Below are 72,089 nucleotides of genomic sequence, written 5' to 3'. Positions count from 1 at the left end.
ACAATCAATTCATTTCTCATTACTTAGTCCATTATTTTGAAAAAGTTTTGTTTTCAATATATATATATTTATTTCAAGATTTTTGAATATATATTTTTATTATAATTATCATAGTGTTGTGCGTATGCATTTAGATCTTATCTAGATCGTTTGCTTGGCTTATCGCCCTTTTTGTTATACACCTATTGTGTAATAGGTATGCTTTATAAAGTATATATCCTCACAAAATTCTGACAATTATCAATAACAATATATTGTTAAATGGGGATCGATATTTGTCGATTCTATTTTATTAATCACGTTTGTATGTGTTTATATTACTTATCTCATCGAATTTACTTATACTATTAATATTCATTAGTATTTTATTTTATATTTTTAGGTCTTTCTTCTTTTTGTTTAATTTTTTAAGTTTTTGTTTTGATTTTTTTTTGATGTTGAAAAAAAAAAATGTATCTTTTATACAGTTCCCTGCCTATTTGTTCGTATAGCTTTACGGGCTATACTGCTATTGGGCAGAAAGGGTTCCGCTTAATTTTACAAATTTGAATAATAATAACATATATTACTTAAATTTGATTTGATCATTATTATACCCGTTACTCGTAGAGTAAAAGGGTATACTAGATTCGTCGAAAAGTATATATATTCTTGATCAGGAGCACTAGCCGAGTCGATCTAGCCATGTCCGTCTGTCCGTCCGTCCGTCTGTCCGTCAGTCCGTCTGTCCGTCTGTCCGTATGAACGCTGAGATCTCGGAAACTATAAGAGCTACAATACTGGGATTAGGCATGAAGATTCCTGAGATTCCGGCGCAGCGCAAGTTTTTTTCAGCAGAGTGCCACGCCCACTCTAACGCCCACAAGCCGCCCTAAACTGTGGCTCCTACAGTTTTGATGCTAGAATAAATATTTTAACTGAAATGTATTGTTCTCATCAATACCTATCGATTGACCCAAAAAAAATTTGCCATGCCCACTTTAGCGCCCACAAGCCGCCCACAAACTTCAAAAACTCGTAAGTAGCAGAAAAAGCACACGTTAAGCACCTTTTCATCGCGTGGCAGCAAATATACTTACACTTTTATTTAATTTCTATATTTTTTTTTTTATTTATTTATTTCATGATGTTGAAATGTTGGCTCGGGGGTTCCTGGCCTTATCGGAGTCGTTGGCACCTCCTCGCCAGCACCTGGGGTCTGCGTTGCCTTCTTTTTAGTGCAGCTTAGATTCTTTACGCACTGCCTTCTGCAGCGCCTTTTTGGGAGGCTCCGAGGGCTCCACCAGAGCGATTGCATCTACTACACAGAAAAAAAAATTGATATGATATGATGGTCAATTTGATGAAATCCAGTATCAATTCGGCCTTGATACGGCACATACACCCAAAAAAAAAATCGTCATCAATATGCCATTAATTAGGTGTCAATGCGAAGAACATCTAATTGACACTATTTTGGTGTCATTTTGATATTTTCGAAAATATCAATTTAACACTTTTTGGTGTCAAAAGGACACTACGCTTTGGCATTTTTTAGTAAGAATATGTGGTCACATTGACACTATTTCGCAGTATTTTTATACTCATTCGGGGTATAAAAAGACCAACTTGATACGATTTTAGTATCAATATGACCCGAATTTATTGTTGATTTCACACCCAAAAAAAAGAACAATAATTTCTTTTTAATTTTTTTTTTTAAACAAATTTTTTTTATTTTTTTATTGAAGTTATATGAGTATTTTTAATCTTATAAATTTGCTGCCGTCGACTAGGTGTAAATACGTGAACAGGCGGGCCATCTGCATTCTTGGTCCTCCATAGTGAACTTAAATGAGAAAAAAAATATTACATTCAAAAATTTTTAGCGATGTCACCGTCAGTGCTTACATGCTTACATACATATATATGTGCAGTGTGTATCTATGAATTGAAGATCGCTTTAACGAAGAGATACACATTCTTGCGTAAATAAGTATGTATGTAACCGCAAACTACATTACATATTACATATTATAATATTAGGAATGTACTTACCTGATTCAATAAACACTAGCACCTTGCACTGAAATATTTGTCGTCTTTTACGCAATGACGAGCTCACAATGACTTATTGATAACTACGCTTGCTTGCACGATAGGCGCAGTTCGAATTTCGAAAATAAAAATACAATTATTGGTATCGACAAGACCCTGGATTTGGTCAAAATGACACTAATTAGGATCAAAAAGATTTTTCATACAATGTAGTATACTTTTGACACTCACTTAGGATCAAATTGATCCCATAAATTTGATCCTAGGTGTAATGTCATTTTCACCCACACTTATCAAATTGACACTCACAGATTTTTTTTTGAGTGTATCAATTTGATATGTTTTTGAAATATTTTGGTTGTAAATTTGATATTATTGTGGATTTGATATTATAATTTTAAATGTACATTGTAGTAGATTGGATATTTAAAATACCAAATTGATAATATAATGTAAAAGACAAATTTAAATAAAAAATACTATACCAATTTTTTTTATTATTTATTTTATTTTCATATACGTTTTATTACCTATTTACAGTTTGTACAAAATATTTACAGTATTTCTTATTTACATATTATTTTAGATATTTACATTGTGTCTTGTATACTTATTTACTAAAATTTCTTAATTGTGATTCACTTATAATCATTGTTTATATACAATCGTATAAGATTCCAGTTCGGCATCCACCACATAAGCTTGAAAGTGCTCGCTAAAATTTAAGACCATAATTAATTGAGTAATAACAAAGAATTTGCGAAAGACATTCAAGAATATGCAAAATTTTATGAAAAGCAATGAAAATCACGTGCATCTGTCTATAAATTAATTATTTAGTGGGGGTTGGCTGGCGGGCAGGTCCCACGCAGTAGTCACTAATTGTTATATAATACAGATCGGCTGGCGGGCAGGTCCCACGCAGCAGTCACTAATATCAGTCCCAATTCTTATGGGCCACGGGTGTTGGATCCAGGGGGGATCACGCGTACTTGGTGTTGGTGATTCTTGAGGAGCCGGCTGGCTACTCCTATCCACTGAAGATTAGGAAGTTTACGTTGGAAGGGTGACTGCCCTTCTTTACCTGCTGGCCTAGAGACTCAGTCAGTATATTTTAATTAAAGATTTAACGGCTAAGTGCCGGAGTTTCATTAATAGGAGCTGGTGCTCTTGATTTATTGAATATCAAATATGAACTAAACTTAAGAATTAACAAAGGCTCATGCATGACCGGATGCCCGTGGCAGACCGCTGACCATGCACATTTTGCAGAAGTCATACGTTCGCTGTCAGCCAATGGGACAAAGCCACGGCCCATAACGGCACAATATGTTGGCTCAGCACTTGGGCTTATTAGGGTGGAACTCAAATTGAGGCGAACCATACACGAGTGGTATAAGAAGTGTAATAATAATATAATAATAGTGATTAATATTAACAAAGGGAATATGAATTGGCCTGCTCAGCCCAAGTTGGGAGTTGGTTGTTAACTACTCCCCCCTTTAAATTAGACGCCGTCCTCGGTGACAGCCAATTCGTCGATGGACTTTCGTAATCGGGATGCCTCTCGTTTGCGCCTGCAGTGATGTTGGAGCAGGACCAGGCCGCATAATGTAAAGCTGACGGCAACTCCCGCGACGAACCACATCTTAGGTGCACCTCCCGCCGACACGTCATCTCTGAGTTCCTGCATCAGACGCAGGTTGTGCTCGTTCATACGTTGCAGTAATGGCAAACTCAATATATGATCATGTCCCGTTATGTTGATTAATGGGGAGGCCGCGATCCCTGGGCTCTTTTTCACAGAGAAGCCGAGGTTCAAATACACGGAGTCATTAACCACCGCCTTCCTTTCGAAAGTAATAAGGTGGGTCCCTATTATGGTTGTTGGGGGACCGTCATCGATGGTGATCCTCGTGAGTTTTTCATTGACGATCATTATTCCGTCGTCCACGATTGTAAGTGGTTCCAGATTACTGGGCCGCGTCCGGCATGTAGCCGCCCCGCCTGCATGTAATTGCTTGGCGCAGGTGTCGTGCGGCGCCTTTTTACAAAATGTGGCCAAGTTGGTGGAGGCGCAGTCGGAAACTGCTAGGACTTCGTCGTCGCATTCCGCCACGATGTTATCTTCTATTTGTAGAATAGTATGGTAGTGCGCGACCGGGAAGAGCAGGACTTTTTTACAAATACGCTTAACTTTAGGATACTGAACTAAGACATGGATAAAGACATTAGATTGAAAAATTTTAATCTTAGATACAGCCATAAGACTGACTATGGGGACCTCTGTGAGCTGTTCGTCAAAGATAGATTTAAGGTCATTGTGATTAAATATAACCGGATTTATAATGTTGTTCTTGGCAAGTGTGATTGTGAGCATGCAATTTTGTAATTCTGAAATGAGGATTCTATTCCTGGCTAGAAGTGTTTCGAAAAGGTGGCCGGAGTCAACTAACCCGTCCCTTTTTTCCTTGAGGATTTTATTTACTGTATCTGTAAGTTGGTTAATGTGTTTCTGTGTTTCTGTATTGATTACAACCTGCCTATTGTTTGCTTCGATCAGTGCTGCTTCGTTAGTTTTAATTCTATAGAGGTCCTCCGCGTCGGGCGTGCCTGCCACGACCTTAAGTGCAGTGCCCAGGAAATCTAGGCTCCTGGCCATTCTATGGTGCACGGTTAATTCATCCAGAATGTTCTGGGCATGATCGACGTCCACTTCCAATAACTTCCTCATATGCGACTGTGGGAACAGCTCCAGCATTCTGACCGTAGAGTCAATTATGCTGGAGAACTCAGACAAATTTGTCGAGTGCCTAACTAGGCCATATTGTTCCCACACCAGGACATTCCCGTCCAGTACCGGAATATACTTCGCGTGAGAGAAGTCGGTAATTCTCGCATTCGCTATGGACAGCAGTAAGACGAGTATAACGGCAAGCCTGTGGAGATGGTAGTAATGTTGAGTTCTGAATAACATAAGGGCGAGTATGGATGGCGGAGATGTTTATTTTATATTGTCCTTATGGACCACCCTCCCTTTAATGAGAACAGACGTTTTTAGGTCTGCTTCTATGCGCTCTTCCGAGTAGAGCGGCGTCAGCTTATTTCCGAGTCTTTTATTATTGCGCACGAGGACCTTTTCCCCAACTTCAAAGACTCTGTTTTGTCTTGAAGTGTTAATTCTATCGAGGTTGGTTTGTTGCGCCTTGTCGATCTTGGCTCTAATAGCCGAGTTAGCCTCGTCGCTGCTGGCATGGATAACTTCTGCTGGCCTACAATCCGTGACTGAGTGCAACGATCTATTATATTCTACTGTAGCCCGCAAAATTAATTCCGCAGTGTCGTCAATTTTTTTATCGATTTTGAGGCACCTGGCTATTTCTGCCAAGGTACTGTGGAATCTTTCCACTTGGCCATTGGAGCTACTGTGAAGCGGTGGCGCATTAATGACATCGATGCTGTATTGATTTTTCAGCAAAGACGTAATCGTTTCAGAATTGAAGGAAGCCTCATTGTCACAATAGATGGTTTTAGTTTTGTGGTAGAAATTTACCAATTGGAGTATAGGGGCCCGTACATCAACTATTGCCCTAGAAGATAAGGGCTGTACGATGGCGAACTTAGAGAACTTATCGATGCAAGTTAGGAAGATCTTTTTGTCGGTAGAAAAAATGTCAATATGTAACATCTCCCCTACATATGAAGGAATTGGGGTGCTTCCTAACTCCTGTCGTTTGGGGTGGCGATCGTATTTGGCTTTATTGCAGACCTTGCAATTTGCGACGACTTCGCTGGCCAGCTTTGACATGTTGGGGAAATAGTAGTCGCGAAGAATTTGCTTGGCGTTTTCCTGCGCAGCCCTGTGGGCGCGGTTGTGTTCGGCATTAACAATTTCCAGCTTTTCATTGGTATTTGTAATGTCAGTGACAAAGTTTTTACAATGCCAAAATTTCGTTGCAGGGAACTCCTGCCTCAAGGCATGTTGAACACAAGCTAGTGTCGGAAAGTCGCAGTGGATCGCGTTTACGACGTTGGCGTTGATAATTTCTTTAACAGATTGGACAAGTAGGTTTTTGTTATTAAAGTAAATGACGTGGCGAGTTCTATTGCCAAAAACAATGAAGTCTCGCCGAAGTGGTTGGTTTGCCTCTTCCAAAATAATTTGGTTTCTGAAGCAGTTTAGGGGTTTATCCGTAGTCTCGATGGTGTATGAGAGCGAAAGCTCGCTATGCACCGTGGCAGCGTCGGACTGAGGCTCAGCCTCTAGGTTGTTCAAGTGTTGCCGAGACAGCGCATCGGCTACAAGGTTTTGCTTCCCTGGCGTGTAAAACACCTTCCCGTTGTTTTCGTCTATAAAGGCCTTCCATCGCTTGATTTTAGCGTTGGTGTTTCTGTCAGATACCGCGTAAGTCAGCGGCTGGTGGTCTGTGAAGATCCTAACCTCCTGAGTGCCGTAAAGGTAGTTCTGTAGTTTGCCTATGGCCCAAACTATCGCTAACAATTCTCTTTCGTTGGTAGCGTAATTTAGCTCGCAATCCTTAAGCGTGCGCGATATCATTGTAATGGGCCTCTTGTTCTGGGACAATACCGCGCCTATTCCACTGGCTGAAGCGTCGGTGGTTAGGTCGAATGGTAATTTAAAGTCGGGGTACGTTAGAATGACATCTTCTGATGCCAGGATATTGCGCAGGTGGTCAAACGCATTGCGCTGGGCTTCATCAAACGTAATAGGAACTTTTTTCGACATGTTTTTACTGACTGTTCCGTTTTGCCCTTTGAGAATATGAGTAAGGGGCCTGGCAATGGAGGCAAAATTTTTGACAAAGCTTCTGTAATAACTCGCCAGGCCGAGGAAGGACCTGAGGCTAAAGAGGGTTTTAGGTTCTGGGAATTCTTGTATTGCCCTGACTTTTTCGGGATCTGTTTTTGTTCCCCCTCTAGTAACTATGAAGCCTAAAAATTCTACGCTTTCTTTAAAGAATTTAGTCTTTTCTCGAGCCACCTTCATGTTGGCGTCGAGCAGTCGCTTAAGCACTATATCGATGTGCTTAACATGTTCGGTTTCGTTTTCGGAAAAAACAATAACGTCATCGACGTACACGTAACATATCTTGCCTATTTCTTCCCGCAGTACATCATCGATGGCTCTTTGGAATATGCTACCTGCGTTTTTTAATCCGAAAGGTAGTCGACAAAATTCGTATTTTCCTCCGTTAACTGAGAACGAGGTTTTTTCCCGGTCTTTCTCGGCCAAGTATATCTGATGATACCCTGACTTCAAGTCTAGGGTAGTAAAGTATTTGGCTTTCCCTAAATTCGCTAGAATCATGGGAATGCTTGGCATAGGGTAGCGATCGGCAATTGTTTGCTCGTTTAGTTTCCTAAAGTCGATTACCAAACGTTTCTTCCTGATGCCATTATCGTCGGTCCCTTTTTTTGTCAACTACCCAAGTAGGGCTGTTGTACGGGGATCTGGAAGGCCTGATTATGCCATTGCTCAGCAGTTCCTTGATTTCGCTGTTTACAAAGTCTGCTGCCCCCATGGGGTAGGGGTATAACCTGGAGTAGACGGGTTCGTCACTCTTAGTTCGAATAGTGGCGATGACCGAGGTGTTGAATGTTAGGGCCTCGTTAGAGGTCGAAAACACCTTTATTCTTTTCAGAATAACTTTTTTGAACTCGGCTTTCGCCGAATTTGGTACCACGATGTCGTTGATTTTTGTAAAATTCACGTTATCGCAGTCAAAGAATTTTAGTTTTTCCGTGGAGTTTGCGAATTTTATTACGCCATTGCCTAAGTCCAATGCGACCCCTGCTCGCGTTAGCGAGTCAAAGCCAATTATGGCATCGAACGTGCTTAGCGTATTTAACAAAAAAAATGGGGCGTTTAGCCCAAAAATGCGCATCACGCATTTTTGCTTGACGCTACTGGAGCCGTGAATAGAGCTCACAGTAAAGGGGTTCTCGACCGGCATTACGTTTTTTAGCTCCTTTACGGGCTTAACGTAATTTTTTGCCGCCCCCGTGTCGATAAGTATTTTTAATGTTCTATCAGCCAACTGTCGTTCGATGAACGGCAGTCGGGAGCGCTCCCTAAAAAATGTAGCAGGTCCTTAAGTTCGTCGGAGTCATTACCTTCTTCAATGCTGGCGACTTCCGCTTCAGCTGCGGCGGCGTAATCTGCCTCCTCCTGCTCATGGGACTGGGTTATGTTATTGACGCGTTGGCGTCTTTGCCCCGAATAACGCTGAGATGAATTCTGTCTTTTGTGATTGTTATTATTCTGAGGCTTTCCCCAATTAGTCTCCTGCCTAAACCTTGATGTGGAAGGGTCGACCTCCATAGGCTGTACTTTGTTATGGTCTGTAACTTCGGGGTCCCCGCGCTTCTGCCAGGGGCTGTCCTCCTGGGGTTTGCTTTGGCTTTGCTTCGGAACGAAGTGTGGATTTTTATCCTCTCCTTTCCATTGCTTTCCCTGAAATTTATTGTTACGCCTGTTTCCATCGTGGACAAGGGACTTGTCTTCTATTGCTTTTGCGTAGGAAGCCGCGAATGCACTTCTTTCAATGCTATTTTCGGCCTCCCGCGCTAGCGCAAGCGCAGACGGAAGGTCTTTTGGCTGCGCTGGCAGCACCAGTGCTCTAAGGGGTCTTTTCAGTCCAGCAATAAATGCGTGTAAGGCGTCGTCCCTAACTTCTTTATTCAGGATGGTTGCCGTGTCTGCAGTGTGCGACATAACTATTTTGTTCGTGACGAGCGTGAGTTTCCTCTCGACCTCGTCATAATATGCCATGAGATCGGCATCGCGCTGTTGAACCATCTCTAGATTTTGACGCAGTACGCGTAGGGACGTTTTGTCCGCGTATGTGCAATCCAGCCTAGCCAGAATTGCATCGAAATTTAGCACTGTATTATGGGACGTGAGGAGCGATCGCGCATTACCACAAATTTTGTTTTTGATAATAACCACTGCTTCATAGTGGGCCTCGCTGCCTTTGTATCTCTTGAATACCTCATACGCATCTGATGCGGCCTGCCTCCACGACACGTATTCATCGTGGCTGCCACTAAAGGTTGGGAGCGATTTTACAATATCTAATTTGACATCGCACTTTATGGCGGGGTCCGGTGTTACCCTTTCATAAACTTCTACTTGGGGTGCCTGCACAGTTAACGAGCTGACCTGATTTCTAACTGATTCAATTTCTGCCCGCCAGCGCTGCTCCTGTGCGGTTAGCGCGGCGTTGACAGCATTTGTAATGAGGGCCTGTATCATTTCTGGGTTCATTTCTGAGTCTGGTTGTGTCGTTGTGGGGCAAAATCCGATTTCTTCACTGTCGTCGCTCTCTACTTCTTGTTTAACTTCCCTATATTCCCAACTCATCGGCCGCAAATGGGGCTGAGTGAGTTAATCGGCAGTAATAAAGGCGACGATGGACAATTATTTAGGGGAGTAACTGCGCGGTGGGTGAAGCACAACGAATTTGAAGAGAAACTATAATAAAAAACCCGCTGAATTTATATATCTCAAGAAAAATTCCGGTTGGAAAATGGCTGGGTCGAAACAACAGGCTTAGTAATCACACAGGCACACTGGACACAAAATTTCTGTTTTTTTTTTTTAAATAAACGCATGCAAATCGAGTATAATCATAGAATAATCAAGGGAATAGGGGAGGGGAAAATTTTCCACGCGTAATAACCACTTAAAATTGCAAACAAATATATATTTCATATAACTGCTTTGTGTATTTTTAAATTTAAATTTTTAAATTTAAATTGCTAGCTCTGGCACAAGTTTGTAAGTAAATATGGAGAATTTGTGTAGGCACTTATCTGTCACAATATTTCGTATTGACCTGGGTGACCTATCTTCGTCGCACAGTCACTTACATTTTGTTTTCCTCAGGGTGAGATTCGAAGAGTAGTTGGGCGTCAATTAATTATTTAGTGGGGGTTGGCTGGCGGGCAGGTCCCACGCAGTAGTCACTAATTGTTATATAATACAGATCGGCTGGCGGGCAGGTCCCACGCAGCAGTCACTAATATCAGTCCCAATTCTTATGGGCCACGGGTGTTGGATCCAGGGGGGATCACGCGTACTTGGTGTTGGTGATTCTTGAGGAGCCGGCTGGCTACTCCTATCCACTGAAGATTAGGAAGTTTACGTTGGAAGGGTGACTGCCCTTCTTTACCTGCTGGCCTAGAGACTCAGTCAGTATATTTTAATTAAAGATTTAACGGCTAAGTGCCGGAGTTTCATTAATAGGAGCTGGTGCTCTTGATTTATTGAATATCAAATATGAACTAAACTTAAGAATTAACAAAGGCTCATGCATGACCGGATGCCCGTGGCAGACCGCTGACCATGCACATTTTGCAGAAGTCATACGTTCGCTGTCAGCCAATGGGACAAAGCCACGGCCCATAACGGCACAATATGTTGGCTCAGCACTTGGGCTTATTAGGGTGGAACTCAAATTGAGGCGAACCATACACGAGTGGTATAAGAAGTGTAATAATAATATAATAATAGTGATTAATATTAACAAAGGGAATATGAATTGGCCTGCTCAGCCCAAGTTGGGAGTTGGTTGTTAACTTATACATATATATGTACATATGTACATGAGAAGCGACTTTGCAGGGCGGCGTAGAAAAAATAATTAATAGGCATGTAAATACATCTTAATATAAATTTAAGCGCATTTTAAAATATGTTTATGTTTAAATGCAATTATGTTTATTCTTAGATGTACATACTTATTAATTTTGTTTTTACGCTGACACAGCCTCTACACATACACACGCTTACGCATACGTATGTATGTACATACATAGTTGCACGTGCTTTTGAAAATCGCACACGATTTTATTTTTTTGCACTTATTATGTTTCTATGTTATTATAACACTTTGGACATATACACATTATATATGAAGTTTACTCACCATTTCCTTGTTCTTCGCTAAGTGAAACACTGAAAATTTACGTCTGACCGGCTTCACGATAAAACTCAAGTCACAAAAAATCCACTAAAACGTATGTAAGTGCAAGCGAGACAACATGGTCGAAGTAGGCCAATTCGAACTTCGAATGTATCTTTTTCGCTTCCACTCACGTGATTGATGTCGCCGTATTGATATATCCTCTCTTTTTCGATGTCAAAGAATTTCCGAAAAGAGAGAAATCGACAACTTGACATTTTTTGGTATCAATTTGACATTATTTAATGGTAAAAATGATATGTGTCAAAAAAAAAACACAAATTTACCATGCGCATATCAAATTGATCCTGGCTCATTTTTATACCCGTTACTCGTAGAGTAAAAGGGTATACTAGATTCATCGGAAAGTATGTAACAGGCAAAAGGAAGCTTTTCCGACCCCATAAAGTATATATATTCTTGATCAGGATCACTAGCCGAGTCGATCTAGCCATGTCCGTCTGTCCGTCTGTCCGTCTGTCTGTCCGTCCAGATGAACGCTGAGATCTCGGAAACTATGAGAGCTAGGCTATTGAGATTTGGCGTGCAGATTCCTGAGCTTCTTACGCAGCGCAAGTTTGTTTCAGTAGAGTGCCACGCCCACTCTAGTTAACTGAAATGTGTTGTTCTTATCTATACCTATCGATTGACCCAAAAAAAAGTTTGCCACGCCCACTTTAACGCCCACAAACCGCCCACAAACTTCAAATAATTGTAAATATGAACGTGGATATCTCGGAAACTATCAAAGATAGAAAATCGGGATCTCAGATTTAGATTCTGTAGCTTTGTACGCAGCGCAATTTTGTCACGCGAATATGCCACGCCCACTATAACGCCCACAAACCGCCCAAGCCTGTGGCGCCCACAATTGTTATGCTAGTTGAAAAATTTTAACGGAAATGTATTGATCTCGTCAATACCTATCGATTCATCCAAAAACAAATTTGCCACGCCCACTCTAACGCCCAGAACGCTTAAATCTGTCTACCGCCGGTAGGTGGCGTATTTAAATCTCGCTTTGCTGCTTGCATATCTCCATTTCCCTTTGGTCCCTTAAGCTGAGTAACGGGTATCTGATAGTCGAGGTACTCGACTATAGCGTTCTTCCTTGTTTTTTCTGTGTACTAGAAAAGAATTAGTTTTAAAAAATGAACGAGACAAGAATAAAAACGAGTGACCGTAATCGTTATTTGTAAGATTTAATTAAAATTAAAGAAAAAAATGTTATTTTTGGCATTTAAAGTAAAAATCCCAGAAGTCTTTTAAAAATTAAACTTACAAATAATAGTAACTTTTAACCCGAATAAAAACTAATTTAGTACGGCGCGGGCGAAAAAAAAGGAACAAGTTCCTCGGATAATATTCCTAAAATGGAACTATTTATGCTTCTCTTATCTATGGACTTACCTAAAAATACAAAAAAATATTTTAAAAAACAAGTGAAGAAATTCTGAAATTTTTATTTCCGGTCACTTGATTTTTTATTTTCTTATTTTAAATTATAAATAAAAATATACCAAGCGATATAAACATATTTTGTGTTATTTATTAAAAAAAAAATTTATTTTGCAGTAGCGGGAAAACGAACACTTTTCCAGGGACTTAAAATTGAGACTTTTATTTAAATAGCCATATTTGTTTAAGTATACAAATGTACAAATTGTGGTTTAATATTAATATTCATTTTTAACGAATTTTAACAACAAACATAAGTTTTGGTCCCTAGGAAGTTTGCACTCAATAAGATTTTAAAATTCTTTCACAGGTTCATTCATCTGTTTATTTATATGAACCATTTGTTGGTTCATTTTTTACGGCTATTCTTTTTCCGCCACTTCTTATATTGGGAATCTTGAATTTCCCTTATTTTTAATATACATAACCTTGTTTTTACTCTCATTGCTTAAAAAAATATTGGTCTGCGACAGACTTACCTGGTAATCGTATAAGAATTACTTTTAAACCACTGGTTTATTTTATTTAACTACGTTAATTGCGGGTAGTTCTAACGCAAGGTTCCGCTAATCCGTTGTTGCTCTGTTTTTTTGGCACGTCCCGTTTGGTCTATGCACCTTCCGTTGCACATAAAAGCAGGGTATTTATAGACATATCCGACTATGCATATCGTTATATAAAAATATATTCTTAAAACTTCACATATTAATAAATAATCTTAACAAACATATACATTTGTTTAAGAAATACAAGTATTTTAAGACCCACACCAATTATTTTAAATGGTTGTGTTTACATTTACGAAAAAATGTCACATTATTTAAAAGCCAAGGGTGCACAAAAGTCAAGCTATTTTAATTGCTGGCCCTCTTTGCCTTTACCTGCGTTTATCCAGCGGAGACATGGCGAGAGAGGGAGAGCCCAAAAGTACTTTTGAGCGTTCTCTTTGCCGACCCCGACTGAGAGCGCCTCTGCTTTGCGCTCAGCTCTGCCGCCGTCGCTGGCTGCGCTGCCGACGTCGCAGTCGACTTCTTGATTATTGGGCCCATATACTCAATTGTGGAGCTGCAGAGTATGTACATATGTGAATTTTCGCGAATAGACAAGCAACTGATCCAGTGTTGTGCAACGACTTTGCAAAGGAGTGAGCGTCACTCAGCCATACACGGATTGTTTTCTGAGAAAATGTTGTATAGTATCCGTACAGCATATGACTAAGGACGGTTGTGAGTCGAGGAGCAGCTAGCCGCCAGGGCAAATAATAACCTCCTATGTGTCACCTGTACAGGGGGGTGTCTCAGATCCCTCCGAACTTATTTTACGTGGCGTGTTCCACAATGAAGGGATTACAACCACGGCATTGTAATACACCCACAAGTGAGTATATATTGCACGGGTCTAGATTAAGCGCCAGAAAAACGCCCCGGACTATAATTCGAGTACTTACTTGTCGGGCAAGCACTCGCCCTTGCGTAGGGGCGAGATCTATCTAAAATCTCTGCCGTTCTGTGGGTCACAGCACCCGAGTTGTATAACGCAACATCCACGTCGAGCCCGAAGACTTTACCCGCGATATAGGTGTCAGCCACAGCCACCACGATACTCCCACTAGGGGGCCAACCTCAATGAGCAGTCTTGGAACTGCTCAACCCGTGGTACCAAGATTACAGGCTCGGTGAGCCTCACCCCTTCAGCTCCGACAAGCTCGGATGGGGCAACCATTGCCATATTAGTCTCCTCCTACGACAAGCTATGGCAAGCTGTGGCAGTATTCTTCGCCGCTACCACACGGCAAAAGAGGGGTGGGACTAACGTCCCGGCGCCTGTGGTTCCTCCCTCGTCGCATCCATCCTTCGCCTCGAGAAGGCAGCATCGGCAAAAACTCCTAGGAGACGCATCCGTTCTGGGGTCTCGACTTCTCCCGCGACGATCCATCTTCCCTGGTCTCGAACGACTCCAAGGGCATCCAGGTCCCGCAAATCGTTATACAGGCGGCATTCACACAGTATGTGGCGCCAGTCCTCTCTTGCCACGCCACATGAGCATGCGGTCGTGGTGCTGAGGGTCCTGCCTTGCAGAAATGCGTTCATCGACCCGTGTCCTGTCAGCAAGAATCCGGCTTTGAGGGTAAAGACAAAGTCTTTCCTCTTGTAGACGAACGCTGCCTCTGGGAAAAACTCGCGAGTCACGGAGCCGTGTTCCGCGCGATCCCATCTGAGTTGCCACTCATTTAGCAGACGTTCGTCTAGCAGCGCCATCTTAGCTTTCCAGTCCAACACGGACAGGTCCTGTCCGTGGAGCCAGTCGCTCTCATCCAGGGGGACATCCTTCCTCAGCTTGAACTTCACGGCGATCCTGTGAGCATCCAGATCTATTGGAGGAGCACCAGCAAGCACCTGCAGTGCCACCGTGGACACTGTGCGGCATACCGGTAGGCATCCTAAAAGGATGGACCTCTGGCACGAGGTGAGGAGTTTAAGGGACTTGCCCCTACTCGCCGCCTTGTACCAGACCGAGGCACCAAAGAGTGCACAGGGGACCATGAGTCCGCTGTAAATCGTCCTCTTAGCACGGGAGCTGAGCCCCCAATCGACTCGAAGCACCCGCGCTAGCCCTCCGGCAACTCCAGCCAGCCGATCTCTGAGAGCAGAGATATGCGGGAGAAAACTCAACCGCTCGCCGACTAAGATGCCAAGGTACCGGTACAGCAAACCGTACCGTCGGTCTCCTCGTGCGTGAAAGCTGTCCTTTCAGCAACATTATTGCCGTCTTGCTGGTTGACACACTCACTCCAACCTCAGCTCCCCAGCCTCCCACGATGTCCATCAACTGCTCGCCCTTCCGCTCCAGATCGGCACGGGAATTCCCGTCGACGAAAAGCAGAAGATCATCTGCAAACGCGCTCAGAGCACAATGTGGCTCCAAGCGCTGAAGCAGCACATCCATCAGTAAATTCCAAATAAGTGGACCACTGACGGACCCTTGCGGGCAGCCCCGTGTAACCGCAACTGTGGCTGCTTCATACCTGCTGATGATGCTTGCACTACGGCCGGAAAAATAGCTTTTCCACAAGTCGATTTCTCGACAGCCTACGTCGACAAGCCGATCCAGCACCGCACTCCACTCCACGTTGTCGAAGGCTCCCTTGAAATCGACAAAGATTCCAAGGACCCTCCTCTCGCGACTGTTGGCGACGGTGTTTTTGGCGTGCTTCCACGCATCCTCCACGCAGCGTCCAGGCCTGAATCCGAATTGCCATCTGCAGCCATCCGGTAGCACATCCTTCAGCCGATTCACCATGATTCCCTCAAGCGCCTTTCCGAACACTGGCAAAAGGCATATGCCGCGATAAGAGGCAGGATCGCTCCTGTCCTTATCTGGCCCCTTTACCAGCGGTATCACTCTCGGGTGCTTCCACTCGGCCAGAAAGTATCCTTCCGAGATGCACCGAGAGTACAGCTTCGTCAGGTGCTGAGGGATGGCACGCCATACCTCCTTGACAATACCGCCCGTGATGCCATCCATACCCGGCGATCGCCGGCTTCTCAGCCTCGCGACGCTGGTTGCCACCTCGAAGGCTTCGAGGATCGGTGGGGCACCAGGGGGTATGTCTTCTCGTGTCGTCGACTCCGCAACAGGGAAAAAGTTGCGGAGGAGCACACTTGCGCAGTCGTGCCAGGTTACGGAATGCGCGCCGTTCGACCGGAGACATCCGAGATCGGCTGTCTTCTTCCAGCCTCGGCATATTCGGTATACGTGCCCCCATGGATCATCCTTGTGCCGTCCCACGAAGTCCCGCCAGTTTTGCTCCTTTGTCGTCAAGATAAGCTTCTTGTACTGGCCTGAGGCAAATCTCAGCCCAGCGGCAAGTTGCTCAGCATCGTCGGTGCCACTCCAGCGAGCTGCCTGCAGCCTACGCCTCAGTCTCCGGACCTCTTGGCGCTTGGTACTCAGCTCAGGATTCCACCATATTACGTTTCCCCTCGCTGCAGGTATCCTGCGCCCTATCACCCTGTCGCACACATCGTGTACGATGGAGCGAAGGGCAGACACATGGTCGTCCAACGGCGATTCCTCCAGTTCCTCGAGACTCTGTGCTGCACTCCTTAACTCTACACTGAATCTTCGCCAACTTGCATTGGAGAGCTTCCATTGCGGTACCGGAGCTAGGCTCTCAACGGTACTGCTCGGATCTGGAGTAACCTCAACAGTGATAATGTTGTGGTCACTCAGCTCCCAGAAGTCAACTCTCCCATCGTAGGTTGCCCATACTCGCGCCGCTTCGTTGGCGAAGGTCACGTCGATATCACTTCCAGAGCGGTGATTATCGAACGTGAACACCTGGCTGGCCGTATTAATTACACTGGCACCGCTTGCGATTATCCACTCGTTCATGAGCTGTCCCCGTTCGCGGTTCAGGCGGTCTCCAGAGTTGTCTGGGGATTTGCTGAACCACATAGGGGAGACTGCGTTGGCATCAAGTCCGAGGATTGTCGGTGTTCTGCTAGCTAATAGCAGAACCGTATCCAGGTAATCAGTGTAGGGCTCCAGAGCAGCTAGATGCTGGCAGTATACGGAGGCCAGAAAGATGGTGCCATATCTTCCTGTGACACTCACGCACACTCCGTAGTCCGTCGTCAAAGCCTCGATGGGCATGCAGATGGCAGATGGGTCGTCCACGATGATGGCAGCTTTCTTCCTCCTATCGGCGAAGATCCTCATTCCTCCAGGCAGTCCAGTGAGTCGCTTGCCCGCGTCCACATAGGGCTCCTGGACTAGTGCGAACAGGTGGCCAGCATCTCTCATCTGCTTGGCAAGCTCGATGACAGCGCAACGGCCTCGACCACAATTCGCTTGGATGAAGCTAAACATTATCAATGTCTAGCTTGCACCCTGGCTAGCAGCGCGCCGTATATCGGGCAGCCACCCGAAAGCATATAATGCCCCGAGGGCATACCCTTGTGACGGCAGTTGCGGCAGTCCACCGCATTTCTGCACTTCGCCGCGACGTGGTCGTTCTGTCCGCACTGGCGGCAGACCTGTTTCTCTCGGGGGTATCTGCACTCGCTGACCTTGTGGTAAAATCCGAGGCATCGGTGGCAGGCGTAGGTGCGCACCTGTGACCGGCAGCGGTACGAAAACCACTTGACATACACTCTCCCGCCCTCGAGAACGGCCAGCGCCTGGTCGTCTACCTCCAGCGTCACATTGACTGTGGCACCGTCTGCAGCTGACCAGGGCTTGGTCGCCAGGACTACCGCCTTTTGAAACTCCCTGAGGCTCATTTCCTCGAAGTTTTTCTCCCTGAGCTCAATCATGAACTCGTCCGGTCCCACGGAGGTGTCCACATCCTGGACCGTAACACGCGGCTTCGCAGCGGTGTTCCTCGACACCTTCAGGCCCACCTCGGCGAACTTTGCGGAGGCAACGACCTTCGACATCTCCGCCTGCGACGGCGTGCGAATACGCACCTCATGCACTCGTACGCCCAGAGCGGGCGCTACCTCCTTGCGGATCTTCTCCGCGATCTGCCTGCCTGACAGGGCCGGGTCGTCGCACGCAACGACAGCCGACCATGTCTCCCGAATCTTCCGCGGTGCGGGTACGGGGGCAACAGGGGCAGCAGGTGAGGCCACGTGATGCGCACCTCTAGCAGCAGTGGCTGCGTATGAGGCGGCCGAGGCGACCGGTGTCTGCCTCCTCAGTCGGTCCTCCAGCACTCCAATGCGGACCAGCAGGGCTCCGACGACCTCCTCGTAGCGGTTTGCCAATAGTTGCGTCTTGATGCTCACGGTAGGGCTTGCTACGTGGGACATCCTCATGATATCCGCACGGATGTCGCCCATCTCGGCAGCAACGGCTCCATTTCCCCTCCATTCCCTGTCCGAGAAGGATTTCTCTGGGCTGGCTGGCACGACGAAGGTTCCTCCATCAGCAGCGGCTGCGACTGCGGCAGCGTCGGCGGGGGCAGCGGCGGGGGCAGCGGCTGCGGCAGCGGCAGCGGCTGCGACTGCGGCAGCGGCAGCGGCGGGGGCAGCGGCAAAGGCGTCGGCAGGGGCAGCGGCGGTAAGGTCAGCGGCGGTTGCATCCAGCGCCAACATTTTACACCTCGAGGCTTCCCTCAGCGGCGCTTTGTTGCGCTTGCCTCTGGGGCGCCCTCTGCCCGAGCTGCTTCCACGGCTGCTCGCACTTTCGCTCCCGGACTCCACACCCTCCATTTTGGGTGGCGCCATCTGCCGGTTATCGGCCCTACTTCTTAAGTTCTTCGGTAGCCGAGACTTACCCTTTGCTATCAGCTGGTCCAAAAAAGCTCGGTCAGCTGATCAGCTGACTTAAGCTCAGCGGAGACACGAACCGCACAGCTGTGGCCGACTAAATGTGCCTAAATTAGGCAAACGCCTCTCTCGAGAGAGCGCCTCTCTCGCGACGCACGTGTCTTAATAAAAAATTTCCAAAAAGAAAAACACCACGCCCGATTTTCGCAATATTTCATACGGAAAACACGCGCACTGTGTTCGCTAGCACGAAACACGAATTTTCGTACTATTTTGCACAATGTACCTGTGGTTTTTCTGCCTAAATGCACTATACTCGCGTACGGAAAAACACGTCAGTTCTCGCGAGCAATCAAACACCGACTGTGTGTAGATAGGGACAGTAGGAATCGGATCCCTCCGCTTTTATTTAACGTGGCATGTTCCGCAATGATGGGATTACAGCCACGGCATTCTAATATACCCACAAGTGAGTATATAATGCACGGGTCTAGATTAAGCGCCAAACCAACGCCCCGGACTGGAAGCTATAGCTATATACATAGCAACCACCCCAGTAGCAATTCGAGTGCTTACTTGTCGGGCAAGCACTCGCCCTTGCGTAGGGGCGAGATCTATCTAAAATCTCTGCCGTTCTGTGGGTCACAGCACCCGAGTTGTATAACGCAACATCCACGTCGAGCCCGAAGACCTTACCCGCGATATAGGTGTCAGCCACAGCCACCACGATACTCCCACTAGGGGGCCAACCTCAGTGGGCAGTCTTGGAACTGCTCAACCCGTGGTACCGAGATTACAGGCTCGGTAGGCCTCACCCCTTCAGCTCCGACGAGCTCGGATGGGGCAACCATTGCCATATTAGTCGCCTCCTACGGAAAGCTATGACAGGCTGTGGCAGTATTCTTCGCCGCTACCACACGGCAGGGGTTTTGGACTAAAAGTCCCTCCTCCTGCGGAACGCCTCGTCAGCAAACGTGTTGAGTCGTCGAGTCCTGTCCTCATCCTCCAGAATCCTTCCAAACGTCCAGTTTTCACCATCTCGCTGCACTCCAAGTCCATCAAGGTCGCGCAGATCTGCATAGAGGGGGCAGTCACACAAGACGTGCTGCCAATCCTCAACTGGATCGCCACATGAGCATGCGGCAGAGTCCGAGAGCGCTCTATTATGCAGAAATGGGTTTAACGATCCGTGTCCAGTGATCAGGAATCCGGTGCGCATCGGAAATCCGAAGTGTGGATTCCGAAATGCCAGAGTGACATCTGGGATGAACTTGTAGGTCACCCGTCTAGATGCAGCTACGTCATCCCATCTGTCCTGCCATCTGTGCAGTAAGCACTGCTCCATACGCACCATCTTCTCTTCCCAGCTCAGACTCGTGAGGTCTTCGCCATACAGCAGATCGTATTCCTCCAGCGGGTATCCACGCTTTAGTTTGTATTTAACTGCCATTTGCATGGCAGCTAAATCAAACGGGGGAACGCCAGCAAGAACCTGCAGTGCCGCAGTGGACACTGTTCGGCATACCGGAAGGCTTCCCATAAGGATTAGCCTCTGGCAAGCAAGGAGTCGCCTCTTGGCCACAACTTGCTGCGTCGTAGTGACATACCATACCGAGGCACCAAATAGCGCACAGGGCACCATGAGTCCGGCATAGATGGTCCGTCTGGCTCGAGGACTGAAACCCCAGTCTACTCGAAGCACACGCGCCAATGCTGCAACGACTCCAGCCATACGCTGTCGAAGGTTCCCGACGTGCTCGAGAAATCTCAAGCCTTCGCTGACTGTGATGCCAAGGTACCGGCAGCTGCTTACATACGGCAAGTTTGCACCAGCAAATTTTACCGCAGGGGGGCGACTTGGTACACGCGAAGGGCCACGCGTAAAGTGTTCGCTTCCTTTAAGCAGCATAATTACCGTCTTACTGGTGGAAACGGCAACGCCGACTTCCATCCCCCACGTTTCAACGATGGACATTAGTTGCGCTCCTTTTGTCTCCAGCGCGAGTCGGGAGTTTCCCTCGACGAGAAGCAGCAAATCATCCGCATACGCACTCAGTGTGCAGTACGACTCAAGGCGCCGGATCAGTACATCTATCAGCAGATCCCAAATGAATGGGCCGCTGATTGACCCCTGCGGACAGCCTCTAGTTACGGGGACATCAACTTCCTCGTAAATGCTTCGGATGACTGCTCTTCTGCCTGAGAAGAAGCTCTGCCACAAGCCCATCTCTCGGCATCCCAACTCCGCCAATCGGCGCAGTGCAGCACTCCATTCCACATTGTCAAAGGCTCCCTTGAAGTCCACGAAAATGCCGAGCACGTATTTCGCCTGGCTGGCGTGAATACTGCTCTTCACGTGCATCCAAGCATCCTCCGAACTGCCACCTGCAGCCTTCCGGAAGAACTTCTCTCACACGATCTACCATGATGGCCTCCAGCACCTTTCCGAAAACCGGAAGCAGGCAAATGCCGCGGTACGACGATGGCTCACACCTGTCCTTGTGGGGTCCCTTGAGCAGAGCTACCACACGAGGGCATTTCCACTCAGCAGGGAAGTACCCCGACCGGATGCAGCTGGAATACATCGCCGTAAGATGCTGAGGTATGGCGCGCCACACAGCCTCGCAAATCGTACCGTTGATGCCGTCCATGCCAGGCGAGCGTTTGCTCTTCAACCTAGCGACACAAGAACCAACCTCAGAAACTTCCAGGGGCGGTGGGAATTCCTCCGCTGAGGCAATCGGTGCATCGGACTCCGCAACTGGGAAAATGTTGCGGAGGAGCACACGCGCGAAGGCACCCAATCTCCGTCCGTTTCTTGCGACCTCGGCACATCTTGTAGACGCGCCCCCAGGGATCGTGTGAATTTTCTCCCACGAAGCGTCTCCAGCTGTCCTCCTTCGTCCTCAGGATGAGCTTCTTGTAGGCGGCCGAGGTAAGTCTCAGCTCACGCACAATAAGCTCGGCCACGTCGTCATGGCGACGACGTCTGGCATCCTGAAGTCGGCGCCTAAGTCTCCTGACTTCGCGGCGCATCGCACTAAGGTCAGCGGTCCACCAACCTGGTCTCGATCTCGGCGATCCTGCAGTCCTCCTACCCAGAACAAGGTCGCACACTTCGTGGACGATCCTGCGAAGGGTAGAGGCTTGTTGGTCCAGCGGCGATTCTGAGAAGTCTTCCGGAAGTTCGGTTGCCCTACTCACCATTTCCTGCTCGAACAACCGCCAACGTGCATTGGAGAAGTTCCAGGACGGCACCGGAGCTAGGCTCTCAACGGCTGTATCGGTCGTTGGGTTGGCCACAGCAGTAACGATGTTGTGGTCACTCAACTCCCAATCGTCCACTCTCAACTCGTATGTGGCTAGCATAGATCCTGCAGCGTTGGCGATCGTCACGTCGATGTCGCTCCGTCCGTTGCTGGACTCGAACGTGTACACCGAACTTGGCTGGTTTAGAACCACGGCTTCCTTCTCCACAATCCACTGAGACAGCAGCTCACCCCGATTATAGTTTGCAAGTCCCTCAGCGTGAGGAGGGAGCTTGCTAAACCACATGGGGGATGCTGCGTTCGCATCAAGGCCAAGGATTGCGGGGGTTCTGCTGGCCAGCAGCAGGACCGCATCCAAGTACGCGAGGTACGGTGGTAAATCGGCATCAAACTGACAATATGCGGAGCATAGCAAGATTAAGCCAAATCTTCCTTTAATGCTCACACATACGCCGTACTCCGTGGTGAGGGGCTCTACTTGCATGCAGGTGACATCCTGGTGATTAACTAGGATGGCCGCCTTTCCTCCTCGATCGGTAAAACTCCTTATACCGTCAGGCAGCTCATCCATCCTCCCGTCGTTCACATATGGCTCCTGGACCAGTGCGAACAGGCTCTTGCTCTCTCGCAATCGGACTCCGAGCTCGATGGTAGCAGCTCGTCCTTTGCCACAATTTGCTTGGATGAATTTGCTTGCCATCACGCGCTTAAGCTCACTTGACGACGGGGTACTTATAACGGCACCGCCACGCGCCAATCCCCTGACTTAATGGAGTCGGACTCCTAGTGCAGGAGCGATTTCTTTCCGCACCTTCTCCGCCAGCTGCTTGCCCGAGATGGTCGGGTCTGGGCTGTGCACGACTGCCGACCAGGTCTCCCGCGGCTTTCGCGGCATCGGGATCGGCGTGGCAGAAGGCACTGGCAAGCTGGGGTACGCGACTGCATACGACGGCTGGTTGGCAACAGCGACTGGTCGCTGAGCTGGCGGCGGTGGCGTCTTCTTGCACTGCTTGTAGCGATCATCGAGGATGGCATTTCTAATCAGCAGCGACGAAATCAAGGCCTCGTACCTCGCTGTGACTTTCAGAATCTCCGTCTGGAGTTTCGAAGACACGACATTCACAAAGAGCCCTAGCATTTCATTCCTGATCGCAGTCGACTCTTCTTCGACGCGGCACGATCCTTGCTTCACAATCTCCATGGGGCAGTGCGACGAGCGAACAACGGGAGGGGGAGAGGGGACTACGACCTCAACTCCAACGGCGACTTTTGCTGCAGCGGCTGATGTCGAGGCTTCAGCGGCGTCGGCAGCAGCAGCGGCAGCGGCAGCAGCAGTAGCAGCTGCAGCTACTACAGCAGCAGTGGTGGCGGCAGCAGCGGGAGCGGGCGGCGGCGGCATCTCCAGAGAAGAGAGCGTCTCCTCTACAAGGGGCTCCGGCCCGCCTCCAACTCCATCCACGGCAACAATTTTTGCCTGCGAGGCATCCCGTGCGGCAGCACCTCGTCCTCGCTTCCCCTTCGGGCGGTCTTTTCGACTAACGATGACGCTTCCGCGACTACTGGCAGATTCGCTGCCCGAGCATCCACCCTCCGTCTCCATCGGAGATGGAGCCATCGCCCACCTACCCTCTAAACTTTCTCGAGCAAGCTCACTTACCCGATAACAGAAAGCTTAGGCGGTACACGCACAGCTGATGCGCGAGAGAAATCACGCGCGGGAGAGGGAACACCTGCGCTCTCGCGAAAGCTCTCTCACGAAAGCGCTCTCTCGAAAGCGCTCTCTCGAAAGCGCTCTCCTGAGCACACGCGGCGCGCGCACGTGTGGAATTTTCCCAAAAGGAAAACGCCGATTTCCGCGTTCGTCGCTGACTTTCCGCAAATATTTTTGCACCACCGTATTCTTTTCACTAAGGCACGAATTTTAACGCAAAATTTGACTTTGTACACCAAGTACTTCTCGAGATATGACGAAATGATTGGGACCACGAAAAAACACGTCCGTCGTTAAACCATTCATGCGCGTCACTAATTAGATATTTTTTTTTTTTTTTTTATACTTATTTATTTACGTCTGCCCGGGGGCAATAAATTAAATTTTTTGATCAAATTGAGTGTGAGTTAACAAAAGTTTGTGTGGTGAGGTGTATTTAGAGTGTACAAAATAGGTGGGGGGTTTTTTTCTTAATTTTATTAAATAAGCTTAAATATATACAAGAATAAAAGTGGTAGAAGAAGAGAAGAGGTAGAAAAGCTCCGATCCCGCGGAACTGCCGCAAAGCTATACTTCGCGGGACGGATGGCGGTCAGGTTGCCGCTCGTCCTTATGACTCGATGCGTCGACTCCGTTCTCGACGCCTCAGATCCTTCAGGATGCCAGCGGCCATGTTGGCTATCGCGTCCCACTTGCTTTGATCTTCCAGCATGCAGCTGATCACGTTGTCCGCTGTCAGGTTACAAACGGTTGTCGTTTCAGCTTCGGCTCGGTTCCTAGCGTATAGGGGGCAGATGAATAGCGCCAGGGCTTAGTCGCCAGGACCACCGCCATCTGGAATTCTTTGAGGGTCATCTCCTCAAAACTCTTCTCCTTGAGCTCAATCATGAATTCGTCCGGTCCCACGGAGGTGTCCACATTCTGGACCGTCACTCGGGGCTTCGCGGCAGTATTCCTGGACACCTTGAGGCCCACCTCGGCGAACTTTGCGGAGACAACGACCTTCGTCATCTCCGCCTGCGAAGGCGTGCGAATGATCGCGCCGCCCCGCTTCAGCTCACGCACCTCGTGCACTCTTACGCCCAGAGCAGGCGCTACCTCCTTGCGGATCTTTTCAGCGATCTGCTTGCTTGACAAGGCCGGGTCGTCGCACGCGACGACTGCCGACCAGGTCTCCCGGATCTTCCGTGGTGCGGCTACGTTGGCAAGGGGGGAAACAGGGGCAGCAGGTAAGACGACGTGGTGTGCGCCTCTAGCAGCGGTGGCTGCATATGAGGCGGCCGAGGCGACCGGTGTCTGCCTCTTCAAACGGTCCTCCAGCACTCCAATGCGGACCAGCAGGGCTCCGATGACCTTCCCATACCGATTTGCCACGGACTGTACCTTGAGGCTCACGGTAGGGCTTGTGATGTGGGACATCCTCACAATCTCCGAGCGGATGTCGCCCATCTCGGCAGCGACGGCACCGTTCCCTGTCCACTCCCTGTCCGAGAAGGATTTTTCCGGGCTGGCTGGTGCGACGAAGGTCCCTCCATCAGCAGGGGCAGCGACGGGAGCTGCGGCAGGGTCAGCGGCGTGGGCAGCGGCGGAGGCAGCGGCAGGGGCAGCGGCAGGGGCAGCGGCAGGGGCAGCGACGGGAGCAGCGGCAGGGTCAGCGGCGGTTGCGTCGGCCCCTGCAATTTTCGCCAGAGGCCCAGGCTCCGCATGAGCTGCGTCCAGCGCCACAATCTTACACCTCGAGGCGTCCCTCAGCGGTGCTTTATTGCGCTTGCCTCTGGGGCGCCCTCTGCCCGAGCTGCTTCCACGGCTGCTCGCACTTCCACTTCCAGACTCCACGCTCTTCATTTTTGGTGGCGCCATCTGCCGGTTATCGGCCCTACTAGGTAAGCTCTTCGCTAGTCGAGACTTAACCTTTTCTATCAGCTGGTTCCAAAAGCTCGGTCAGCTGATCAGATGACTTAAGCTCAGCGGAGACACGAACCGCGCAGCTGTGGCCGACAAAATGTGCCTAAACTAGGCAAACGCCTCTCTCGCGACGCACGAGCTTGAATGGAAAATTTCCAAAACGAAAACACGAATCTCGCCCGATTTTTGCGATGTTTTCACCAGAAAACACGCACACTCTGTTCTCTAGCACGAAACAAGAATTTTCGTACTATTTTGCACTCTGTATATGGGGTATTGCTGCCTAAATGCACTATACTCGGGGAGCGTACGGAAAAACACGTCTGTTCTCGCGAGCAATCTAACACCGACTGTGTCACCTGTACAAGAGTTCAGACTTTGACCAGCTCGTTAGATATTGCTTATGAACAAGTAAAATCTTAGAAGTACTAAGATGTCGGACGAAGAGTCAGCAGACGATCTGAGCACAATAATATTTCCAGCTCTTGATTCAAGGGACACGAGATAGAAAAATCCACAGGCAGCAAAAACAATCCCATGGCAGAAGTTGCAGCCTTGTTGTCGACACTGAGAGCAGATATATCGAAAATTCAAAAAGGACAAATTGGAATCCAGTCAGATATTAAACAAGCACATTTGGGAATTCAAAACAATCAAAGAGAAATAAAAACGACTGTACTATATAGTTGCCATAGGAACGATCGGAAAATTGAAGGGAAAATAATGTGAAACAAATTATAGCTTCGGTGTTTTTTGACATATTATCTTATATTATTGGAAATATCATTTTTTGTCTTTTTAAATTTAATAATTATAACTGCAAGGGTTTACAAACTTCGGCTTGCCGAAGTTAACTTCCTTTCTTGTTTATATTATTTTTTGTAATTGATTTTTTATGCTAAGTTTTACAGAAATTGTCTTCTATTTCAACTATCAAAGCTCATAGCTTGGCTAAAATAACACGGATTTCAAAATGCCACAGCTAATAATGTTGTGGAACCTCTAAGTCAACATTTAATATTTTTATACACTTGCAGAGGGTATTATGATTGCAACGCAGTGAAGCAGGCGTTTCCGACCCCATAAAGTATGTATATTCTTGATCAGCTTCACTAGACGAGTCGATCTAGGCATGTCCGTCTGGCCGTCTGTCTTAAAGCTATCGGGCTGAAACTTTTCCAAAAGTCTTATATCTTTTGCAGGTGGTATATAAGTCGGAACCAGCCTGATTGGACAACTATATCTTATAGCTCGCATAGGAAAAATCGAAAAAAAAATTTTAAAATTATATATTTGGAAATTATATATTGGAAATAACAGTGAAGGAGACGTTTCCGACCCCATAAAGTATATATATTCTTGATCAGCATCAGTAGACCAGTCGATCTAGCCATGTCCGTCTGTCCGTCCGTTTCTACGCAAACTAGTCTCTCAGTTTTAAAGCTATCGGGCTGAAACTTTCCCAAAAGTCTTATTTCTTTTGCAAGTAGTATATAAGTTGGAACCAGCCGGATGAGCAGATTCCTGAGCTTCTTACGCAGCGCAAGTTTGTTTCAGCAGAGTGCCACGCCCACTCTAACACCCACAAGCCGCCCAAAACTGTGACTCCTACAGTTTTGATGCTAGAATACAAATTTTAACTGAAATGTATCGATTGACCCGAAAAAAAGTTTGCCACGCCCACTTTAACGCCCACAAACCGCCCACAAACTTCAAAAATTCGTAAATATGAACGTGGATATCTCGGAAACTATCAAAGATAGAGAATTGGGCTCTCAGATTTAGATTCCGTAGCCTTGTATGCAGCGCAAGTTTGTAACGCGAAGGTGCCACGCCCACTCTAACGCCCACAAACCGCCCAAGCCTGTAGCGGCCACAATTTTCATGCTAGATGATAAATTTTAACTGAAGTCTGAAGAAGAATTTGCCACGCCCACTCTAACGCCCATAACACTTAGATCTGTCTACCGCCGGTAGGTGGCGCATTTCAATCTCGCTTTGCTGCGTGCAAATTAAATTCGTCGTTAGTAGATGATTTAAAAAAATTTATTTTTTTATTTTTAAAACTCGGGTGTTAAACCTTTATTCTTAAAACTCAATTAATACAAGACACTTTTTATAAACTGTGAACCGATCGCGGTCTCCGATAAAATAGGACTGGCTCTTAATTCTAAAAAATTCTACAATGAACCTCGGCCAGAAGCTTTCCTTTTCTTAAGCTTCCAGAACTTTCATTTTTGTTTAAAATAAAACCTTATGCTGAAACTGTCGCATCTCGTTGTGAAATGAAATTATGCTGACCGATGCAATTTGATTGAAAATCGGAACGCAATATGTTCTGAACTTAGAACGCAATACTGTGGGCTTCGAACGGAAAAGTTTGGGTTTCGAACGGAAGCTTGTGTTTACTTTACAATTGGTTTATTTATCTTAGCAGGACGGTCAAGCGCGGCCCTCGAAGTAGATGGCAAAGGTAAAATCTTAAGCAAAGGCAAAGGCAATGTCGCTGAAGGCAAGGGTAACATAGCTGAGATTGAATTCAAAAATTTGTTTATAAATTCCACAAGTGGAACCGTTTCACGGGTTGGATAACTTGCATATCTCCATTTCCCTTTGGTCCCTTTAGCTGAGTAACGGGTATTTGATAGTCGAGGTACTCGACTTCCTTGTTATACCCGTTACTCGTAGAGTAAAAGGGTATACTAGATTCGTCGGAAAGTATGTAACAGGCAGAAGGAAGCGTTTCCGACCCCATAAAGTATATATATTCTTGATCAGGATCACTAGCCGAGTCGATCTAGCCATGTCCGTCTGTCCGTCTGTCTGTCCGGATGAACGCTGAGATCTCGGCTCCTACAGTTTTGATGCTAGAATGAAAATTTAAACTGAAATGTATTGTTCTCATCAATACCTATCGATTAACCCAAAACAAAAAATTTCCTTTTTTGGAGGCTCCGAGGCTCCACCAGAGCGATTGCGTCTAGTACTAGAAAAAAAATTAGTTTTAAAAATTGAACGAGACAAGAATAACAAGAAAGGAAGTTAACTTCGGCAAGCCGAAGTTTGTATACCCTTGCAGTTATAATTATTAAATTTAAAAATACAAAAAATGATATTCCCAATAGTATAAGAAAATATGTCAAAAAGCACCCAAGCTAGAATTTGTTTCATATTATTTTCCCACCAATTTTCCGATCGTTCCTATGGCAGCCATATGATATAGTCGTCCGATTTTTTTAAAATTAAATTCGAAACTTAGAACTAATTGAAAAATGTAATTTCCAAGCGTAGGAGGTTATATGATAAAAAACACCGAAGCTATTATTATTATTATTATTTATTGTTTTAGGCTTCCTAACGCTTCAAGTTCTAAAACTTATAAATTACAGCGCTAGTCACAACTGGTAAACATATTTAAATTTGGACAAAATTGGTTCTTAAATCTAATGACATACATTGTTACATTTATTGTTGAACATTTAGATAAATAGAAATGAAGTTAAATCGAAATTAAAAAACTAAGGAAAAGATTTTGGGGATAAGTCGCAATGTTAAAATAGGACAATATACCTTATAGTAGACTAGAACTGCTATTTTTTAGGTGTGAGAGAAGTTTTGTCTTAAATAGTGTTGCGCTCCTAGTTTCTTTTATGTAGTTGGGAAGCTCGTTCCACGTTCTAATCGCATTTATAAAAACTTGTCTATTTGAAAGCAAAAACCTGTGTCGGATGCAGATAATATTCTTTGTTCTTATAGATCTGGAGAATTGTAATTTTTCAAATAAGTACGATGGCTCCCTGGTGTATATAACTCTGCCAGGCTTATATCAAATATCTTGTAAGCAAATTGAGTTACATGGTCAGATCTATGCAAATTAAATATAAAACGCGCAATACTATTGTATGCTATTTTCAGCTTATGTTGACTTGCTATATCACAATTTGCATAGATCTCTAGACCATAAAAGAGTGTGGGTATTATACAAGACTTGGCAATTAGAAGACGCACACTAACAGGTAAGGAGCATTTAACTAGTGACAAGGATCTTATTAGTCCGTATGTTTTGCCTACAGCTTTGTTTAGGTGGTCATTCCAGTTCAAGGTTCTATTAAATGTGATACCCAAGTTATTGGCGGTTTTCACGTACTCAATTAGTGTTTTGTTAATCATCAAGGGGAACAGTTCAATATTGCATAATTTCTTCTTAAAAATGATTAAGCACTTTGATTTCAGTGGATTGATGGCTAGACCGTTGTTTTTTGCCCATTCATTTACTCTTCCAAGCTCCATTCTACAAATATCTAAACAGTCACTAATTCTGTTGAAGGGACGACTAATATACATCTGAACATCATCAGCATATAAATGGACAGAACACAGATCATTTATATAAAGTGTGAATAATACACTCATAGAAATTTTACTGTAAAATCGCCCTAAAAACAAGGAAAATCGCCCTAAATGGCGACTGGGTAACAAAATAAGGGCAAGAATTTCTAAAAATAGGCATGTATTGGTCTTACATTTAGGGCGATTTTTCTTAGATCTAGGGTTAATTTTCTTAAGTCTAGGGCGATTTTTCTGTTTTCAAAGGTAAATACCCTTAACATATGAAAAAATATTTTAGGCATCAACGGCGGTATTTCTTGAAATTATGGTGAAGCGCCCTAAAAACAAGAGCAAGTGCCCTAAATATTAAAACTATCTTTTATACAAAAATTGTGTTTGGACATGTTTGCTGGTTCTCGGCAAACATTATCTGCGGTACTTTTTCCAGGATTTTTTTTAGGATTATTTGACTTAGTGTCCTTTTTTCACTATAATTTGAGAGGGTGAGAAAAGGGCAAGGTTATTATTTGGCCGCTCCACGCATGTTGGTAAACTGCTAATAAGAGTCATATGAACTGAAAAGTAGTCATTAAACAGAATCAGGGAAATAACATTAATATAAAACAACTTACTTATTGAGAAAAATTTTCGTGGTCGCAGCGAGAATCGAACTCACGACCGCTGGGTTCGCATTCCAGAGCACTACCGCTGCACCGAAGACGCATCGCGCTAGGCGACGGGCAAAAAGGGTGCATATCTCAATTTATTCTAAGAGCAAATTCTCAATTTAATTATAAGAAATATTCTCACTAACGACAACAAATTATGTTTTATTTTACCCAATTAGACTAAATACATTAAAAAACTATTATTTTAATGTAATATACATTTTTTTATTTGTTATTTTGACGTGTTCTAAATTTTTTTTGCCTCTGCACACAAAATTGCTTAAGAATTTAATTCTTAAAACTTGCACAAAAAAGAAAAATAAATGTTGACTCTTTGTAGGCTCGAACTCACGCCATTTAGATGAGTTTGAAAGTTTAGCGCATTAGACCGCTAGGCTAACGAATTTCAAATTTCAAGGGCGATTTTCTAGTTTCAAGGGCGATTTTGGATGATTTCAACGAAATAAGGCGATTTGCCCTAAATATGAGAAAATATTAAAAGCATATGCTCGGAAAAATTCGCCCTAAATAATAGAAATTTTAGAAAAATTAACCCTAAAACACATTTTCTATGGCGATTTTTCCTATACTTAGGGCGATTTTTCTAAATGTTAGAGCGATTTTTCTAGTATTTAGAAAAATAATTTTATGAGTGTGTGTTACGTGTTCTGCTGAAGTGGGTTGGAAATGAAAGATTCACTGGTTTCAGACCTAGCGATTCCATGTTGCTGGTAAGGTGAGATTCCCTCAGAATATCACTATTAAGATCGCCTGCAAGGATTACATCAGTGAAGTTTACTGTAATGTCTGTCAGAATATTGATTAAATCATCATAGTTTGTGTTGCAATGCGGACGATAAATGCAGCCAATTAACAGATTTTTCTCAATAATCGGGTTTTGTATTTCAAGAAAAATATATTCTATTGCACTGTTTATTGTGTGTTGGCAAATAATTTTGGCTTTTAATTTTTTGTTTACATATATAGCAACTCCTCCCCCATAACTAACACGATCAGAACGGTACACATTATATCCATCACACGATATTAGCACATCACATAGACTCTGGACAAACCATGTTTCAGACACGCATATAACATCAATTTCCGAATTTACAAACATCTACCTAAACTCTTCAATTTTCTTTGGCAGGCTTTGGGCATATATATGACAAATCTTGAGACCAGGTCTCTGCTTTGCCAGGATGCACAGAAGGGCACGACTATTTGCTGTTGAATTATTTAGGCTTTCTTCCATTGTGAATAGTTTTAAATTTCAAAATAAAAAAACAAGGACTGCACACCAGACAAAAAATTAGGCAGACTACTAAATTAACAATGCGACTGATCCTAAACATATGAATAACAAGAGTTATCTCTAATTATTAAACTAATTTGAAATCCTAATATAGAGATAACAAATATTTTAATTACGAAATTAATTATTCTCTAAAGCGGCATCTCTGCTTGAGTTGATTTCGCCCACATCACTACTCAGATCAGAAAGCTCATTGGAGCTTTGCACGTAGTAAGCCTCTCCTCCGTCTATAGGCTTAACAAATACGTCTCCACGGCGAGTAAAGACGGCCGCTACGCGCTTTTGTTTTTTGAGGCGCATGGCATGCTTAAAAATTTCGTAATTTGTTTTTGTTAATTGTTCGTTTAAGTATATAAATGCCGGCGATTCAAAACCGATCAGCTGTAAGCTCAGCTGCGATTTGGTTGTTTGTCGGTGCACTCCAATCGCCCGCAGCACCACAGCCTTTTCGCGCCCGTGATCCATTTTTATTATTATTATTGGGTCAACAATTCGGTCGGACTCGAAAAATAGACCTAACTCGCGGAGGAGGGGTCAGGTGTAGTGAGAAACAAAGTCGATTGAAAAGGGTGTTCAAATTTTCGCCCTCGACGTGCGGTACACCATGCCAGCGCAGGTTGCATGCAACATCCGCGACCTCCTGTGCATTGCACTTTGCTGCCAGTTGAGCATCCAGTTCACACACTTGTTGTTTCAGTGTATTCACCTCTTTTGCCTCGGCTTCCAGCTCTCGCACTCGTTTCGTAAGGTTGTGTATTTCGGTGTTCATTGCATCGAATTTAGCCTGTAGAGTGTTGAGAAAGCGGGCCTCGCTCTCTCGATACTCTCTACCCAGTGACTCCCTTTGCTCCGCAAATTTATCGTCGATCAGCTGCAACAGTTCCATGTTGATTTCCTTCCGTTGACTCGTGAATTTTGCATCAATTTGTTGCAGCAATTGTGTGTCCGAAGTGCGAGCTACCTACTTTTCACTCCTTAGTCGCTTTGATGCATTCATACTGTTGTTGTTTTGATCAATTTTGAGTTTGATTGATCTGTGTAATTGCATAAGTTATTGATTTGAGTGTGTTTTCGGTAGTTTTCAGTCTTTGTGCACTGCAGTATATGTGTGTGAATGTTTCCTTTTTTTTATCTTTACACTTTCGACCAAAAGAAATGTGTTTTAAGTGTTTTTATACAAAAGTATGGAGAATACACGCACGATTTGAACGCTAAATGATCATAGACCACAGGCGGCTTATAGTCCTATAGAAATTGTTTATGTTTCTAGATTTTATAGACTTTTTGAGCGACTGTTTCGTGAGCTCTGCAAAAACGCGACTTTCCTTTTGCTACTTAGTTTTACTCTTTGTAAATTTGTTTCATATTATTTTCCCACCAATTTTCCGTTTGTTCCTATGGCAGCTATATGATATAGTCGTCCGATTTTGATAAAATTAAATTTGAAATTCAGAACTAATTAAAAAATGTTATTTCCAAGCGTAGGAGGTTATATTTTAAAAAACACCGAAGCTATAATTTGTTTCATATTATTTTCCCACCAATTTTACGATCGTTCCTATGGCAGCTATATGATATAGTCGTCCGATTTTGATAAAATTTAATTCGAAATTCAAAACTAATTAAAAAAGGTTATTTTCAAGCTTGGGAGGTTAAATGTTAAAAAACACCAAAGATATAATTTTTAAACATTTTTTTCCTGATTATTCCTATGACAGACGGACATGGCCAGATCGACTCGCCTAGTGATGCTGATCAAGAATATATATACTTTATGGGGTCGGAAACGTCTCCTTCACTGCGTTGCAAACTTCTGACTGAAATCATTATACCCTCCCATAGGAATAATCGGAAAAAAAAATTATATCTTTGGTGTTTTTTAGCATATAACCTCCTGAGCTTGGAAATAACATTTTTTAATTAGTTTTGAATTTTGAATTAAATTTCATCGAGATCGGACGACTATATCATATAGCTGCTATAGGAACGATCGGAAAATTGGTGGAAAAATAATATAAAACAAATTATAGCTTCGGTGTTTTTCAACATATAACCTCCAACGCTTGGAAATAACATTTTTTTATTGGTTCTGAGTTTCGAATTTTATTTTATCAAAATCGGAAGACTATATCATATAGCTGCCATAGGAACGATCGGAAAATTGGTAGGAAAATAATATGAAACAAATTATAGCTTCGGTGTTTTTTAACATATTATTATTATATTATATACTATTGGGAATATCATTTTTTGTATTTTTAAATTTAAAATTTATAGCTGCAAGGGTATATAAGCTTCGGCTTGCCGAAGCTAACTTCCTTTCTTGTTTTTCAAGTCAAGTTATTTTGGGAGTCTTGTATTTCCCTTATTATACCCGTTACTCGTAGAGTAAAAGGGTATACTTTATTCGTTGGAAAAAATGTAACAGGCAGAAGGAAGTGTTTTCGACCCCATAAAGTATATATATTCTTGATCAGGATTACTAGCCGTGTCGATCTAGTCATGTTCGTCTGTCCATCTGTCCGTATGAACGCTGAGATCTGGAAAACTTTAAGAGCTACAATACTGGGATTAGGCATGCAGATTCCTGAGATTTCTGCGCAGCGCAAGTTTTTTTCAGCAGAGTGCCACGCCCACTCTAACGCCCACAAACCGCCCACAAACTTCAAAAAATCGTAGATATGAACGTGGATATCTCGGAAACTATCAAAGATAAAGAATTGGGATCTCAGATTTATATTACGGAGCCTTGTACGCAGCGCAAGATTGTTACGCGATTATGCCACGCCCACTTTAACGCCCACAAATCTCCCAAACCTGTGGCGCCCAAAATTTTCATGCTAGATACAAAATTTTAACTGAAATGTATTTGTCTCGTCAACACCTATCAATTCATCTAAAAAAAAATTTGCCACGCCCACTCTAACGCCCATAACGCATTAATCTGTCTACCGCCGGTAGGTGGCGCATTTCAATCTCGCTTTGCTGCTTGCATGTCTCCATTTCCCTTTGGTCCCTTTAGCTGAGTAACGGGTATCTGATAGTTGAGGTACTCGACTATAGCGTATTTCCTTGTTTTTAATATACACCTTGTTTTTACTCTCACTGCTTAAAAAAATATTGGTCTGCGACAGACTTACCTGGTAATCGTATAAGAATTACTTTTAAACCACTGGCTTATTTTATTTAACTACGTTAATTGCGGGTAATTCTAACTCCTTCACATAAGTGAACGCAAGAGATAAAGACGAAAAAAGGCGCGTGCCTTCCACAAAAACAATAAGCAACAACATCAAGGTTCCGCTAATCCGTTGTTGCTCTGTTTTTTTGGCATGTCCCGTTTGGTCTATGCACCTTCCGTTGCACATAAAAGCAGGGTATTTATAGACATATCCGACTATGCAAATCGTTATATAAAAATATATTCTTGACACTTCACATATTAGTAAATAATCTTAATAAATATATACATTTTTTTAAGAAATAGAAGTATTTTAAGACCCACACCAATTATTTTAAATGGTTGTATTAACATTTACGAAAAAATGTCACATTATTTAAAAGCCAAGGGTGCACAAAAGTCAAGCTATTTTAATTGCTGGGCCTCTTTTGCCTTCACCTGCATTTATCCAAAATCTGTAATTTCTCTCCTGGGATAGTTAAAAAGATGCAGTTTTTTGCATTTATCTCTTAAAAGATTGAACTTTTCAACGAATTAAAAGTAAAATTTAATGGAATTTTATATGGTATAGATAATCCAAACCAAAATCGGAAAATTTTACATACTTTTCGGTTTTTTATTTTTAAAAAAATAACTAGAAGACGCACTCAATCCATTTTCATACACGATTAAGTATGAGAAAAAACAAATTAAAAAAAATTAACTCCACTATAAAATATAATGTCGTTTGAGATTTATGAACCGTTAAAAATTGCTACTTTCGGAGGCTTCCACTTAAACGTTTATTTAATAATCGACCTAACAAAATTTTCTATTTTTTTCTTCTTGTTATCTGTTTAGATTCTTATAATCAAATTATTAGAAAAAAATTGTTTGTAAAATATTGTTTTTTAATTTGTTTAATGTTAATTTGACATTTTCTGAAGTCATCACAAAAGTATGCTTCATTTATTTATTTATTTATTAATTTGAGATTCTAGTAAAGTTTAAAAAACTAATACTAACATAGGGGGTAGTGCTAGCTACGAGGCCTTCGACTACGTGTTCATGTAAGCTACATTTATATTTTTATAATATATTTTAGTTCTTCCCCGACGAAAGTACAAGAAATGCAGCATATCTTTAGGCCATGGTGTGTTCGCTTCGAGTTTCGAGCACCAAATGACAGAAATTGTGAACATTTTTTAGAGAAGAGCCAACAAAGTTGATATTTCTCTTTTCGATATATCGATATAACATTCGATTGTTGGGTTTCAGAAATAAAAGATGCGGTAATGAATGAAAAAAGTAGATTTTGGATGTTAGGCAGACTAAAATCAAATTTTGGCGCCCAAAACGTACATTAAAACCTGACGAAAAAAAAATACGGCATACTTTTAGGCATTCTTAGTAAAGCTCATCAAAACGGTTCGACTTCAAGTTAAGCCATCAATTAAAACTAAAATTACTGAAAACTAAGGCAAAACCGCATCGAGTCGGCGATGAGCGATTTTAGTAAATTAATTAAAGAATTTATTTTTGATGTAATGACTTCATTCGGGGATGACACTCAAAAGCACTCGAAAAGCAAAGTACTCATTTGCTAAAAAAAGCAGTAAAAATCAACGAAAAAGTTTCTTTTAGGAAACAAGTAAGTCATAAGAGCTATTTAATATTTTTTACTTGTTGAAAATAATAACTTCTAAAAGTTTTGTGAAGAAGTCGAACAGCTACATCAGCATCTTTGACTTCTAGATTTTTTTCATTTCCATCAATATTTGATGAATTTTAAACTTAAAAAATACGGTAAACAAAAACTACTTGCCCGAATTCTTTGAAACTTTGGCATAATATGTATATGTATATATGTATTATAAAAAGGACTCCATACTCGGTCTTGTCATTTTCTTAAAAAAAAAAAACGTATTTTTGGCCAAAAATCGGATCGGCTGGCCCAGTGTGCAGCGGAGACATGGCGAGAGAGGGAGAGCCCAAAAGTACTTTTTGAGCGTTCTTCTTGCCGACTCTTTGCTCAGCTCTGCCGGCGTCGCTGGCTGAGCTGCCGACGTCGCAGTCGTCTTCGTGATGATTGGGCCCTTATACTCAATTGTGGAACTGCAGGGTATGTACATACATATGTGAATTTTCGCGAATAGACAAGCAAGGGATCCAGTGTTGTGCAACGACTTTGCAAAGGAGTGAGCGTCACTCAGCCATACACGAATTGTTTTCTGAGAAAATGTTGTCTGGTATCCGTACAGCATATGACTAAGGACGGGTGTGAGTCGAGGAGCAGCTAGCCGCCAGGGCAAAAATTAACCTCCAATGTGTCACCTGTACAAGAGTTCAGACTTTGACCAGCTCGTTAGGTATGGCTTATGAACAAGTATAATCTTGGAAGTACTAATATGTCGGACGAAGAGTCAGCAGACGACCTGAACACATTAATGTTTCCAGCTCCTGATTCAAGGGACACGAGATAGAAAAATCCACAGGCAGCAAAAACAATCCCATGGCAGAAGTTGCAGCTTTGTTGTCGACATTGAGAGCAGATATATCGAAAATTCAAAAAGGACAAATCCAGTCAATTCTCAAAGATGAATTGAATAGAGAGCAAGAAACTGATAGTCTCGAAGAGAAATCGACTTTAGAGTACAACAAAGTTGATGGTGTCTAGTTATCAAGATACTAATTCCAACAACAAAATTGACGGACGCCACGCACCAAATCGTTATTATTAACTGAAGGATCTGCCTCTGATGTTACGAACGACTAGCCACTGTTTAAGCAAAGCATCGAAGATTCCGCTGAACTGTTTCAGACAAAACCTTATACGATTGCGCAAGTGTATTATTGGTGAAGACAAAGAGACAGTATCGCCGATGATGATTTAAAAGATTTCCCTAAGATATCATTTATCAAACTTGAACAAACTGTCGTTATACCCGTTATTCGTAGAGTAAAAGGGTATACTAGATTCGTCGGAAAGTATGTAACAGGCAGAAGGAAGCGTTTCCGACCCCATAAAGTATATATATTCTTGATCAGGATCACTAGCCGAGTCGATCTAGCCATGTCCGTCTGTCCGTCTGTCCGTCTGTCTGTCCGGATGAACGCTGAGATCTCGGAAACTATGAAAGCTAGGCTATTGAGATTTGGCGTTCAGATTCCTGAGCTTCTTACGCAGTGCAAGTTTGTTTCAGTAGGGTGCCACGCCCACTCTAACGCCCACAAACCGCCCAGAACTGTGGCTCCTACAGTTTTGATGCTAGAATAAAAATTTTAACTGAAATGTATTGCTCTCATCAATACCTATCGATTGATTAAAAAAAAAGTTTGCCACGCCCACTTTAAAGCGCACAAACCGCCCACAAACTTCAAAAAATCGTAAATATGAACGTGGATATCTCGGAAACTATCACGGATAGAGAATTGGGATCTCAGATTTAGATTCCGTAGCCTTGTGCGCAGCGCAAGTTTGTTACGCAAATATGCCACGCCCACTCTAACGCCCACAAACCGCCCAAGCCTCTGGCGCCCACAATTTTCATGCTAGATACAAAATTTTAACTGAACTGTATTGGTCTCGTCAATACCTATCGATTGACCCAAAAAAAAACATTATAACGCCCATAACGCTTAAATCTGTCTACCGCCGATAGGTGGCGCATTTCAATCTCGCTTTGCTGCTTGCATATCTCCATTTCCCTTTGCTCCCTTTAGCTAAGTAACGGGTATCTGATAGTCGAGGTACTCGACTATAGCGTTCTTCCTTCTTTTATTTATGCAGGTACCCCTGCATATAATAGCCAAATTATAAAAGAAGCTAAAATAGAACAACTTAATAAAAAACGACAACATTTTGAGGTAAATACCAAATTTAGAAAGGCTCCCATAATTCACGGGAAATTACACAATCCTTATAAAAAGACAGGAAATATAGAACAAATAGATAATGATCATTTTGAGGAAACTAATAGAGGTCGAAAAATAAAACTTTACAAAACAAACTTCCAGAGACAAAAGAAAGTTAATAAAAGTAAATACTTGCAGGAGGACCCAGATCAAGACCCAGCGCTTTGACTTTCATCTTTCTGACATCAACGTTAATAATAATAATGATGCCAATGGGTAACAACCAATTTATAGAAATTAACCCTATAAAATCATACAATGGCTATTTGTTATTTATGACCGACACAATCAACATCCCAGATAGTTTTTGAGACAATGGTATCTCACAATTAATATTACAAAAACGGAAGAAACTTACAAAAATTTGCTATCACAAGCGTTTGGCTTTAAGGAAAAAATACAGATTAAATATTTAACGGAAAAACTACAAAGAGAAATGAATGGGTTAAAAATTGTTAGGAGAAACAAAAGAGGATTAGCTAATTTTGCAGGAACAGCTTACAAATATCTTTTGGAACATTAGATAATAATGATAAAGAAGAATTAGAAGAAACAAGAAAGGAAGTTAGCTTCGGCAAGCCGACGCTTATATACCCTTGCAGCTATAATTATTAAATTTAAAAACACAAAAAATGATATTCCCAATAGTATAAGATAATATGTCAAAAAACACCGAAGCTATAATTTCTTTCATATTATATTCCTACCAATTTTCGGATCGTTCCTACGGCAGCTATATGATATAGTCGTCCGATTTTGATAAAATTAAATTCGAAACTCAGAACTAATTAAAAAATGTTATTTCCAAGCGTAGGAGGTTATATGTTAAAAAACACCGAAGCTATAATTTGTTTCATATTATTTTCCTACCAATTTTGCGATCGTTCCTATGGCAGCTATATGACATAGTCGTCCGATTTTGATAAAATTTAATTCGAAATTCAGAACTAATTAAAAAATGTTATTTCCAAGCGTTGGAGGTTATATGTTGAAAAACACCGAAGCTATACTTTTTTTCATATTATTTTTCCACAAATTTTTCGATCGTTCCTAGGCAGCTATATGATATAGTCGTCCGATTTCGATAAAATTTAATTCAAAATTATTTAAAAATTGTTATTTCCAAGCCTAGGAGTTTATATGCTAAAAAACACCAAAGATATAATTTTTTTTCATTTTTTTGTCCGATTATTCCTATGGGAGCTATAAGATATAGTTGTCCGATCCGGCTGGTTCCGACTTATATACTACCTGCAAAAGATATAAGACTTTTGGGAAAGTTTCAGCCCGATAGCTTTAAAACTGAGAGACTAGTTTGCGTAGAAACGGACGGACAGACGGACAGACGGACAGACGGACATGGCTAGATCGACTCGTCTAGTCATGCTGATCAAGAATATATATACTTTATGGGGTCGGAAACGTCTACTTCACTGCGTTGCAAACTTCTGACTGAAATCAATATACCCTCTGCAAGGGTATAAAAATCAATATAAGAGCTCAAAACAGTGTACAGGTAAACGAACTAAATAATATAATCGATACAGTTAACAAAGGCATCATTATAATAATAAACAAGCATCTCGAATACAACGTAAACGAAAAAATTCTTGAATTATTTGTTTTTAATTTAGAACATTTCGCAGAATACATTGAAGACCTGGAAATGGGAATGCAGTTAGCAATATTAGGAACATTCAATCAAAAGTTATAAAAACACGACTACTTGACAAACATTAATTCTGAGATACTTCTGAACATAAAAACCTCAACTTGGCTTAGGTCAGATTCAAATGAAATTTTAATTATATCCCACATACCCAGAGAAATAAAGAAACTTCCCGTATACGAAATATTACCTTATCCAGATGAAAATAATAAAATATTACAAGATAACACCCAAAACAAATATACAGAAATAGTTTGTATAATAAAGAAACAAAAAAACCTGTTACCAACACATGTCAAAATTGTATTAAAAATGAAATTGTAATTGAAGGAAACAATATGATCAAAATACACAATTGCTCAATTGCAATTAACGATTTATCCATAAGCAATTATAATTCTGACTACACACAAAGCATATACACAAGAAATAATGTCACCAAATTAGACCCAATATCATACATACAAGCAAAAGCAATATTTTTTGAACAAAATAAAGAAAACCAGATTTACAAAATAATTGTAATTGTAACACTGGGTCTCTTAATATTAAGTATATAACTGTAACTACTTTATAAATTTAAGGAAATACCTAAAAGAATACTTATAAAATACAATAACACAAAAGGTGACGACCTAACAATAGAAACACAAGAGTTACAAGAAATACCAAAACTGTACCCCAAAATCACATAAATAACCACATGATTTTGTCTAAGTGATGGGGGAGTGACGTATCTGCACTGCGATTTCTCATCCGGCCACCAGTTCAAAAAACGAAACCGTTTACAAATAAACAGAATCGCCAATTTCGGCTTTGATTAAAAACGATACAGAAGCTTGAGATCCCGCAATGCAAACAAACAAAGAAAATTGATTAAGTCCGATCGTCAACAATGACGTAATTCCATAAACGTAAAAATCCAATAAGATCGCAAAATCTAATAAGACCGAATTATGTAAACATAAACAAAGAAGTGGCGATCGCATCATCCACTTGCGATTGCGTCACCTAATGCACTAACAGTAAATTCTAAGACGCAAACCGAGGTTTCATTCTAACCGATTCTGTAACATACAATTAGTCTTTTTCCAACGTTCTAATAAAGAATAACCAACAAATATAAAAAATCTCCTGATTTTTTATTCGGGCGAAGAACGACTCATGTAAATATATACTTTATATGGTCAGAAACGCTTTCTTCTACCTGTTACATGCTTTCCAAGGAATCTAGTTAACCATTTTACTCTACAATTATTGGGTAAAAACATAGTTTTATCTAGAATATACAATTTTTTGAGTGCAGCTTTCGCTAGAGGCAAGTGTGACCTACGGGATAAACTTGTAGGTCACCCGTTCGGATGATTCTACGCTATCCCATCGGTCTTGCCAAGTCTGCAGTATGCACTGCTCCATCCGCATCATGTTCGTATTCCTCGAACGGATATCTACGCATTAGCTTGTATTTGGCTGCCATGCAAATGGCACCGGTCATACGTTGTCGAAGAGACGCGATGTGATGACCGTGATGCAAGATACCGGCAGCTGCTAACACTCCGTAGGTTTGTTCCAGCAAGTTTAACTGCAGGGAAGCGACGAAGTGCACCTGTAGGGCCACGCTTCAAGGGTTCGCGCTCCTCAAGCCGCATTATTACCGGTTATTATTGGACATTAGTTGCGCTCCTTTTCGCTATAACGCGGACCGGGAATCTCTCTCGATCAGCAAAACATCTATCAGCAGGTCCCATATAAATGGGCTATTGGGACTTCGACTGTTTTGTAGCTGGTTCGGATCTCTGCGCTTCTGTCGGAGAAAAAGCTCTGTCACAAACACATCTCTCGCCATCCAATCTACATTTTTGAAGGCTCCCTTGAAGTCCGCAAATATTCCGAGCACGTATTTCACCGGGCTTGCGTCAACATTGGTCTTAACGTGTATCCAGGCATCCTCCACACAACATCCGTGAAATCCGAACTGCCATCTGCAGTTTCCGGAAGAACTTCCCTCACACGATCTACCATCATGGCCTCGAGCACCTTGCCAAAAACCGACCGGATGCAACTGGAATACAGCGCCGCTAGATCCTGTGTTATGGCGCGCCACACAGCCTTGCAAATCGTTATATTGATGACGTCCATGCCAGGAGAGCGTTTGCTCTTCAACTTGGCGACACAGCCTCAACTTCGGAGGCGTTCACGGGTGGTGGGATTTCTTCTTTCTTTTGTGACCTCGGCACATCTTGTAGACGCGCCGCACGGATCGTCCGCCCTCCTTCCCTCTCAGGATGAGCTTCTTGTAATTGGCTTAGGCACAACTCAGTTCCACGACCGTTATCGACAGGTGTTCTCCTACCCAACGCAAGGTCGCACACATCGTGCACCATCCTTCGAAGGGTGGATACGGGTGGTACGGCTGAAGACCGGCAGCCCGTCTGACCTTAAGCCAAAATCCCTTTTATGCACACGCATACGCCGTACTTGGTGGTGAGGGGCTCCACTTGCATACAGATGAAATTCTTGTGGCTCACAAAGATTTCCGCTTTCCCTTTTAGATCAGACAATCTCCTAACTCCATCTGGCAACACATTCCTTCACCAGTGCCAAGAGACTTTTGGTCTCAGCCCGGGGACAACATATGGTGTCCCGACGGGTAGCCCTTACCCGACAGTTCTCCGGGCTCTGGCAACCACGTGCACTGTGACCGGTCTGTCCGTACTGTCGGCAGACGTTCTCCTTGTAGCGGCAGTTCTTAATTTTGTGGTCGAAGCCAAGAGACCAGACAACATGACAAGCGCAGGCGCGCACCAACACCCAGCAATTGTAGCCAAACAAGCCTTTGTAGGCTTTTCTGCCGAATCGCGAAGTTGTTTTTAAACAACTCGCTCATGAATTCTGACGGTGTCGTCGTGTTATCGACGTTGCTGACGACTACTTTTGCCCTCTGCTTAGGGATCCGTTAGATTTCCAGACCAACATCTACAAACTTGTTTTCGCCATCTCGCCGATGGGGTGCAGATGATGGCAACGCCACGCGCCAATCCCCTCACCTCGTGCAGGCGAATTCCAGGCGAGGGAGCAATCTCCTTGCCCACCTTCGGGTCCGAGCTGTGCACGACTGCCGCCAAGGTCGGCTTCCGAGGTAATGGGCCCGGCACGACAGAAGGTACCGGAAAGCTTGGGTATGCCGTTGCATACGCAGAAGCTGATATAAGAGATGGAGATATGCGAGCAGCAAATCGAGATTGGAATGCGCCACCTAACCGCGATCTCGATATATGGTTTTATAAGTAGAAAGATTTAAGCGTAATAGGCGATAGAGTGGGCGTGGCCAACTTTTTTTTTGGGTCAAGCGATAGGTTTTGACGAGACTAATACATTTAAGTTAAAATTTGGTTTCTAGCATGAAAATTGTGAGCGCCACAGGGTTGGGCGGTTTGTGGGCGTGGCAAACTTTTTATGAATCAATCGATAGGTATTGACGAGACTAACACATTTCAGCTAAAATATTTTTGCTAGCGGCTTGCGGGCGTTAGAGTGGGCGTGGCACATTCGCGTAACAGACTTGCGCTGCGCTCTATGCCTACGAAATCTAAATCTGAAATCCCAATTATCTATCTTTGAAGTTTTCGAGATATCCGCGTTCATATTTACGATTTTTTGAAGTTTGTAGGCGGCTTGCAATCACTTAAGGCAATTTACCATTAAAATAAGGAAGTCACCATAATTTCAAGAAATATCGCCGTTTATTTTTAGCGCCGAGGTAGACTAAGCATGGCTGCATGCGTCACCATGTGTTGTTATTTGTAGCGGTGCGGATACTGGATCGAAAAGAACAACACATTTTGCTTAAGTTCTGATCCCAATTTTTCTGGTTCGGATGTATGTATGCTTTTATTGCGAACAGTACCGAGCGCTCAACGCGTTCGGACGCATTGGTTTATTCCATTCTTGAACATTAAATTTTTAAATGCGTGGGACTTAAATTGCACTTCCTTAACGGTCACAACCGTTTCATGTATTCCATAGCATTGAAAAATATCCTTTTCTACAAACGGAACTTTAACTCATTTTAAGAAAAAACTTGCATTGATCACAGTATTCTTACTTTGAGGAAATGTGCTCTTCAATTTCCAACTTGAGAAATTTTTTTCTCATATTGAGTAACCGAAGTAGAGTGGCACGCGCCACATTTGTTTGTCTGTCATTTGCCGAGCGATTTAGCAAAGTCCAAACGTGCACAATGAATGCAGACCTCAGAAACCTTTTAAATGTATTGGACATTCCTTCGGCACTTCCGTACATCGTAGGTAAGTTTTTTAATTATATAAAGCGACAATAAACAAACACTGAAAAAATGTGGCCAAAGCATCTATGTACAATGTACATTGTACAACAGTAAGCACATGTCTAGTGTTCGTACCCAAGGGTGTTCAACATGACCACCACCCAACAAATCAAGCCGTAGCCAAGTTGGGAACAGTACCAGGCGCTCAGTAGCACCCACTGCAGATGAGAATTGTTGATCAGCATATTATGTCTCACTAACTCACCGTCTCACCGACTCAACGGAACACTGACCCGCCAATGCAATCAGCAAATTTTGCAGTGTCAGCCGAGCCAACTACGAAAACTGCTACCATAATCTAATCATAACACTAAACTTCCGTGTTCCAAGTAGTATATAAGCAGGTATCAAATGAAGAATAAATCAGTTAGTAACGCAACTCATATCTCCGCGGTTCTACTTCCTACTTCTGGGCATAGGGCTCCTAGTACACTATCTCAACTAGCAGCTTTCCTTTGATCCTTTGGTCCACAAATACCCTAGACTCACTGATCTGCATAGATTCTGTTTGCTCTAAATATGCAAACAAATCTGCAACGCAGCTTATAAATACGTTATTCCTCAAGGGAGGCCATCAAAGATATACAGAAAATAGGGTTACGATTGCAAATTAGTGCCCGAATCCTGACAGGGACTTGGGTCGAGGGAGAGGCGTCCGAGGCACCATTTGCCGGCATAAGCTATGTCGTATTTGGGTCGTGCGTAGGCAAGCATCTCTCCCCTCCAACATTTCGAGAATAAATATTTGAAGTGCCTGTAAAATAATATTACTCCGTAAAGCTCGTCAGTCGTCAGCTCACACTGCCCCACAAGCTTAGATGTCGCTTGATCGCTATACGATCGGGCTGCGTTTCGGCCATATTCTTTCCCCTTCACACATTCGTGTGCCAAATGGATCGTCGCGGGCAGTGCAATACGATTCCCTATTGACAAGGTTGTCCGTCAAAAGTTATGTCATTGTTCTTGACCTACGCGACAGCACACCCCTCTTGTTAAAGTTCTAGAACACCAAGGTTTTGAATTTTTTTCACATTATAAATTTATTGAGTAATATATCGGCGTGCGCCGTGGATGAGTAAAATAGTATTGGCTAATGCATATGAAATTAATTTAATTGTGAACTATTTTTACAGGCGGAGAATATCGAATTTAATTTAAGGTGCACACATCAGCAGACCGCTGACTATTCACGACTACAAACGTCGCTCAGAGGGCTCTTGCAATTGCACATACAACTGAAAAGTCTAGAAGTCTAGAAAATTATAGGAAAATTCATGAATATTTATATATGTATGTTTATAAGAAAGGAACCGTGTTCCGACAAACTTACCCCTTTTTAAATCCTGTGCGATGAGATATAGACGCTGCGGATTATGGGCTTTGGAAAATATTATATTGGATATATATATATATAAATATACGTGCACCAAAATACGGCTGTTCTTGGGTATACCAATTCACTTAAACACAAAATATATAGATATATTATGCCAGAGGCATGCGACTTCTTCAACAGCTGGGGGAGGGACTCGTCTTCTCGAATTGTTCATCATTATTCGCATTTTGTCTATCGATTCCGTTGGTTTAAATGATTTTTAATGCATTTTTTAAAGCTTCCATTGTGTTTGTGCCTAACCGAAGTGGATCCTCGCAAGCCGATCGCGTCGCTGCAATGGTAACGATGTTTACTAGGATGCCGGACCACGGGCGATGCTGAGCTGCGCTGGGGTTGAGCTAACTTGGTTGGCTGCTAGTGGAGATAGTGTATTACGATCCCTATTCCCAGAGGTAGGAAGGAGAACCGCGGAGTTATGAGGTGCGTTGATAACTGATTTGTTCTTCATTTGATACATGTTTATATACTTCTTGGAACACGGAAGCTTAGTGTAATGATTAGTGAAGTAAGCTGTATTCTAAAGTAGGTCAGGGAATTTTGATTATGGTAGCAGTTGCGTAGTTGGCTCGGCTGACACTGCTAAATGTGCTGACTGCATTGGTGGGTCAGTGTACCGTTGAGACGGTAAGACGGTGAGGAAGTGAGACATATAATATGCTGATCAGCAATTCTCATCTGCAGTGGGTGCTACTGAGCGCCTGGTACTGCTTCCAACTTGGCTTCTGCTTGATTTGTTGGGTGCTGGTCATTTGGAGCACCCTTGGGTACGAACACAATGTTTTGTTTTATTTTCACTTGTTATCCAATTGTATTACTTGAGGCTATTGGTCTTTGGTTATGCACTTAGCATATAGCACTTTTGCATTGATTGCTCGATTAAAACATTTATATTGCATCACAACTTTCTCCGAAGTACGCTATTGGTCACTACGCCTCTGAACGGATTGCTCCTACAGCTGAACAGTTTTCAGGAGCATGGGGATCACGGGTACTGCGACCACAAACATCACATCCTTATTGTTGATCCTCTCCACGTTCTTTGAGGACAATGGCGGCGCTGGTCCGACACATAAGATTCTTTCGAGCTGCAATTTGTGTCCTCCTCAAGGATTGTTAAATATGGTGGCTGGTCCTGGTGGCAGAAGACTCCGTGGACGAGTGCCCCTGGAAAATTCGCCTTTCCTCGGAGCTGCCGGCTTCCGTCAGCAAGACACCCGAATGGATTCTACCCTTTTCTCTAATTGTCTAAGGTCTTTTATACCAGACTAGAGCTTTAACTTGGCTGCCGGTATGGATTGGATTAACTAGGTGTTCCCTCCTAGTATTACTGTTTCTTGATATATGCTATCTTGGAAGTCAACGGCCGGCTTTTGCACTTTGCCAGTTACCGGGGTATTGTTACCAGTAGGTCGATCGTGGCCGTGGTTCTGGCCACGCGACACCCGTGAATTGCCGAGTTACATTTTCTTCTGCCTTTATCAGTCTGAGTCTGGTTAGTCAAATGCACGCCTCCCCCCGACTGAAGATTCGTCGTGGTTTCCCTATGTGAATCTATCTATATGGAGGGCGTACGTAAGAATAGCCCTGATCGAAACAAATATTCATGAAGCTTGGCAAATTTTATTCAACTCATACGATAATACGCGTGTTTTGTTTTAAGATTATATGCAGGTATTAGAGCAGCAGCCCATGGTGCAGAGCGGCGACCCTGTCACGCTTAAGGTATTTTTACGAACTTGTTCCTGCAATAAGTCATTGGAAAAAGTTGGCAATATTCTCTCCCATCAAAGTAATGTCTTAGCCTACATGGTGACTAAGAAATTACCTGCGGAACTGTGGTTAGACTGGAAGAAAATCCCTGGCTACTTTGCAGGAATTGGAAGAGCTCTCTGCGCATCTCGATGTGCAACACAGAACAGCACCCATTAGCAAGAAGTCAATATTGGCTAGTAAGGAACGAAAGGGAGCATCTGGTTCATCTAAGATGCACCGGAGATGCCATTTTGTACAAGACTGCAGAGCTTTTGAGAGCATGCATCTGACAGCACGGATGGAAGCTGTTTATTTCATTAAAGTCAGCAAATATCTGCCAGGTGGGTAAGATGTTTGTTACATTTAAATTTAAAGAGCATTCAGTGAAAATCAAAAAATATAGTTTATTATATTACGATCATAAAAAGCGAAATGGATCATGTAACTCTAAATTGGTCTTACAAATCTTTAGCGCAATTGGTCGAAAGTGACGAGATGACCTTACAGGGATGGAGAACTGTATTTGCCCAAGAAGGTAGCTTGAACTTACAAGTTAAGTTAGCATATTGAGGTGACCTAACACACGAGCAGTATTCAAGGGTTGGACGAACAAAGAAATTCTATAAGTGTTTCGTGGACATAAAGTTACATTTAGAGTGGTTTAAAAACAGAAAATTCTGAATGCACCAAGAATTCAAATTGTTTAAATCGGCTTGAAAAAGTACATGGGGACTGGGATTAGTTAACGGCAAACAAAGTTTACGTCGTCAGCATACATCACAACATAAGAGGAGAGAACTACTTGAGGCAAGTCATTTATGAAAATTCCAAACAGATGAGGTCCTAGGTGGCTTCCTGGCGGAACACCAGAGGTCACGTGGACTAAGTTGGAGAGTATGTTTTTTTTAAAGCTACTCTCTGAGTCTATTTCCATAAGTATGTTGAGATCCACTAAGTCAACGTGATAGGTAAACCTAACAGTATAAGTATTTTCAATAATAACTGATTGAATTGAAAACCTTACTGAAGTCCGTAAAAATGACATTAGTTTGATTATTATTTTTCAAAGCGCTGAAATAAATTAAAGAAGATTCGTAGACGTCGACCTTCGCTGCATTGGTGCTGTAGCTGAGCGGTAATTAGCTGTTCAAAAAACTTGGGAACCGCGCTCAGTTTTTCAATACCGCAGGAGTTTTTAATATCCGATTTGCTCCCGTTTTTAGGAAGTGGAATTATAAAGGGTTCCTTCCAAACTTCAGAGAAATAAGAGTGTAGACTGGAAAAATTTTGGAAATATGTTCGCAATATCGGAGTCACAAGAGGCGGATGTAGTATCAGGGTGAAAACAAGATGGAAATTGATGCATAGGACTGTTTGGGGTTATCTTGGAATTTCGTTCTACAACGGTTTAGGTAACTATTGTAGCATTCGGAATTATGGATTCAGAAAATGGATCGAGCAATTAGATACCTCCAGTGGTTAGCTTGCAGCCCGGTTCTCTTAAATTTCTTAAACAGTCTGGACATGGAGTTTTTCAGGAAAGAGAGTTTACGAGAGAAGCAAGGGGGCTTACGAGACGTGTTTGCAGAGGGAAATGAAGGGACAAACATATCGAAAGCTGAATGGAGTATACCATAAAACGGTTCAACAATATGTAAGGAATCATCGTTTCAATCCATGAAAGACCAATCGAGCTCGGATAAATGCGTATTCATTTCTGCAAGCTTAGCTCTACGAAACAACGAAAGGATGTTAGTTCGATTTCGGGAAATGGCAGTACTGGAACAGATGCTTCTAAAGTAACCTCAAGTGTAGGTTGGTACGTGTATTCAGGATTAGAGGGCTAGTTCGAGTTACGAACTCTGAGGCAAAAATAAGGTCTAAAACTTTACCAGAGCAGTTCAAGACTGAGATCAGTTGTTCTAAAGAAAGATTAATAAGACCGTGAACAAACTCATGGTTGGCCGATGTTGGAACGAGAACATTTGAATCAGTTGAGGGCATCCAAGAAATGGCAGGAAGCTTAAAGACGGCCATAACAATAAGATGATCGTGATTGCCAAGGGTTGAATGAATACTATGTATTTGAGACAAATGCTGAAGGTAGAGACTAGTATCAGACCAAGGGGCTATATACGAGAATGATATAAAAACGAAACAATCGTGAATCTGGATCCGAACAGCAACAAACTTTAATGTGCTATCCGCACCAATCATCGGAATACGTTGAGAGACAAAATCGACCTTGACGGCAATAAGAACACCGCCGCCAAGGCGAACTGAACGGTGACATCTATGGATAACATATTTTTCCCGCAAATATTTAACAGTCATACACAGAGGAATTAAGCCACTTTTTAGTAAAATCAATTTCATTGGCATCAAAGGAGACACTGCGGACGTGCAGTTTACTAAGTTTGCCCAATAAACTGCGAATATTTTGGTAGTGTAGGGAAATATTATTATTTAGTTTTTTGGAATGTTGGTTGAAGGAATTTGAGGCCCGTGAACCCGAGGATTAAGCTTGTTTACGTACTTGTGAATGATGCCATGTTCATACCATATAGAAACATTGAGAGCCTTATCAAAATGTACCTCAGGAAGTCCAATTTTAACCGAGGATATTTCACGTCTCTGCTTAAACTTGAAATTCTGGACGGTTAGTTCGTTTCGAGAAATATTCAGTTTGCTGCTCAGCTGGTTTTTGACATCGTCTTCAGAAGCTCCAATAATTAGCTTTTTTTTGTGCAATGCCCGATAAGGGCATAAGGTTCCCTTTGAGCGGCTCCAGATAAGGTTGACTGCGATGGTTCTGTGTTGGCATTTGAGGGCGGCAAAATAGTGCCGGAGCCATTGGCAGCAGCACGCGACGTAGATGCCTGGTCAATGTTGACAATGTTGACCCCTTGCAGACCAAGGGGTACGACGGGATCAGATGGTCCAGAAAAGGCAGCGACAGGTGAAGGTCCGGAGGAAACGACTGCACTGCGGCCGTCTGCTGCATCCAAAGAGGGCATACTGGTAGTTAAACAATTAGATCCTAGTGCTGGATCATAGCTGGTGCCGACAGCAGCATCACAAGACGTAGAATTGGCAGCCACGGCTAGTGGTCCCGAGGTAGCGTCAGCACTGAGGTTGTCTGGATCTAACACCAGGATTCGGCCCTTAAGATTAGATTCAGCCCTTTGAAAACGAGCAGATAGTCCTTAAACCCGGCCGGTAAGGACTGGTATTCCAGAACGGCCAGCACTGTGCCCAAGGTTGGCACATTTAGGGTAAGCAAGTCGTCACACAGCCACCAACAAATTGTGGGCTGTCGAGAGGTGATTAAGTCATTTAAAGAGCAAGGTTTGATGCAGCAGACATAGGCAGACATAGTATGTTGTTATATGGTTGTCTAATATATACGCGTATATAAACAATATAGATGTAGAAGGCGCATCTTGCAGTTCGGTCAGCGTTAAGCTCTTCGTGCATATAAATGTTCACGACGAAACGATAATAGAGCAAATGCACCAACAACAACACAGTGTAGAAGTTTGCGGTAAACTCAAGAATAGAGAAGAGCGACAAAGCGAAAACACAATCACGTTTGCTAATAATATTGTTATTATGCTAATTACGTATAGAGTTACTGTCTTTAACTATTTTACTTTTCGTTATGATAAAGATCACAGAAACTAGATAAGATGTCCACAATCGGCCTTACTCGATGTAGGTTACACTGGTAAAATTTATTTATTGATCTGCGGAACAGTTCCGAGCGATCCGATCAGATTGATGGTTGACGTGTGACGTTTGTGCTTCAATTGCTTGGTATGCGCAGATCGGCATCATACGCTTTTACACTTGGAGCGGTTTCGTCCAATTAAGGAGGCAAGTGATCAGGTTCAACAAGATACTTCCAATGCCAGAGCGGGATTTTGAGTACAAGTGTGCCTACACTGGTCGGCATAAATATTTTGACAAAACAAAAGTTAAATATACTCATAATTTGAACTTACTTCTTGTAAACTTTTGGCATCAATGGAAAGGTAATTTAAATGCCGTTTTAATGATACAAAACATTTCTTAACCCAATCAGTATTTATTGATTCAATTCGTGTGCTCGATGGCGGATGGACTCATTTGGGTCTTTCTCAATACTACGCTCTACACTAGCAATAGCTTCTTCTGTGCGCACCGTACGGTGTCTCTGGGAATGCAAGTTATCAATAAGAGTAAACGTGGTGCGAAAACGTTCCATGGTTAATCGAATTTACTGATCTGATGGACGATTTTGTCGACGATAAAATGGACGTCGTGCGCGATACGTATTCCGCACAGAACCATTATTTTCGAAATAAAATTGCACTATTTGCAAGCGTTGTTCAGGCGTGAGTCTATTCATGATCAATGGCCAAACCAAACTGAGAATAAATCACTTGACAGCTGTTAAATCGGTCGCCATCTTGAACAGTAATGCCATCTTAAAGTTCTATACCTCTAAAAAAACACCCTTTATTTGTATCTATTTATCTGACTTGGTTTTCCACAAATGCTTGCTCTGGCACTGCGGAAACAAATTTAAATTAAATAGGTTTTTTAATTTTTGACATCTTTTCAGTTTAAAATATCTCATATTAATAAATATTAATAATATTATTGTTATTGTTATTGTTGGAAAATGTTTTGAAATTTGCATACGAGCCATATTTTTCTCTTTTTCATACTACTTTTTTCTGACATATTCAAAAAGTTAAAAAAAAATAGAAGCAGCACGATTTTTAAAAAATTCTTTTTGCAGTTACTATTAGTTTTGTTTGGAAAAACTTTAAGCATCAAAAAATTGTAGTTTCCAAGAAGTGGAAAAAAGTTTAAGAATTAGATTTTCACAAAAAATCGGCTCATTCAATAAGTACTGAACGGGTTAAGAAAAGTCTTTTATCATTCATACGGAATTTAAATTACCTTTCCATAGATGCCAAAATGTACATGAAGTAAGTTCAAATTATGAGTATATTTAACTTTTGTTTTGTGTAAATACTTTTGACCACCCCTGTAGATTCCACCACCCATAGTTCCAAATTAGTTAACCTGCCTTAGCCTTTTTTTTGGAGCTGGGTAATAATGCTTATATTAACTCCTCAATTCTGGATAAAAGACTATATTGAATACTTTATAAAAAGAAGAAGAAAAAAACCAAAACTAACTAACAACCTGCGAATCAGATGCCTATGATCGATTTTCTTCTTTTTAATTATTTCGGGCCTGCCGGATAGGTCCCAAGTGTTGGGTTTTAACGATTATATACAAAATTTCACTTGCAAAAACGATATCGGTTGCCACCGCAACCGTATCGATCGTGGAGACGTAAAAACCAAAACGTCCTGAACAGTTATAAATAATTTACTTACTTCATAGTTTTAAAATATTAAGTATTTAACTTAATTATTATCTAAATTTCACTTATCGATACACGTCAGCAGCAATGTATCATACATCACGAAAAGGTAGCGTACTATTTTGTCGCTCCTTTTTTACATCATGATTAGTAATCATGCGCGTTCAATTAATTTATATAAAAATACTAATATTAATATTAATTAGTTAATAATTAATATTATATTATATAAAAATACTAATATTAATATTAATGAATTAATAATTAATATTATTATTAATATTATAATTTTTATATAAATTAATTGAACGCACATGGTTACTAATCATACCGATATATCGATATTTTTATATATTCAGGGTATTCCCTAAACTGTTGAATTGCTGAATTGTTGAGTTGTGATCAGCTGTAATCAGCTGTTCTATACAAAGTCAACTGTCAGAAATTTCAACAATTCAACAGCCTCGGGGCTGTTGAAAATTTTGTTTGATTGCTGAAAACCAGAGTTGTCGCTGTTCTCGACTAAAAGTAAGAGTGTAACTCTGGTCACTTGTAAACATGGAGGAATTGCAAACGTATAAAATAAGCATATAAAGGATATCTAATAGGATGCTGACTAATAGCAGTTCTAATAGTTTAGTTTTTTGGATTTTCTTCGCATTTTTCTTAATTTTAAACATAATCTTTGGTAAACACAGACTGGCAATTTGACAATCTGACAAGCAGCTTATATAACAGCTGTCATCTTAAAATTGAAAATTCAACAGGGAACTTTTAGTGTCGTGCCCTTAATTGCTGAAATTTTCTGTTGAATTTTTAACAATTCAGCAATTCAACAGTTTAGGGAATACCCAGATTATCAACAAGCTTAGTTATATGTCATAAAATTCAAAATGTAAAACATCTAAATTTCATTAAATTGAAATATAAGTACGTGGAGAATTTTAACTCAGTAGATTTTGTGTTCCTGTCTTATAGGCCCAAAACAAATTTTAAATCAAGCGATGCTTTACTAAATCATTCAAAAAAAAACGATCTTTCCTCCTTTGTTTGTTGGGGATATAGACATGATTTATTTTTATATTTAAATTTGAAATTGTGAAAAGGTTCTGATTCATAATAAGCACAATGTTCTCCGGCTGGGACTCAATCAACTTCAAGCACTACAACCATGGTAAGCAAAAGATTGGATTGCTTAAAATTTTTGAAAATTTGTATAATTTATTGAACATAAAATTGACGACCTCACCTTCAATAACAAAAGGATCTGGTATATAATTTTGTGTTAAAAAATAATTAAGTAACAACACAGCCAAAAATGTCCATAAACAATTCCTAGTTTTTCATGATAATTCGATCCTCGTGAGTAACAGTTCCACACAAACTTGTGTTCCATCACTTACAGGTTACGCGGTATAGCTAAGAATAAAAAAAAACGATGTTTAACGACTTATCTTAAATATTTTTGATGAATCAGACTCTTAATACAAGACGATATTACTAGGAAAACAAGAAACAATGCTATAGTCGAGTACCTCGACTATCAGACACCCGTTACTCAGCTAAAGGGACCAAAGGGAAATGGAGATATGCAAGCAGCAAAGCGAGATTGAATTGCGCCACCTACCAGCGATCTCAATATATTGTTATGTGGGCGGTAGACAGATTTAAGTGTTATGGGCGTTAGAGTGGGGGTGGCAAATTTTTGTTGGGTCAATCGATAGGTATTGACGAGACTAATACATTTCAGTTAACATTTTTTTCTAGCATGAAAATTGTGGGCGCCACAGGCTTAGGCGGTTTGTGGGCGTTAGAGTGGGCGTGGCATATTCGCGTAACAAACTTGCGCTGTGTACAAGGCTACGGAATTTAAATCGGAGATCCCAATTCTCTATCTTTGATAATTTCCGAAAAATCCGCGCTCATATTTACGATTTTTTGAAGTTTGTGAGCAGCTTGTGAGCGTTGGCAAACTTTTTTTTTTGATAAATTGGATTGATCAGAACAATACATTTCAGTTAAAATTTTTATTTTAGCATCAAAGCTGTAGGAGCCACAGTTTTAAGCGGCTTGTGGGCGGTAGAGTATGCATGGCACCCTGCTGAAACAATCTTGCGCTGCGCAAGAAGCTCAGGAATCTGCATGCCAAATCGCAAAAACCTAGCTCTTATAGTTTCCGATATCTCAGCGTTCATACGGACAGACGGACATGGCTAGATCGATTTGGCTAGTGATCCTGATCAAGAATATATGTATATACTTTATTGGGTCGGAAACGCTTCCTTCTGCCTGTTACAAACTAACGAATCTAGTATACCCTTTTAATCTACGAGTAACGGGTATAACAGTCCCCATCTTCGGAATTTGACGTTAAATTTGACAACATATAGAAACAGATAGTAAGACTAAAACAAAACGTTTTTGTGCCATACAAATCCATTAAAAGATTCTCATGAAAACGCTTTAGACCGAAATTAAGGCATAGAGCAGACAATAGATTCCAATAAAAATAAAAATTACTTCCATTTTAGATTTGTTTTCATCAGAGAAATTGTGAAAAATTAAGGAATTTTAACTTTGTCGTCAAAGACATGTGCAAAGACGTGGGCAATGGTTCAAGATGGGGAGTAATTTTTTTGAAATACCGTTATGTTCTGAGAGTGAGCTTCAGTGAATTCAGTAATTCAATTTATGAGCAAACATCGTTTTTGTGTATTCTTAGCTATATCGCGGAACCTGTAGGTGATGGCACAACAATTTGTCTGAGACTTTTACTCATGGAAAAGTAGGACTCGTTTCTGGAAATTTCACAAAGTTCAATGTTGTCTTCCTGTGAAATTAAATAAAAAAAATTTTCTTACTCGGCATGCTTCAGTAAGGATTTTGGGTTTTTTTATGCGGTAATTTCCAATAGTAGCGTGTTTAATGTACGATTGGTCAACGACATGTACACCCAAAAAAAATCGTCATCAATATGCCATTATTTAGGTGTCAATGTGATACTATTGAGTGTCAAAAAATCTTTGCTACGAAGAACATCAAATTGACCCTAATATAGGATCCCTTTGTCACTGGAAAAATGTTTTCTACAAAAAAGCTTTTTTGTCACAAAAAAGCATTTTGCCGCTTAATAAAAAATATAAGCGTGGCTCAGAGTGCTAGCGCATTGTTTTTGATGCACGGGCCTGAGGGTAAGTGGTTCGAGTCCCGCTCATGACAAACTTTATTTTCTTTTTTATTTGAAATCAGGAAACGTTTTAAATATAACTTTTTTTTTACAATTGTAAGAGAAATATTAGATATTATTCTTAACAAGAAAGGAAGTTAGCTTCGGCAAGCCGAAGCTTATATACCCTTGCAGCTATAATTATTAAATTTAAAAACACAAAAAATGATATTCCCAATAGTATAAGATAATATGTCAAAAAACACCGAAGCTATAATTTGTTTCATATTACTTTCCTACCAATTTTCCGATCGTTCCTATGGCAGCTATATGATATAGTCGTCCGATTTTGATAAAATTTAATTCGAAAAAATGTAATTTCCAAGCTTAGGAGGTTATAAGCTAAAAAACACCAAATATATAGTTTTAAAAAATTTTTTTTTGATTATTCCTATCCGGCTGGTTCCGACTTATATACTACCTGCAAAAGATATAAGACTTTTGGGAAAGTTTCAGCCCGATAGCTTTAAAACTGAGAGACTAGTTTGCGTAGAAACGGACGGACAGACGGACAGACGGACATGGCTAGATCGACTCGTCTAGTCACGCTGATCAAGAATATATATACTTTATGGGGTTGGAAACGTCTCCTTCACTGCGTTGCAAACTTCTGACTGAAATCAATATACCCTCTGCAAGGGTATAAAAATCGTACAACGGCGCGCACTTGAACCGGGGACCTTTCGCACCATAGACAGACACCTTACCCATTGGTCTATCGCACAACGTTTCCCGCGGATGCTTAGTTCAAATCTTATGATAACCTATACTTTAAACTCGAACAATCAAAAAAAGCTTTTATCGGTATCGAAGTATCCACGGTAGTTGTCAAAATGACACTATTTAGGGTCAAATATTATTTTTCATACAATGTAGTATACTTTTAATACTTATTTGGGGATCAAATTGATCCAAATAATTTGGTACTAAGTGTAGTGTCATTTTCACCCACACTTATCAAATTGACACTTGAAGATTTTTTTTTGGGTGTATCTTAACCCATTTAGAAATAGCGGACGCGGAATAAATTGATATAAAAAATGTTCTCCTTATCGTTGTGTGCGCCTGACACCATTTTATCTCGATAAATTAATGTTTAGTGCTATTGCGATTTTATAATCCGTTACTCGTAGCGTAAGGATATAGGAGATTCGTTAAAAACTATGTAACAGGTAAGAGAAAGCGATTCCGACCCTATAGTATATATTCTTGATGTCTGTCTGTCCTGCCTGTCTGTATAAACGGCGAGATTTTGGAAACTATAAGAGCTAGAATGTTGGGATTAAGCATACAGATTTTAGAGCTTCTTCCGCAGCTCAAGGCTTTTTACCATGGTGCTGATATGAGAGTATTGTTGGTGGTACCCAAAAAGGGTCAAAACGAAGATTGCAGTCCTAAACATAGACTGGTAACTGGAAATATGTTTAGAAATTTGCATTCGAATCGTATTTTGCTCTTTTTATACCCGTTACTCGTAGAGTACAAGGGTATGCTAGATTCGTCGGAAAGTATGTAACAGGCAGAACGAAGAGTTTCCGACCCCATAAAGTATATAAATTCTTGATCAGGATCACTAGCCGAGCCGACTTAGCCATGTCCGTCTGTCCGTCTGTCTGTCCGTCCGGATGAACGCTGAGATCTCGGAATCTTTAAGAGCTAGGCTACTGAGATTTGGCATGCAGATTCCTGAGCTTCTTACGCAGCGCAAGTTTGTTTCAGCAGAGTGCCACGCCCACTCTATCGCCGACAAACCGCCCAAAACTGTGGCTCCTACAGTTTTGATGCTAGACTAAAAATTTTAACTGAAATGAATTTTTCTCATCAATACCTATCGATTGACCCAAAAAAGTCAAGAAGCTCAGGAATCTGCACGCCAAATCTCAATATCCTAGCTCTTCATCCGGACGGACGGACAGACTGATCAAGAATATATATACTTCATGGGGTCGGAAACGCTTCCTTCTGCCTGTTACATACTTTCCGACGAATCTAGTATACCCTTTTACTCACAAGTTCCTCAGCCGAGATTTTATTTATTTATTTATTTATCTATTTACTTATCGCCAATGGATGAATCCTTATCTGGCTACATACGATTACCTTAAATCTATTATTGAAAATTACTTTAAAAATATTCCTTAAGGGTTTGCCTTAGTATATCTTTATTGGCCCCCCAGCTGAATCTAATGCTGGAAGGCAAAGAATTAAATAATCTAAGAGCCCTTAGTAGTGGCTCATTGCGAGCATAATTAGTCCTGACAGCACGGTCCAGGAATGGAACCATGGTACGGAGATTCCTGGCAGAAACATTAAAATTGATGAATCCCAACAGGCAAGGACAATCAATATTTCCTATTAGCAGATCATTCAGAAAGAGAAGGCCAGCAGTTGCACGGCGATCCTTCAAGGAACAAGTGTGAAGCAGGGAACACTGACTATCATAGGGCGGTGCCGGTTCAGTAAAATGCAAGGATTGCAATGCAAACTTCAAAAACTTTTTCTGCAACCTCTCAATCCTATTGATCTGGACACTTCCCGAGGGATTCCAAACAAAGGAAGCATATTCAACCCTAGAACGGACAAAAGCAGAGTATACAGACAATCTGGAATACGGATCTTTGAATAATAAAGTGTTTCTCTTCACAAAGCCAAACATTGCATAAGCCTTTGGTAATACAAAATTCAGGTGGTCATTAAACGGAAATTTGTCATCAAATAATACCCCCAGATCAACTATTTCATTCAAAACAGAGAGAGGGTAGTTATTTATGTGATAAGTGGATGGAATAGTTTCAGAACGTTTCGCATAACGAACGATGTGGCATTTGTTAAGGTTTAAAGGCAAACTATTCTTGGAACACCAACTGCCGATACTATCTATGTCAGATTGAAGCAATATCGAATCATTTATGTTACTGACAGTCCTATAAATCTTTAGGTCATCCGCATATAAAAGGAAGCTAGAAAAATGGATACATGCACAAATGTCATTTATAAAAATAATGAAAAGTAAAGGGCCAAGGGAGCTACCCTGAGGAAGGCCAGATGTCGCTTTATAAGGATGGGATAATGCAACACCTACTTCAACATGATAGCGTCGGTTATCCAAATACGATGCTATCCAGTTAAGAAAAGAGGAGTGAAAGCCAAGTTTGGAAAGTTTAGCCTTTAGGGCCTGGTGACAAACCTTGTCAAAAGCTTTGGCAAAATCTGTGTAATCTGTGTGTCGATCTGCAAATGATCCTCAAATGCATTTATACAGTGATTGGTAAAGACAGCCAAGTTGGTCGTCGTAGATCGACCGGGCATGAAGCCATGTTGATAAGGTTCGATGTAAGACTTTATTAAGAAAGATAATTTTTTGAAAATTATTCTTTCGAACAATTTAGCTATGTTGCTGATCTTAGCAATTGGCCTATAGTTAGAAATGTCAAATTTACTTCCTCCCTTATGGACCGGCGTTACTCTAGAAATTTTCCATCTAACTGGGAATCTTCCTTGAGACACGGAAGAAGAGAACAGAATTTGCAGGGGTAGGTAAAGACTGGCAATACAATTCTTAAGGAAGAATGAAGAAATTCCATCAAAGTCTAGTCTTGGGGAATCATCAAAATAACTAATTGATTCAGAAATGTCATCATACGATATGTCCAGGCTCCCAATTTTGCAAATTTCTGCAATTGAATTTAAAGTTTCCAGGTCATACCAATCATCGGAAGGTTCCATGTTCGAGGAAAAAAAGGCAGCAAACAAATTTGCGATATCGGCCTCAGTAGAAGCAACATGATTTTTTTGAGTTGACAAAGCGCCAAAACGCCTTAGGGTTGGCCTTCAAGCTATGCTCAACTTCACAAATGTATTGGCTATATAGAAATTTATTAAGAAACTCAAACTTCCGTTTGTGTTGCCTATATCTTTCACCATCGGCCAGGTTATGTGTTCTATAAAATTTTTTGTAGTATTTGTTTCTAAGGTTTTTGATTATTTTTCAGTCCCTTAGTATACCAAGGAAGCCTGTAGGAACTCCGTATCTTGGAACGGACTATACTGTCAAGAGTACTTCTAATCGTTGAAAGAAAGGTTTTATAATTGGTTTCTATGCAAGGGTTCGATAGCAAGGCACCCCAATTTAAGGATAGTAGGCAATCCCTTAGGGAACTCAAACTAGAGGGATCAAATATATATCTAGGATTAGAATCATTGAATGGCAGAAAGGTGTAAAATTCGATGTTTAAGCACAAGGGTTTGTGATATACAACACAATTTGAAATCGTAAATTCAGCCAGAGTTACGTTAGAGTGAACAATAGAATTAATGAAGATTAAATCAAGCAGCTTATGCAAATCATTGAAAACATTATTAATTTGGGTGAGGCCCATACTAAAACAGTCATCAATGACAATTATTTCATGTGAATGATGAACATTTCCGGGCACCATAGCAGATGCTTGTGGGTCCCACGTTCAGAAAACAGAGCTGAGGTTGAAGTCTCCAGCCACACATATGCCATCAGAGTCCTCCAAGCTGGCATGTATGTTAGAGATGTTGTCTAAGTGAGCCTGGTAAAGCCCAGAATCACTGCCAGGTGGAACATAGGAAGCCACAATCGATATCTTCCCGGATGATCCAGACACCGCCACCGCCAATTGGTCCAAAAGGGAGTCATCATTAAGGAGTCGAATTACAGTGCAACAGAATTTACGGCTAACAGCCACGATGACACCACCTCCTCTCTCGCACTGCATTCTGCCGAAGTCTCTATCTTTACCAAAACTTGGAATAATTTAGGATCGAAGAATTCATTCGAACTAAAGTTAAAATTTAGCCAAGTCTCAACCAGTGTGATAATGTCATAGTCACTGTTGGAAGTATTCATAAAGACAGACTGCGTTTTAGTTCTCATGCCGGATATATTTTGAAAGTATATTTTCAGGCCATTATTTCCTGAATGATGGCTATTTGAGTTTACTGTAGGCAAGCCCCTAGCAGGTTGCCAGTCAGCGCATATTGTTGAAGAGGAATTCTCAACATCCAAATTAGATGTCGGCCTCGCATGATCATAAGTACTATTAAGTACCTTGCGCAACGTATCCGTACGTATATTTATAGGGAGGTTGAGATCGTCGTTCCATGGAATAATAGTGCAGTCAAATTGAGAATATGTAAATGATTTTCTTACGGACGCATGCCTATTCTGTGACGGCCATCCAATGAGCGTAGAAGAAATTGCATCAATGGAGAGAGGCGATGAAGAGCACAGTGAAGAGTGTATCCGACTACTCATAAAAGAGAGCGCTATCAATAGTATCAGAATCCGAAGATAGCAGCATCCGATGTTGGTTTAACTCCAGCGGCAAATATGTAGAGAACATATTTTCAATGAGCGGGTTCCAACCTAATGAAGAGTAAGAATCCAGTCAATGTTCTAGGTACTTCGTTAGAGAGGCGCAAGATGATGAGAGCGCAACTCCGAGGAGCGCGCTTAGAGCGGGAATCTTGATGAAATATGATGAGAGCAGCTCTCCAGAGAGCGTTTGACAAAAGTCGCGCGAAATAGACAACGACAAATCCAGCTGTTGCCGATGTTGTTTTGAATGTGATGAGTGCACATCTCCGAAGAGCGCGCTTAGAGCGGGAATCTTAATGGAATCTGGTGACAACGCCTCTCCAGTGAGCGTTTGATGAACGTTAGACAGAACAAAAAAGGAAAAATCCAGCTGATGATGTTTTTGATTTGGGAGTGACGGGCGCCCAACACTTAAGAGTGCACTGGGAGCGGCGTATGAGAGAGTAATGGTAGCAGCTAGCGATATCGAAACCAGCGGACGTTGACATTGCGAATAAGTAGCATGAAGATGAGGAAGAGGATCATAAAAATTTGCCGTAGTCAAATCGACACCAGAGGCGCCGATTATTGGGGGTTTTTTGAGTCCGATGTATGATGATTGTGCAAATCCAGAACGTTTCCATCAACAATAGGCCTATCCCTGTGGATGAATCGACTGACCTTGATTGGATTGGGCCAGAACGCATCACTAAACACAGTCTGAAAGTGCTGCTCAGGTATTCCTAATTTGAAATTGACGAATTCCAGTGTAGCAACATCTACACCATTTTTGACTAAGGGCTTGCAAATTATCGTGGCGGTATACACACCTAGCTTATTTGCAACATATTCACACACAGAATCAGATTTTACGTGCGCTCTGAATCTACCAATATGAAGGAATTTATTGCTCGGCACAACTTCGAGTAGTTCACAACTAGGAGCTTGACCAACTATTCGCCTCTTGTTCCTGTTATTCCTTGCATGGTTCCTGGCGGCAGTAGAAACTGGTGCAGGGGGTATCAGGACTGCATGTTTGGCTTGACGACCAATTGAAGAAGCTGGAGCCAATGGTTTCACCACTTTTTAACGCTGACTGATATTGCTATTGTCAGTGGTAGAATTGGGAAAAGCCTTCAGAGACTTTGAGTTTAAATCCATGTATAGACTCTTCAGGTCATGAAGTTCTTCCATTACTTCATCGATTTTGGAGTGTGAATCATTACTCACAACACAGCGATCACACTGCCAGAGTAGATTCGGCATATTTGTTAATAAGCTAATAGCATCCTCCGGGAGATCAACACATGCAGTGTGAAAAGTACAACGACAAAGCGATGAGCAACGAACCGCTTCAAAACCGCGAAGCTGCGCTGCTGTAACCTCAGCATTGCATTCGGAGCACGAATAAGAATTCATAGCGAAAAGAAAACACGTCTGACAACAACGAATGCTAATCAGAGACTAATTTTCCGATCGTTCCTATGACAGTTATATAATATAAGCCTCCGATTTTGATAAAATTAAATTCGAAATTAAGAGTTAATTAAAAAATGTTATTTCCAAGCGTAGGAGGTTATATGTTAAACAAGAAAGAACGCTATAGTCGAGTGCCTCGACTATCAGATACCCGTTACTCAGCTAAAGGGACCAAAGGGAAATGGAAATAAGCAAGCAGCAAAGCAAGACTGAAATGCGCCACCTACCGGCGGTAGACAGATTTAAGCGTTATGGGCGTTAGGGTGGGCGTGGCAAATTTTTTTTTGGTCAATCGATAGGTATTGACGAGATCGATACAGTTCAGTTAAAATTTTGTTTCTAGCATGAAAATTGTGGGCGCCACAGGCTTGGGCGGTTTGTGGGCGTTAGAGTGGGCGTGGCATATTCGCGTATCAAAATTGCGCTGCGTACAAAGCTACGGAATCTAAATCTGAAATCCTGATTCTATATCTTTGATAGTTTCCGAGATATCCACGTTCATATTTACGATTTTTTGAAGTTTGGGGGCGGTTTGTGGGCGATAAAGTGGGCGTGGCAAACTTTTTTTTGAATCAATCGATAGGTATTGATGAGAACAATACATTTCAGTTAAAATTTTTATTCTAGCATCAAAACTGTAGGAGCCACAGTTTTGGGCGGTTTGTGGGCGTAAAAGTGGGCGTGGCACTCTACTGAAACAAACTTGCGCTGCGAAAGAAGCTCAGGAATCTGCACGCCAAATCTCAATAGCCTAGCTCTCATAGTTTCCAAGATCTCAGCGTTCATCCGGACAGACAGACGGACAGACGGACAGACGGACAGACGGACATGGCTAGATCGACTCGGCTAGTGATCCTGATTAAGAATATATATACTTTATGGGGTCGGAAACGCTTCCTTCTGCCTGTTACATACTTTTTCGACGAATCTAGTATACCCTTTTACTCTACGAGTAACGGGTATAAAAACACCGAAGCTATAATTTGTTTCCTATTATTTTCCCACCAATTTTCCGATCGTTCTTATGGCAGCTATATGATATAGTCGTTCGATCTTGATAAAATTTAATTCGAAATTCAAAACTTATTAAAAAATGTTATTTCCAAGCATTGGAGGATATATGTAAGAAAACATCAAAACAAAAATTTGTTTTAGTTATTTATTTATTTTTTTTTCGATTATTCCTATGGGAGCTATAAGATATAGTTGTCCGATCCGGCTGGTTCCGACTTATATACTACCTGCAAAAGATATAAGACTTTTGGAAAAGTTTCAGCCCGATAGCTATAAAAATGAGAGACTAGTTTGCGTAGAAACGGACGGACAGACGGACATGGCTAGATCGACTCGTCTAGTGATGCTGATCAAGAATATATATACTTTATGGGGTCGGAAACGTCTCCTTCACTGCGTTGCAAGCTTCTGACTGAAGTCAATATACCCTCTGCAAGGGTATAATGTTGTGACAATATCTTGTCACGCAAATAAAACGTTATTTTTCGTGCCGTTTCAGCATACTGTTTAGCTTATAAAAGGCATTTATTGAGTTGAATGAAATAACAACTCTATAGTCGAGTGTCTCGACTATCAGATTCCCGTTACTCAGCTAAAAGGACTGGGAAAGAGATGGAGATATGCGAGAACCAAAGCGACCGTTCTTTAACGAGCTCCACCTAGCGGAGATTCCGTTATATGCTTTTCAGTGACTTGTCAAATTTCCGGCATGTAGGTTAATATTGATAATCAAAACGAAATCCCTTTACACCTTGACAACTTTATAAATATTTTTAGTTTTTAAAAAACCTATATGTGCAAGTGGGCGCCAGTCAGGTTGTAGCGTTATGGCATTTGATGTCGCTAGAGTGAGCGTGGCACTTGGCTGTAACAAACTTACGCTGCGCAGGAATCACAAGCCGAGTCGATCTAGCCATGCCCGTCCGTATGAATGCTGTGATCGCGCAAACTAAAAAAGCTAAAACTTTTAGCAAAACTAATGATAGTGGAAAAATATTTCATTACAATTGAAAAGTGTAATGCTAATGAGTATTTTCCATTGGAAAATATAATTCTATTGAAAAATTGTATAATTAAATACATAATTAATTAAATTTAGCTTGGGGGTCAATTAAATCTGAAGATATGACCAATTTAATCCAATCCAAGTTAAATAAAATTGCTACCGCACATAAGGCACGGCACCTTGGCCATCTTAAGAATTCGCGGTTTTTCGTTATCCACCACTAAAGTGCCCCATAAAGAATTGGATCGCATCTAAAATTACATGTCGATTTTTGGGCTTCCTGCGCAGCGATAGTTTGTTTCAGCAGGGTGCCACGTCCACCCTAACGCCCACAATCGCACATAACGCTAAAACCCGTCTAGCGCCCACATTTGTTAATATTTTGTTAAAATTTAATTGAGATTTTTTGTTATTATCAATACCCATATACCCATGCCAAAAATTTTTCAAATCGGACTCATTAAAAAGTTATAACCAAATAATAATTCATAATTTGCAAACTCAATAGTGTACGATATATTTATAATGAAAATCGGCTGCTTATGAAATTTCACTAGTGCCACCTAGGTTTCACGTTATGTTGCGCGTTAGTGATATCTCGTAAACAGCCGATAGGAATAGACGATAGGTGGCGCTTTTTTGTTAGCTGAGTAACGTGTAGTCGAGGTTTTCTCTTGTTTTTCATTAGCATTACTTTGTCAAAAGTATTTAATTATTTAGCATTACATTTTCAAAATAATTTAAAAAGTAATGATAATGCTTAAACACATAACACCGCTAGCTACCTATCTACAAATTGTTCAACTCGGGCCATAAAATTATGACCAAATATCTTAATCGCCGCTAGGTGGCGCATATTCTCCATTTCCCTTGCGCTCCCTTAAGCTGAGTAACGGATATCTGATAGGATACGTACTCGACAATAGCGTTCTTCCTTCTTTTTAAATGGGACGATTGAATTATATATTTTCGATGAGAGCGGTTTGGAAAGTTAAAAGAAAAATCAATGGAAAATATACATACAAATATGTTTTGCTTTGTTGGCAGAAGTTTGCAGCGCAGAGAAGAAGGCATTTTCAATTCCATATAATACTATAGTCACGTCCTTTCGCGTTTCTGTCCATGTCTTATAATATAGTTTTAAATAGACAATAGCCTCACATAATTAAGATTTCACAATTAAGATTTCACAAATACTAATAATATTTGATTTAAATCGGACGACCTAACCATATAACTGGAAAAGTTAATGGGAAAATAACAGAAAACAAATTATTTCTTTGATGTATTTGGACCTATTCTTCTCTGCTCTGCGGTACAGCTTTCTTCAAATATTTAGGAATAATTAACTTATTTAATATTTTGTAACAGTAATTGTTTTCAGTACCTATATTAAAATTATCTGAATATTAAAGAAACTCTTTTATGTGAAGAGCAACTTCTAGCTGGTATAACAGTATGCGCAAACTGAAAACAAATTCCTGCGGTCTTCTATTTAATGGATTGACTTTTGTGCGCGGACCAGTAACTCATATTTAAATGTCTTCCTATCATTTTTATTCTCCGTAGGTGACACACTTAAGATACCTGATTCGGTGATGGGGATTACGTTCCTGGCGGCTGGAACCAGTGTTCCTGAAGCGGTGTCCAGTGTGATCGTGGCGAAACGCGGTAAGTGTTTAAAAATCGATATCAGAGAATGTGTGGAATTCAAGAATCTGCCACAGGTCACGGATCGATGGGGATCTGCAACTCGATTGGGTCAAACACCTTCGACATCCTGCTGTGCCTGGGGGTGCCATGGCTGATCAAGGCTGTCTTCTTCCCGATCCAGCCGGGCCAGAACTACGTGGCAATAAATTCGGCCGGATTGGAGTACTCGGCGATCACTTTGCTGTCGACGCTGTTCTTGCTTTACCTTACCTTCTCTACGAACAAGTTCAAGCTGGATAAGAAGGTGGGGACCGCCTGCCTAGTGATGTATCTGGTCTTTATGGTTTTCGCCTCCCTCATTGAACTCAATGTGTTCTTTCGCGTCAACCTGCCCACCTGCGGTCGATCATGAGATGGATTGGCGTTCGATAACTGCGCGATATACGAAGGCCGACTTGTGAAGTATGATGTGTGGATGAACGATTTACCATTTTGGATGAATGGATGGTGTGGAGAAAGACCAGGCATTTAGTGCTGGTTTAGTTTTCCGTTTCAGCGTCCGGCAGCTGGCTGGAAAACCCTGAGTGCAGTCGTTTAATTAATTAAAATGTATTTTCTGTTCTATTCTATCTACCATGATAGTTGAGTTACGGTATACGTTATGCTGTTATTGTAATAATACTTTTTTTTTATTATTATTATTATTAAAGTAGACTCATTTACGACCTTCGGTTAAAAACCAAACGAAAAATTCAAAATAGATGAGAAGAAATGAAAAGAATAACACAGTAAACGAAGGGAAAAACAAAAACCAAAACCAAACTAAAAAATTTAATAATGTATTTATATGATTAATATATATGAGATTTAACAAAGAGTCGTATGAATGATGGCAAATATTATTGATGGAATCACTTTGGTTTGTGGTAGGATGGTATCCAATAAGAATACCTACTTCATTTATTTTTACTTTTGTAGTTAGGTAGGTTAAAGTGGTGAGACCTCTAATTTGGGAAGCTTAGAAGACCCGCAATTGCAACTTCTCCTACTGCCCCAAGAGACGTGGTTGAGCGCTGGGCAGTAGCACCGTAGATGTTCCGGTGTTTCCTGTTCTGTAGAATCCCTGCAGTTTCTGGAGCAGTTGTTGTAAGGCAGTCCCACCTTACTGGCTTGCGTGCCTATGGGCCATTGGCCCGTTGTTACTGCTGTTATCCTACTAATTTTCCATTTGCTTTCGGCAACTTGTTCCTGTGTGTGTCTTGTGTGCTGTTTTGGTAAGCAAAGTTTTGATCTTCTGCGTAGAAGAAAGTGTTAATCGCTTAAAAAGTGTTAATCGAGATTGATATCTGTATTATGTTGTCGCTCTCAGCAGAGCAGGTAAGCTCGTCCGTTTACAAATGTTATACAGTTTGATTTCCGTCAAAAATTAGCAACTTAGTACGTAACATTTACTTTTGGTCACACTAGCTTACAATTTTTGAGTCTTTGTGTCGGTCAATGGTAAAAACTAGATGTTATTACAAGCAACAAAATTTATTTGGTCAAATTGACCAATACGAAAGTTTATGTAACTATATTAAATATTATTTTATTATTAAATATACAATATCAGTTGTGGTTGCTTGGCTTACTATTAAAAAGTAAAACTTCTATTAAGACAGAAACGCTTACCTGATGTGTGTATTTTTATTTTCAAAAAAATCAAATCAAAAACAAGAAAGGAAGTTAACTTCGGCAATCCGAAGCTTGTATACCCTTGCAGCTATAATTATTAAATTTAAAAACACAAAAAATGATATTCCCAATAGTATAAGATAATATGTCAAAAAACACCTAAGCTATAATTTGTTTCATATTATTTTCCTACCAATTTTCCGATCGTTCCTATGGCAGCTATATGATATAGTCGTCCGATTTTGATAAAATTAAATTCGAAATTCAGAACTAATTAAAAAATGATATTTCCAAGCGAAGGAGGTTATATGCTAAAAAAACACCAAAGATATAATTTTTTCAATTTTTTTTTCCGATTATTCCTATGGGAGCTATAAGATATAGTTGTCCGATCCGGCTGGTTCCGACTTATATACTACTTTCAAAAGATATAAGACTTTTGGGAAAGTTTCAGCCCGATAGCTTTAAAACTGAGAGACTAGTTTGCGTAGAAACGGATGGACAGACGGATCGACTCGTCTAGTCATGCTGATCAAGAATATATATACTTTATGGGGTCGGAAACGTCTCCTTCACTGCGTTGCAAACTTCTGACTGAAATCAATATACCCTCTGCAAGGGTATAACAAGAAAGTAAGCTAACTGCGGCAAGCTAAATTTTCTATACCCTTGCAGGTCGTTTCCGTCGGAGCATTGTATGTACAGAACTTTTCGATTTTTACAAGTAATAACATTTGATTTCCAATTTTAAATTTAACGGAAACCCGTATTTGCCAATCAAATATCAATAATTAAGTAAGAATTAAGGTTTCGTCAATGGAGGGAGTCTGGTGCTTGCTTATGAAAAAAAGTCGCCGCCACGAGAATCTACAGGGTGTAATGAAAAAAAATTTTTTGCAATTGGAGTCGATAATGGGAGGGACTCTATCGATAGGTTAGGATAATAGGGCGATAGTTGCAGCAGCGGGATGAATCTGGCCGGTTCGCTCAGAGATTACCTTAAATGGCAAAAAAGTGCCCAATACCCCAATTTTGGGAGAGGCTATGTAGTATGGCGGGGGAGGAACAATGATGATCGGCAGATATTGGGATAGTCGCAGCCATATTGTCCAAGCAGACAGATGCAGTTTCCAAAATAAGTGCTTGTGCCTAAAAACTTAATAAAGTTGAGTGATAGAAAATGTATGTTAGTGGTAGTAGCTTATGCATTTATTTTTAAATAATTATCCGTAGGGCAACCGGGGTTCCCCGGGATATTTATTTGGGAGTTCCACGGTCGTATGCACAGATTCGCCGTACCTGAGAGCCACGATTTGGTGATGTAACCTGTGTCCGTTCGACCCGCTTAGAAGTACATGGACCAGGTAACGTCTCCTTGCTTGGTTGCCGCCGACGCCATCCAACATTTCCCGGTGAGTCCGTTCCGGACTATTATGTCCACCTCATCTTGGGAACATCTGGTCGTCGTAACGCGTGGCGTTGAGAGGTTCCGCCATTTTTATTCGGGCGGCCGAACTTTCTTCTGGTCTTGCCGCAACTCACCGTAGTGCGCCAGTTTTCCTTTTCGGCCCTTCATCGCCACTGGCCTTAGACGTAAGGCGCAAACGGTCGTGGTCGAAAAGCGGTGAAGCGGCCCAGAGGGTGGCCAAGCCTGGATTAACGGCCAGGAAAGTTCTTCTGTGTGTTTGGTGGGATTGTCAGGGAATCATCCACTATGAGCTGCCCTATGGCCAAACGCTCAATTCGGCCTGTACTGCCAACAACTGGACTGCTTGAAGCCAGCACTCATGCAGAAGAGGCCATCTTTGATCAACTGAGGCCGAATTGTCTGTCATCAGGACAACGCCAGGCCACACACATCTTTGGTGACACGCCAGAAGCTACGGGAGCTCGGATGGGAGGTTATTTTGCATCCACCGTATCGTCCGGATCTCGCATCAAGTGATTACCACCTGTTTCTGTCCATGGCGAACGCGCTTGGTAGTCTGAAGTTGGCCACAAGAGAGTCCTGTGAAAATTTGCTCTCCGAAATTTTTGCCAATAAGGAAGCGAACTTCTATAAGAGGGGCATTATTAAGTAAGCATCTCGGTGGGAACGCGTTATCGAACAAAACGGCGCATATTTGACTTGAATCGCATTATTGTAACCTATTTTAAGAACAATTGAAAATTCAATAAAAAATACCGCTGAACTTTTTTGACAACCTAATATTAAAATAAATTGAATGTTCAACGAATGTTTTTATTTATGTAAACTAGTAGTTTAAAGCTTCCATCTCGTCCCACGGAGGCTTCTCCATCTTTCCCGCGCCATCTGTGGTCCAGCTCCGAGTCCCATTAGGCATATTGGCCCTTGAGGAAGAGGGAGATAAAACTCGCCCAGCATCCTGGTAATGGCTCTTCCAGCTGACCCTTAGCGGGCCCTCTTTTTTCCTCCTCCCTATAGAACCCAGCGCGTCCTCCATCTCCGCATTAGCTGCCAAGTAGCTGGTGGTGGAGAAAGATACTGCTATTAGTAGACGACACCCCAGGCAAAATGTCCATGTAGGGGGCGAAGTCCCACTCGGCATGTTCCTTCCCACTCGTATTCTCTAGTAGATCTCCTCCAGCACTTCAACTATTCTGCGGATTTAGTCAGTTGTGGTATTGCTTTCTGTCTGTGAAGTCCCACAATAATAGGCAACAGCTTGGATTAGGCGTCCTATTTCATCTGCACTGACCTCCCCAGTCGGTGTTTGATTGCTCGCGAGAACAGACGTGTTTTTCCGTACGCTCCGCGAGTAAAGTGCATTTAGGCAGTAATACCTGAGATACAAAGTGCGGGCGCCCCAGAGGCAAGCGCAACAAAGCGCCGCTGAGGGAAGCCTCGAGGTGTAAAATGTTGGCGCTGGATGCAACCGCCGCTGACCTTACCGCCGCTGCCCCTGCCGCTGCCCCCGCCGCTGCCGCTGCCGCAGTCGCAGCCGCTGCCGCTGCCGCAGCCGCTGCCCCCGCCGCTGTCCCCGCCGACGCTGCCGCAGTCGCAGCCGCTGCTGATGGAGGGACCTTCGTCGTGCCAGCCAGCCCAGAGAAATCCTTCTCGGACAGGGAATGGAGGGGAAATGGAGCCGTTGCTGCCGAGATGGGCGACATCC

At 42.1% G+C, this 72,089-nt stretch overlaps 1 protein-coding gene across 1 annotated transcript; it reads left to right on the top strand.

Annotated features, from left to right (window-relative positions):
• Positions 1 to 54,614: 54,614 nt before the first annotated feature.
• LOC119558002 (probable sodium/potassium/calcium exchanger CG1090) lies at positions 54,615 to 68,152 on the top strand. The gene is made up of 3 exons (XM_037871110.1): positions 54,615 to 54,751; positions 67,198 to 67,299; positions 67,356 to 68,152. Exons 1-3 carry the CDS (start codon positions 54,706 to 54,708, stop codon positions 67,691 to 67,693), a joined length of 486 nt encoding a protein of 161 aa, XP_037727038.1. The 5' UTR covers positions 54,615 to 54,705; the 3' UTR covers positions 67,694 to 68,152.
• The last annotated feature ends 3,937 nt before the right edge of the window (positions 68,153 to 72,089 follow it).

This window comes from Drosophila subpulchrella, chromosome X (genome assembly GCF_014743375.2).
Source record: "Drosophila subpulchrella strain 33 F10 #4 breed RU33 chromosome X, RU_Dsub_v1.1 Primary Assembly, whole genome shotgun sequence".
Classification (NCBI taxonomy): Eukaryota; Metazoa; Arthropoda; class Insecta; order Diptera; family Drosophilidae; genus Drosophila; species Drosophila subpulchrella.
Note: the sequence above shows the minus strand (reverse complement) of the source record. Positions and strands in the feature narration are given on the sequence as shown.

Bases quoted from the DNA above. Each gene is read 5' to 3' on its own strand.
- LOC119558002 (XM_037871110.1), top strand. From the start codon at position 54,706: ATGTTCTCCGGCTGGGACTCAATCAACTTCAAGCACTACAACCATG. The intron at 54,752-67,197 runs GTAAGCAAAAGA...TATTCTCCGTAG, and splicing joins CTTCAAGCACTACAACCATG to GTGACACACTTAAGATACCT. The intron at 67,300-67,355 runs GTAAGTGTTTAA...AATCTGCCACAG, and splicing joins TGTGATCGTGGCGAAACGCG to GTCACGGATCGATGGGGATC.